Raw genomic sequence first — 72,089 nt, 5'->3', positions numbered from 1 at the left:
TATCTTGCAAGTCTATAGTCACCTACTATGTGTTATGATCCGGCAACCCCGAAGTGACAATAATCGGGACCACTCCCGGTGATGACCATAGTTTGAGGAGTTCATGTATTCACTATGTGGTAATGCTTTGTTCCGGTACTCTATTAAAAGGAGGCCTTAATATCCCTTAGTTTCCGCTAGGACCCCGCTGCCACGGGAGGGTAGGACAAAAGATGTCATGCAAGTTCTTTTCCATAAGCACGTGTGACTATATTCGGAATACATGCCTACATTACATTGATGAATTGGAGCTAGTTCTGTGTCACCCTATGTTATGATTGTTACATGATGAACCACATCTGGCATAATTCTCCATCACCGATCCAATGCCTACAAGCTTTTCACATATTGTTCTTCGCTTATTTACTTTTCCGTTGCTACTGTTACAATCACTACAAAACACCAAAAATATTACTTTTGCTACCGTTACTTTTGTTACCGTTACCACTACTATCATATTACTTTGCTACTAAATACTTTGCTGCAGATACTAAGTTATCCAGGTGTGGTTGAATTGAGAATATTCTTTGGCTCCCCTTGTGTCGAATCAATAAATTTGGGTTGAATACTCTACCCTCGAAAACTGTTGTGATCCCCTATACTTGTGGGTTATCAAGACTATTTTCTGGTGCCGTTGCCGGGGAGCATAGCTCTATTCTTTGAGTCACTTGGGATTTATATCTGCTGGTCACTATGAAGAACTTGAAAGATGCTAAGACAACAATTTATCCCTCAACTACGAGGGGAGGTAAGGAACTGCCATCTAGCTCTGCACTTGATTCACCTTCTGTTTTGAGTAAGCTTCCGACACCTAAACCAGATTCTGCTATTCGTTCTGATATGTCGCATGTTATTGATGATGCCACTTCTGCTATGCATGATACTTATGATGAAACTACTTCTATGCTTGATACTACTGTGCCCCTTAGTGAATTTCTTGATGAACAAATTGCTAGGGCTAGAGAGAAAGAAATTATTGAAACTGATTATATTGATGAAAGTGATGATGAAAACTTGCCTGTTATTCCTGAGGGTTATGTTTTTGATAAAGAAGCTTCTTTAGCTATTTTAGCTTGCAAAGATAGATATGAGCTCAAGAGATTATTAGCTAAATGGAATCAGCAATCTCTTAATGATAGAATGAGGCCTGACCCTGCTTTTGCTACTTCACCTATCTGTGTTACTGATAAGGATTATGAATTCTCTGTTGATCCTGATATAATTACTTTGGTTGAGTATGATCCTTTCTATGGTTATGAATCTGAAACTATTGTGGCACATCTTACTAAATTAAATGATATAGCCACCCTGTTCACTAATGATGAGAGATCTCGCTACTTTTATATCCTTAAAATATTTCCGTTCTCATTAAAGGGTGATTCTAAGATATGGTTTAATTCTCTTGATCCTGGTTGTGTGCGTAGTCCCCAGGATATGATTTATTACTTCTCTGCTAAATATTTCCCTGCTCATAAGAAACAAGCTGCTTTGAGAGAAATATACAACTTCGTGCAAATTGAAGAAGAGAGTCTCCCACAAGCTTGGGGGAGGCTTCTCAAGTTACTTAATGCTTTGCCTGATCATCCTCTTAAGAAAAATGAAATACTTGATATCTTTTATAATGGACTAACCGATGCCTCCAGAGATTACCTGGATAGTTGTGCTGGTTCTATTTTCAGGGAAAGAACACCGGATGAAGCTGAAATTCTATTGAATAATATGTTGACAAATGAAAATAATTGGACACTTCCTGAGCCAGCTCCTGAGCCAATTCCCGAGCCTGTTCCTAAACCAACTCCAAAGAAGAGAGGTGTTCTATTTCTCAGTCCTGAAGATATGCAAGAGGCAAAGAAATCTATGAAAGAAAAAGGTATTAAAGCTGAAGATGTTAAGAATTTACCTCCTATTGAAGAAATACATGGTCTTAATTTACCGTCTGTTGAAGAAACATATGATCTTAATCCTCCACCTATTGAAAAAACACATGGTCTTGATAACCCGACACAGGTAGTAAAGGTAAATTCTCTCTACAGATATGATAAAGCTGAAATCCCTCATACTAAAATTTCTAGCCAATGCTTGGATGAGTTTGATAACTTTATGGTTAATCAAGAAGATTTCAATGCTTATTTTGGTAGACAATTAAAACAAAATGCTTATATGATTGAACACTTGGGTGATTATATGGCTAATGTTAAGGGTGAACATAAACTTATTAGTAAACATGCTTCTATGGTTACCACTCAAGTAGAACAAGTACTTAAAGCTCAAAATGATTTGCTCAATGAATTGAATAGTAAGAATAATGATTATGCTGTTAGAGTGGCTACTAGAACCGGTAAAATGACTCAGGAACCTTTGTATCCTGAAGGCCACCCTAAGAGAATTGAGCAATATTCTCAGAGAAATAATATTGATGCACCTAGTCCTTCTAAAAAGAAGAAAAAGAAAAATGATAGGACTTTGCATGCTTCTAGTGAACCTATTGCTGAACCACCCGAGAATCCAAATGATATCTCTATTTCTGATGCTGAAACACAATCTGGTAATGAACATGAACCTAATGAAAATGCTAATGATGATGTTCATGATGATGCTCAACCTAGTAATGATAATGAGGTGGAAATTGAACCTGCTGTTGATCTTGATAACCCACAATCAAAGAATCAGCGTTGATAAGAGAGACTTTGTTGCTAGGAAACACGGTAGAGAAAGAGAACTTTGGGTTCAGAAACCCATGCCTTTTCCTCCCAAACCATCCAAGAAAAAGGATGATGAGGATTTTTAGCGCTTTGCTGAAATGATTAGACCTATCTTTTTGCGTATGCGATTAACTGATATGCTCAAAATGAATCCTTATGCTAAGTATATGAAAGATATTGTTACTAATAAAAGAAAGATACCGGAAGCTGAAATTTCCACCATGCTTGCTAATTATACATTTAAGGGTGGAATACCAAAGAAACTTGGAGATCCAGGAGTACCCACTATACCATGCTCCATTAAAAGAAACTATGTTAAAACTGCTTTATGTGATCTTGGAGCCGGTGTTAGTGTTATGCTCTCTCTTTATATCGTAGACTTGATTTGAATAAGTTGACACCTATTGAAATATCTTTGCAAATGGCTGATAAATCAACTGCTATACCTGTCGGTATTTGTGAGGATGTGCCTGTTGTAGTTGCAAACGTTACTATTTTAACGGACTTTGTTATTCTTGATATTCCCGAGGACGATAGTATGTCTATTATTCTTGGAAGACCCTTTTTGAATACTGCAGGGGCTGTTATTGATTGCAACAAAGGCAATGTCACTTTTCATGTAATGGTAATGAGCATATGGTACACTTTCCGAGGAAACAACCTCAAGTTCATAGTATCAACTCTATTGGAAAAATTCCATCGATTATATTTGGAGGTTTTGAATTTCCTCTTCCTACTATCAAGAAGAAATATGATATTCTTATTATTGGGGATGTGCATATCCCCGTTGAGGTAACATAGTGTTATTCGAAATTTCTCCGGTTCCATGTTATTCGGAATGAGTTTGTTAACAAGACCCGATCAACCTTGTTAGTGGATTCCTTTTGATGAGCATGAGATGGATGAAACTAGAAGGCACAACCTTCTGTACCCTCTTTCTACTTTCTGTTATTTAGTTGAAATAAAGTAAAAACAGTATTTTTCTGTCTGTTTTCTGATTTATCCATGCAATATAAAAATACCCCGAAAATAAAAGTTACCAAATGCCCTGAAAATGGAATATGATTTTTTCTGGAATATTTGAGAATATCTGGCACTGAGAACATAGCAGGAGGGGCAAGCACCTGACCACGAGGGTGGAGGGCGCGCCCTACCCCCTGGGCGCGCCCCTTGCCTCGTGGGCCCACGGTGGCCCCCTCCACTTATTCCTGCACCCACACACTCCTTCTTCCTCCCAAAAAAATCACCATCCAGCTCAAGCACGAGTTCTAGCTCATTTTGCTGCGATTTTCGATCTCCTTGCTCAAAGCACCTCTCACAAAACTGATTGGGGGGATTGTTCCTTGGTATGTGACTCCTCCATTGTTCCAATTAGTTTTTGTTCTAGTGCTCTATTCATTGCAAATTTGTGCTGCCTAGGTGACCATGTTCTTGAGCTTGCATGTCAAATTTATATGGTTCCAAGTAGTTCTAATGCATGATATAGGCCCTAGACACTTGTAGGAGTAGTTGCTATCAATTTTGTTAAGCTTGGTTCACTTTTATTTTAAGTTACTAAAAATTTCAGAATTTTTCAGAAAATAATGAAGAGATTTTTGAGGGGCTCATCGAGCCGAAGCTCGAAGGAAAAGCAAAATGAAGAAGCACAGAGGCCCAAATATAATTTGCCTCGCACCGCAGAGGTTCGGCCGTGTGAATGGCCTTCCGATGATTTCTTGCGAGAAGCCGGGATTTACAATGATTTTTATGAATTGGCTGAGAATGTAGGCCTCACCGACTTCCTCCACGACCAACGTCAACAGTATCTCTTACTCACCAATACTTTTGTGCAAAACTTCTACTATTATCCTAAGGAAACACCTCCTTCAGTAGAATTTCATTTATATGATGTTGCTAAGAAGATGCCACTAGCTGAATTTTGCAAGGTTTGCAGAATACCTTTTGAGGGTAGTTTAGAGGAACCACATCGTAAAGATGTGGACGGGTTTATTGACACTATTACTGTGGGGGAAACTAGGAAGGTTTCCGATGCAAGAATCACTAGCATACATTTTCCTGTTTTACACTACTTTGCCATATTTGCTAGTCGTTGCTTAATTGGTCGCGGAAACTGTGGAAACCTTAGTGTTCCTGATATTATCATTTTGTTCCATGGTTTATTTTCCGATAACACTGTTAGTATGGGCGGTATTATTGCTAAACGGTTAAGTTTGAACCGTACAAAGGGTCCCATCTTTGGAGGTATTTACGCTTCACGCCTTGCTGCATATTATAACATACCTATTAGACACTATGAAAAAGAAGAAAATTTGCTGCCCACTGCTTATTTAGATTATAAGAGTATGGCAGCGCATGACTTTCTTGTTAAGAATAGGGAAGGGGCTCTTAAATACAAATTATTCTTTGCTAACCATCACCCTAAGACTGATTATCTTGCCTGCTCCCTCCTTGTTTAATTTATCTACAGGTCCGTATCTCGTTCCGTGGGCGGCCATTCACGCCTACCGAAACCCTATACCAGCCACGGAGCCGGAACCACAATTTGAGCCTCCACGACAGTCTAACTACCAGTGGGATCCGGAGATGATTTCCAACCAGTGGCAATCAGAGTCTTCTTCATCTCAGTACGACCCCGGCTATAACTATGGATATCCGCCAGGCCACCCGTGGCAATAAACCAACTTAGGCCAAAAGCCTAAGCTTGGGGGAGTACGTATTTCCCACCGACATTACATTTATGTTCACATACTCATTGCTAGATGTCGGTGCTCATACTCTTTCATTGTAATATCCATGCTAGTTTATTTTCCTTTTTCTTGCTTTCTTCTTGTGTGTTTGTTAAACCTTAAGAAAAACCAAAAAAATTAGTAGTAGCTTTTAGTTAGTTTACTTTTCTTGCTTTAGTAGTATTAATTAAAAAGAAAAACCCAAAAAGATTTCCCATTCTTCTTTTGCTTGTTGGGAGCTTTCCCGTGTAAATAGTTTTATTTCTTTTCTTTTCTTTGGGGGTCGATAGGAGAAGACCATAATTAAATTGTTGAAGTGGCTCTTATACGCATTATTGTTGATTTAACCAAGAGCCCATATTGCCTTGTCTTCTCCTGTTTATTGAATGCTCGCAGATTCCAGCTTAGTCCAATGCACGTGCACTCTTATTATTTTCACATCGTTCGATCGTGCAAGTGAAAGGCAATAATGACGATATATGATGGACTGATTGAGATGAGAAAAGCTGGTATGAACTCGACCTCTCTTGTTTTTGTAAATATGATGAGTTCATCGTTCCTGATTCAGCCTATTATGAATAAACATGTTTGCAATGACAATTAGAGATCATAGTTGCTTATGCCATGCTTGATTAGCTATGAGTTATAATGGTTTACCTTGCGTGCCAACATGCTATTAAAATGGTTGTGATGTGGTATGATGGGGTGGTATCCTCCTTTGGATGATTTAAGTGACTCGACTTGGCACATGTTCACACATGTAGTTGAAACAAATCAACATAGCCTTCACGATATTTATGTTCATGGTGGATTATATCCTACTCATGCTCGTACTCAATGTCTATTAATTTTAATGCATGTTCATGACTGTTGTCGCTCTCTAGTTGGTCGCTTCCCAGTCTTTTGCTAGCCTTCACTTGTACTAAGCGGGAATACTGCTTGTGCATCCAATCCCTTAAACCCCAAAGTTATTCCATATGAGTCCACTATACCTTCTTATATGCGGTATTTACCTGCTGTTCCAAGTAAATTTGTATGTGCCAAACTCTAAACCTTCAAATAAACATTCTGTTTTGTATGCTCGAATAGCTCATGTATCAACTTGGGCTGTCCGTATCTTCCATGTTAGGCGGGTTATTCTCAAGAGGAGTGAACTCCGCTCCTCACTCACGAGAAAATGGCTGGTCATCGGGATGCCCAGTCCCATGCTTTATGGAAACTAAATCAAAATAATTGCAAACAAAACTCCCCCTGGGACTGTTGCTAGTTGGAGACACTCGTTGTTTCGAGCAAGTCATGGATTGATGCTTGTTGGTGGAGGGGGAGTATAAACTTTACCATTCTGTTTGGGAACCGCCTATAATGTGTGTAGCATGGAAGATATCGCCATCTCTTGGTTGCTATGTTGACAATGAAAGTATGCCGCTCAAAATATTATTTATCTCTATTTCAAAACCGAGCTCTGGCACCTCTACAAATCCCTGCTTCCCTCTGCGAAGGGCCTATCTATTTACTTTTATGTTGAGTCATCACCCTCTTATTAAAAAGCACTAGCTGGAGAGCGCAGCTGTCATTTGCATCCATTACTATTAATTTATATTGGGTATGACTATGAGTGGATCTCTTTTACCATGAATTACAATGTCTAGTCAGGCCTTGATCTTTAAAGGTGCTCTGCATTTATGTTTTGCGGTCTCAGAAAGGGCTAGCGAGATACCATCTTGTTATATCATATCATGATTGTTTTGAGAAAGTGTTGTCATCCGAGATTTATTATTATGGCTCGCTAGTTGATTATGCCATTGATATGAGTAAACATGAGACCTAAGAGTTATTGTGAATGTGGTTAGTCATAATCTTTGCTGAAAACTTGAATGCTGGCTTTACATATTTACAACAACAAGAGCAAACAGAGTTTGTAAAAGTTTTTCTTTATCACTTTCAGTTTATCAACTGAATTGCTTGAGGACAAGCAAAGGTTTAAGCTTGGGGGAGTTGATACGTCTCCGTCGTATCTACTTTTCCAAACACTTTTGCCCTTGTTTTGGACTCTAACTTGCATGATTTGAATGGAACTAACCCGGACTGACTCTGTTTTCAGCAGACTTTCCATGGTGTTATTTATGTGCAGAAACAAAAGTTCTCGGAATGACCTGAAACTCCACGGAACATCTTTTTGGAAAATATTAAAAATACTGGAAGAAAAATCCACGTCAGGGGGACCACACCCTGTCCAAGAGGGTGGGGGGCGCGCCCCCTACCTCATGGGCCCCCTAATGCTCCACCGACCTCAACTCCAACTCCATATATTCATTTTCGGGGAGAAAAAAAATCATAGAGAAGGATTCATCGCGTTTTACGATACGGAGCCGCCGCCAAGCCCTAAAACCTCTCGGGAGAGCTGATCTGGAGTCCGTTCAGGGCTCCGAAGACGGGAATTCATCGCCGTCGTCATCATCAACCATCCTCCATCACCAATTTCATGATGCTCACCGCCGTGCGTGAGTAATTCCATCGTAGGCTTGCTGGACGGTGATGGGTTGGATGAGATCTATCATGTAATCGAGTTAGTTTTGTTAGGGTTTGATCCCTAGTATCCACTGTGTTCTGAGATTGATTTTGCTATGACGTTGCTATGCTTAATGCTTGTCACTAGGGCCCGAGTGCCATGATTTCAGATCTGAACCTATTATGTTTTCATGAATATATGTGTGTTCTTGATCCTATCTTGAAAGTCTTTAGTCACCTACTATGTGTTATGATCCGGCAACCCCAAAGTGACAATAATCGGGACCACTCCCGGTGATGACCATAGTTTGAGGAGTTCATGTATTCACTATTGCTAATGCTTTGTTCCGGTACTCTATTAAAAGGAGGCCTTAATATCCCTTAGTTTCCGCTAGGACCCCGCTACCATGGGAGGGTAGGACAAAAGATGTCATGCAAGTTCTTTTCCATAAGCACGTGTGACTATATTCGGAATACATGCCTACATTACATTGATGAATTGGAGCTAGTTCTGTGTCACCCTATGTTATGATTGTTACATGATGAACCGCATCCGGCATAATTCTCCATCACCGATCCAATGCCTACGAGCTTTTCACATATTGTTCTTCGCTTATTTACTTTTCCGTTGCTACTGTTACAATCACTACAAAACACCAAAAATATTACTTTTGCTACCGTTACTTTTGTTACCGTTACCACTACTATCATATTACGTTGCTACTAAATACTTTGCTGTAGATACTAAGTTATCCAGGTGTGGTTGAATTGACAACTCAACTGCTAATACTTGAGAATATTCTTTGGCTCCCCTTGTGTCGAATCAATAAATTTGGGTTGAATACTCTACCCTCGAAAACTGTTGCGATCCCCTATACTTGTGGGTTATCACGGCGCACCCCTTTCCTTCCTCCTCTCTCCTCCCCTCCCCCTTCTCCTACTCCTACTAGGAAAGAAGGATTCCTACTCCCGGTGGGTGAAGACTCCCCCCTTGGCGCGCCCTCCTCCTTGGCCGGCCGCCCCCCCCTAGCTCCTTTATATACGGGGGCAGGAGGGCACCCCAAGACACAACAGTTGATCATTGATCTCTTAGCCGTGTGCGGTGCCCCTCCACCATAATCCACCTCAGTCATATCATAGCGGTGCTTAGGCAAAGCCCTGCATCGGTAACTTCATCAACACCGTCACCACGCCGTCGTGCTAACGAAGCTCTTCCCGGAAGCTCTACTGGATCGTGAGTTCGCGGGACGTCACCGAGCTAAACGTGTGCTGAACGCGGAGGTGCCGTTCGTTCTGTACCGAGGATCGGTCGATCGTGAAGACGTACGACTACATCAACCGCGTTGTCATAACGCTTCCGCTTAACGGTCTACGAGGGTACGTGGACGACACTCTCCCCTCTCGTTGCTGTGCATCACCATGATCTTGCGTATGCGTAGGAAAATTTTGAAATTACTACGTTCCCCAACAGTGGCATCCGAGCCAGGTTTATGCGTACATGTTATATGCATGAGTAGAACACAAGTGAGTTGTGGGCGATACAAGTCATACTGCTTACCAGCATGTCATACTTTGGTTCGGCGGTATTGTTGGATGAAGCGGCCCGGACCGACATTACGCGTACGCTTACGCGAGAGTGGTTCTACCAACGTGCTTTGCACACAGGTGGCTGGCGGGTGTCAGTTTCTCCAACTTTAGTTGAACCGAGTGTGACTACGCCCAGTCCTTGAGAAGGTTAAAATAGCACTAACTTGATGAAATATCGTTGTGGTTTTGATGCATAGGTAAGAACGGTTCTTGCTCAGCCCGTAGCATCCACGTAAAACTTGCAACAACAAAGTAGAGGATGTCTAACTTGTTTTTGCAGGGCATGTTGTGATGTGATATGGTCAAGACATGTTGTTATATTTTATTGTATGAGATGATCATGTTTTGTAACAGAGTTATCGGCAACTGGCAGGAGCAATATGGTTGTCGCTTTATTGTATGCAATGCAATCGCCCTGTAATTGCTTTACTTTATCACTAAGCGGCAGCGATAGTCGTAGAAGCAATAGTTGGCGAGACGACAACGATGCTATGATGGAAATCAAGGTGCCGCGTCGGTGACGATGGTGATCATGACAGTGCTTTGGAGATGGAGATCAAAGGCACAAGATGATGATGGCCATATCATGTCACTTATATTGATTGCATGTGATGTTTATCCTTTATGCATCTTATTCTGCTTTGATTGACGGTAGCATTATAAGATGATCTCTCACTAAAAATTTCAAGGTACAAGTGTTCTCCCTGAGTATGCACCATTGCCAAAGTTCGTCGTGCCGAGACACCACGTGATGATCGGGTGTGATAAGCTCAACGTTCTTATACAACGGGTGCAAGCCAGTTTTGCACATGCAGAAAATACTCGGGTTAAACTTGACAAGCCTAGCATATGCAGATATGGCCTCGGAACACTGAGACCGAAAGGTCGAGCGTGAATCATATAGTAGATATGATCAACATAGTGATGTTCACCATTGAAAACTACTCCATTTCACGTGATGATCGGACATGGTTTAGTTGATTTGGATCACGTGATCACTTAGATGATTAGAGGGATGTCTATCTAAGTGGGAGTTCTTAAGTAATATGATTAATTGAACTTTATTTTATCATGAACTTAGTCCTGGTAGTATTAGCATATCTATGTTGTAGGTCAATAGCTCGCGTTTAGCTCCCCTGTTTTATTTTTTTATATGTTCCTAGAGAAAACTAAGTTGAAAGATGTTAGTAGAAATGATGCGGATTGGATCCGTGTCTGAGGATTATCCTCATTGCTGCACAGAAGAATTATGTCCTTGATGCACCGCTAGGTGACAGACCGATTGCAGGACCAAATGCAGACGTTATGAACGTTTGGCAAGCTCGATATGATGACTACTTGGTAGTTTAGTGCACCATGCTTTACGGCTTAGAATCGGGGCTTCAAAGACATTTTTGAAACGCCACGGAGCATATGAGATGTTCCAAGATTTGAAATTAGTATTTCAGACTCATGCCCATGTCGAAAGGTATGAGACCTTTGACAAGTACTTTGCCTACAAGATGGAGGAGAATTGCTCAGCTAGTAGCATGTGCTCAGAATGTCTGAGTACTACAATCACTTGAATCAAGTGGGAGTTAATCTTCCAGATAAGATAGTGATTGACAGAGTTCTCTAGTCACTATCACCAAGTTACTGGAACTTCGTGATGAACTATAATATGCAAGGGATAACGGAAATGATTCCCAAGCTCTTCGTGATGCTGAAATCAACGAAGGTAGAAATCAAGAAAGGCATCAAGTGTTTATGGTTGACAAGACCACTAGTTTCAAGAAAAGGGCAAAGGGAAGAAGGGGAACTTCAAGAAGAACGGCAAGCAAGTTGCTGCTCAAGTGAAGAAGCTCAAGTATGGACCTAAGCCTGAGACTAAGTGCTTCTACTGCAAAGGGACTGGTCACTAGAAGCAGAACTGCCCCAAGTATTTGGTGGATAAGAAGGATGGCAAAGTGAACATAAGTATATTTGATATACATGTTATTGATGTGTACTAGTGTTTATAGCAACCCCTCAGTATTTGATACTAGTTCAGTTGCTAAGATTAGTAACTCGAAACGGGAGTTGCAGAATGAACAGAGACTAGTTAAGGGTGAAGTGACGATGTGTGTTGGAAGCGGTTCCAAGATTGATATGATCATCATCGCACACTCCCTATACTTTCGGGATTAGTGTTGAACCTAAATAAATTTTATTTGGTGTTTGTGTTAAGCATGAATATGATTTGATCATTTTTATTGCAATACGGTTATTCATTTAAAGTCAGAGAATAATTGTTGTTCTGTTTACATGAATAAAACCTTCAATGGTCATACACCCAAGGTGAATGGTTTATTGAATCTCTATCGTAGTGATACACATATTCATAAAATTGAAGCCAAAAGATGCAAAGTTAATAATGATAGTGCAACTTATTTGTGGCACTGCCGTTTAGGTCATATTGGTGTAAAGCGCATGAAGAAAATCCATGCTGATGGGCTTTTGGAATCACTTGATTATGAATCAACTGATGCTTGCGAACCATGCCTCATGGGCAAGATGACTAAGATTCCGTTCTCCGGAACAATGGAGCGAGCAACAGACTTGTTGGAAATAATACATACTGATGTATGCAGTCCGATGAGTGTTGAGGCTCGCGGCAGGTATCATTATTTTCTGACCTTCACAGATGATTTGAGCAGATATGGGTATATGTACTTAATGAAACATAAGTATGAAACATTTGAAAAGTTCAAAGAATTTCAGAGTGAAGTGGAAAATCATCGCAACTAGAAAATAAAACTTGTACGATCTGATCGTGGTGGAGAATATTTGAGTTACGAGTTTGTTCTTCATTTGAAACAATGCGGAATAGTTTCGCAACTCGCGCCACCTGGAACACCACAACGTAATGGTGTGTCCGAACATCATAACCGTACTTTATTAGATATGGTGCAATCTATGATGTCTCTTACCGATTTACCACTATCGTTTTGGGGATATGCATTACAGACAGCTGCATTCACGTTAAATAGGGCACCATCTAAATCCGTTGAGATGACACCATATGAACTGTGGTTTGGCAAGAAACCAAAGTTGTCATTTCTTAAAGTTTGGGGTTGCGATGCTTATGTGAAAAAGTTTCATCCTGATAAGCTCAAACCCAAATCGGAGAAATGTGTCTTCATAGGATACCCAAATTAGACAGTTAGGTACACCTTCTATCACAGATCCGAAGGCAAGACATTCGTTGCTAAGAATGGATCCTTTCTTGAGAAGGAGTTTCTCTCGAAAGAAGTGAGTGGGAGGAAAGTAGAACTTGATGAGGTAACTGTACCTGCTCCGTTATTGGAAAGTAGTTCATCACAAAAATCTGTTCCTGTGACTCCTACACCAATTAGTGAGGAAGCTAATGATGATGATCATGTAACTTCAGATCAAGTTACTACCGAACCTCGTAGGTCAACCAGAGTGAGATCCGCACCAGAGTGGTACGGTAATCCTGTTCTGGAGGTCATGTTACTTGACCATGATGAACCTACAAACTATGAGGAAGCGATGATGAGCCCAGATTCCGCGAAAAGGCTTGAGGCCATGAAATCTAAGATGGGATCCATGTATGAGAACAAAGTGTGGACTTTGGTTGACTTGCCCAATGATCGGCAAGCCATAGAAAATAAATGGATCTTCAAGAGGAAGACGGACGCTGATAGTAGTGTTACTATCTACAAAGCTAGACTTATCGAAAAAGGTTTTGACAAAGTTGAAGGTGTTGACTACGATGAGATTTTCTCACTCGTAGCGATGCTTAAGTCTGTGTGAATCATGTTAGCAAATTGCCACATTTTATGAAATCTGGCAAATGGATGTCAAAACTACATTCCTTAATGGATTTCTTAAAGAAGAGTTGTATATGATGCAACCAGAAGGTTTTGTCGATCCTAAAGGTGCTAACAAAATGTGCAAACTCCAGCGATCCATCTATGGACTGGTGCAAGCATCTCGGTGAAAGTGCGTTATATCGACTAGGGGGGGGGTGAATAGGCAATTTTTATGAATTCTTCACTGAGGAATTTTAGGGTGAGGAAATTCCTAAGCGAAGAACTACTTGCAGCGGAATAAGTAATCAGATGTAAACATAACAAAACACAAGCATGGTCATCATGATGAAATGACGACAAGCACAGAGTACAGAAAGCGTAAACACAGGATAAAACAGGATGAAGACAAACAGACTGAAGAAATTGAACTGAGGAAATTGAGAAAGTCTTCAGTCAAAGTCTTCAAACAGATATGAACAAGCACACAACAACTGTAATGAGGAAATGAAAGAGTTGAGGAAATAGAACCAGTAGGCTTGGTGAAGACAATGATTTGGTAGACCAGTTCCAACTGCTGTGATAGTTGTACGTCTGGTTGGAGCGGATAGGTATTTAAACCTGAGGAGACACAGTCCCGGACACACAGTCCTCACCGTATTCTCCTTGAGCTAAGGTCACACAGACCTCGCCCAATCACTCGTGGTAAGTCTTCAGGTGACTTCCAAACCTTCACAAACTCGGTCACTCGGCGATCCACAATTTCCTCTTGGATGCTCAGACCATGACGCCTAACCGTCTGGAAGATGCACAGTCTTCAAAGGTAACAAGCGTCGGATCTACACAATATCAATCTCTTTAGTGATGCTCAATCACTTTGGGTTTGTAGGTGTTTGGGTTTGGGTTTTCCTCACTCGATGATTTTCTCTCAAAGTCCTCGGAGGATGGGATGCTCTCAAATGACAAGTGTCAGTTTCTCTCGGAGCAGCCAACCAGCTAGTGGTTGTAGGGGGCGGCTATTTATAGCCTAGGGAGCAGCCCGACATGATAAGATATAAATGCCCTTCAGTGATATGACCGTTAGGTGGGTAGATATTTTGGGACAGCTGGCGCGTAGCACAGCAACGGTCGGATATTTGAGGCTCAAATTCCTCAGGGCTATCATGTTCCTCACTTGTAGGCAATCTGCACTGGCAAATTCCTAACTCCTCAGTCAGAACAAATTCCTCAGCGACCAGAAGAACTTCGTCTCTGTCACTGAAGAAATTGATGGAACTGTATGAGATTTCCAATGGCTTCACTCGAAGGGATTGGTAGTTGTAGGATTTTGAGTTGAGCATCACATGGAAATTTTTCCTTAGTATTTCCTCGACCCCCTTTAACAGTACGGTGTTTCCTATGACTCAAGAAAGAGAAAATGAAACTATAAAAACAAAAATCTTCATGCTTCATGTTCCTCGAATGAATGCCAAGTCTTCAAGGTCACACCAATTTCTTCACTTTCAAAGTCTTCAGAAAGTCTTCAGAAATCCAAAGTCTTCAGTCGAAGAACTTCATTTTTAGGGGCTAACTTTCTCTGTAAATATCAAACTCCTCATAGACTTATAGACCTGTATACACTCAAAAACACATTAGTCCCTTAACCTATAAGTCTTCAATACACCAAAATCACTAAGGGGCACTAGATGCACTTACAATCTCCCCCTTTTTGGTGATTGATGACAATATAGGTTAAGTTTTCAACGGGGATAAACATATGAAGTGTAAATATTGATATTGAGGAATTTGATTGCAAGATATAGAAGAACTCCCCCTGAAGATGTGCATAGTGAGGAATTTGCTTTTGAAGCAATGCACATTTGAAGAGTAGTATCATGGAGATCTCCCCCTATATCTTGTAATTCATACACGCATTTGACATAAAATATGAAGAATTTGAAATGCATGATGAAATATGGTGACTGAAGTAATTCAGCATGCATGCATTAACATTAACGAGGAATAAGCATGCAGAAAAACACAACAAAAGTATCAGGCCACCATAAAGTTTAAGTTTACAACTCGATCCAGCAAAGTCATCAAAAGAACGAGAGTTGTAACTTCGCAAAAAAAAACGCCCATATAAGATAGACCCGCTTGAAGACTAACTCAAATTTCTCCCCCATTGTCATCGAATGACCAAAAGGACCGAAAAATGAGGACTAACGCCCCTGAAGAATATCATGTTGATGAAGGAGCGCCAGCGTTGTTGGGGTCGTTTGTTGATGTAGGGCCTGCCGTAGTGTCGTCCAAGTCTTCATGCTCGTCGGTTTCGCGCGATGAAGAATATGAGCTGGACACCAAGGAAGGAACCTTGACCTTCTTGTATTTCTTCGGTGGAGGTGCAGACCAGTCAAAGTCCTCCTTGAGACCCATTTGCTTCAGCTCTTCTTCACCATATAGATATGACAGAACGGCCCAGGTGCGACCGAAGATTTCATGGAGGTAGTAATGGTTTTTCTTCACTTCTGGTGAAGCCTAAGAAGCAGCTCACGGTCAGTCATCACTCTTGGAGCTGTGGGTTGAGGATTTGGCTTGGATACATGGGCAGCAGAATCATGAGTGGCAGAGTCATCACTGGTGGAATAAGATGCAGCTTTGCGAAACTGACCATCAAATGGATGAATGCCTTCATCAATGACAGCAGGTGCTTTGCCCTTTTCATTAGCTGAGGAATATGTCCGCTTGAGGACTTCAATCGGGGGCAAGTAGCTGAGGTGATTATGAAAATCAGCTTTGTAGTTGAGTGAAGACCTTGTTCTGAGGAATCTCATAATCCAAGGAGCATAAGGCTTCAACTCAAACGGAGAGAGTGCGACATTGGCCAGAGTCCTCATGAAGAAATCATGATAGTTGACAGGGATGCCATGCATGATGTTGAATAGCAGATTCTTCATGACGCCAACGACTTCTTCATCAGACGAGTCGTGGCCCTTGATAGGACTCATTGTCTTTGTCAGAATGCGATAGATTGTTCTGGGCACATATAGCAATTCCTTCACGAGGAATTTGGTCCTTGGGGCTTGACCGGGCTTCAGAGGCTTCAAAAGTACTTGCATATAATGGGCAGTGAGTTCAGGCTCTTGGTACAGACAACGAGCACCTTCAAGGGGAGAACTGATTGGCAGGGCGTGAAGTAATTCAGAGGCCGGTGCTTTGAAATGAGTGTTTTCGGTCATCCAGTCCAAAACCCAAGAGTTCACATCGTCAGTAGCTCCTCTGATGTGCAGCGTTGCGTAGGATTGAAGAATAAGTTCTTCATTCCAATCTACAATGTCAGAGCAAAAGTTGAGGAGGCCTGCATCATGAAGCACACTGAGGACAGGGGTGAAGCAAGGCAGTGATTCCATGTCCACGTGAGGAATATGCTCGTGGTCGAAGACTTTATCCTTGTTGAAGAGCAGTGAAGAATAGAAATTGGCCTGGCTGGCAGTCCAGAAGCGCTTCCTTCTAAAACGAGCAGAGTCATAAGGATTATAATCAGTGAAGAACACATGCTCGCCGAAGAAGTCATCAGCCTTGAACTTCTGCTTCTTCGAGAAGGGATCCTTTGGCTTGGGCTGAGGAGTATCAATCAATTGCATCACCACCTCAGGAATAGCAATCTCAGGATCCACAGGCTGAGGAATTTCAGGTTCTTCTTCAGTGAGAGCCTGGGTCTTCAATTCTTCATTTACATTTTCATCAGCACTAGTGGCTGGAATTTCTTCATGGACAGACGGTGTGGCATGAGGTTCTCCAGATCCCATTTGAACTTCAGTGTTGACAGGGGACTGAGGAATTTGTTGCAGTGGTGTGAACAGAGGAGAATTGGGGTGCTGACTTTCCCAAAAGTCATCATTCAACACTGGTGTTGTACATCCAATGTCCACATCTTCTTCTTCACTCTTTTCCTCAATGCCGGCCTCTTCAGCAGTGAACCGAGGCATGGGCGATGAGACTACGGGGGTTGAAGGGATTGCATCCGCTTCAATTTCTTCATTCAACTGCTCTGAAGAAGCAGCGGAAGGAATGTCATCATCAGATTCACTTGGAATCACATATTCTTCATCAAAAGGAACAAGGTCCTTTGATGGCATGGATGAGACAGGAATAGCATCAATTGGGTTGTCAAATGAACTAGTCAGGGGCTTCATCTTCTTCGGAGATGAAGAATCTGATGAAGTTGATGCCTTCCTTTTCTTCACAGCTGCATGCTCTACAGCCTTGGTCTTCTTCACATCTGATGCAGATGGAAGGATCAGAGTTGGTGTGGGTGCAGGAGGAGCAGAGGAATTTGGTTCAATTACTTCAGGCACAACTGATGCAGTTGCCCTGACTTCTTCAGTTTCTTTAGGTGCACCACTAGTGGATGCCCTGGCAATTTCTTTAGCGGCTGGAATGCAGTCATCAGCCCTGGTACTCTGAGTTTCTTCAGCAGCCTGATTGTCATCAGCGGTGCTGGCATTTTCTTCAGTCGGCTGAGCAGATGCTTCAGCCTGAGGATTTTCTTGTTGCGTTGAGGCTGCAACATTTGAAGTGAACTTTTCAGTCAAATTCACAAACCTGACTTTGGCTCCAAGCCAGTCAGCGCGGTATACGTCAAATTCATCACTGAGTTTTTTGATCTCAGATTGAATAGTGACAAGTTCTTCAGTTGTCATCGAGACAACGTTTTTCTTCAGGAAGCACTCCTTCTTGTACTGCGCTTTCTTGATCTGCCTGTCCTTTTCAAATTTCCATTTTTCTTCTTGAATGAAGGCAGTCAGCATATGACTTTGGCCAGGAGTCAGCTTGAAATCAGGCATAGGAGTGTTGGGGTCCTTGTGCCAGAGATCAATGTAATCAAGGATCAGCTTTGGATCCAAAAGTAGAGGCACATTTGTGCCTTTGGCTCTAGCGGCCCTGAGCTTCCTGTCTCTGATGATTTCAGCAAGTTCCTCATCATCAGCTTCGTCTTCATCGGACGGCACTTGGAAGGCGACCTGCTTCTTGTGAGGACTTGGGCGAGAACCGCGTCCAGCAGTGGCCTTTTTCTTCAGCATAGAGGGGCCAGTTGAAGAATTTGGTGCAGCTGGGGAACTAGCAGAAGCTCCTGAGGCAATAGAGATGCCTGTTGTCCTTTGGCACGTGGCGAGATGCACAGGTGCTGAGGATTTGGTCGGAGCAGCTGAGGACTTTGGCGGAGGAGCTGAGGACTTTGGAGGAGCTGGAGCAGCTTGAGGAGTTGGCCATGAGGGCTTTGAAGAGTCTGGCCGTGAGGGCATTGCTGAGGAACTTGGCCGTGAGGGCATTGAGGGTGAAGCACTTGGCTTATGAGCAGGCTTCTTTGCCATGGCCTTCTTCGGCTTGCCTGCAGAGGCCTCAGCAGTGGTAGCAGCAGCAGCAGAGTCTTCATTAAATTTCCTCACTGCTTCCTTAGCCATTTTGGCTTGCTTGGCCTGGCGCTTGACCCATTCATCAGGATAATCCTCACCACGCTTGAGGCTGGTAGGATCAGCTTCTTGGCCAGGTGCCAACGGAGGTCTTGGGCATGGAGGATTTAGAGCGAATTTCTTCATATACTTGGGAGTAACATATCTGTACTCCCTCCATTCCCGTGCCCATCTCATCTCTATTCTTTGAATGCGCACCTTGCACTGATTTTTGTCCTCCTTGCCAAACTTGGCCTCATCAGGAGTGCAATAGTCCTTGTATATGTCATCAGGGATCTCAAAAGCAGTATTGACCTCAGGCCTCTTTCCTCCCTTCTGTGGCTTCTTTCCATCAGCCATTTTCTTCAGATGAGGAATATGAACAACTGAATTTTCTGAAGACGTGTGCAACTTTTCTTCGAGGAATGCTGCAAATGAGTTAAGTTGATGAGAACCTAGTGATTCAGCAGCAGACATGTGTACCTGTGAACAGAGTATAGTTGCGAGGAATTTGGAGAGGTCATATGCGTTCTCAGAGGTTTTTCAAAAAGAACAAGTTTGAGGAATTTAACCAGATGAGTCTTGAAGAATTTCACTAAGCGTTCTTTGTCTTAGGTTCCAGAGTTGTATAGATTGAAAATCCACACAATTGAGGAATCTTGAAGAAAAAATTGTTGCTTAGAGAAACAGATCAAGAACAGACGACATGTGAGGTGTTTTAGTGTGTGAGGATTTGAAGAAAAACACCTTTGAAGATTTGGTAGAAATCATTCGAATCAAAGAAGGCAGTAAAAGTAACTTTTAATTACCCTTGATGAAGAACACGACGAACTGGGAAGTGTAGAAGTGAAGTTCGTCAGTTCAGATCTTCCACGCCCTAACTTGGCTGAGGAAGACAGCTACGGCGGCGACGGAGTGAAGAAATCCGCAGCCGGTGCGAGTATGACGGCGACGAGGTCGAGGCAGTGAAGCTCTTCCTCACTGGCGACGATGAAGTAGCGGCGGCGCTAGGGTTTGAGAAGCTCGAGCGGGAGAGAGATCGAGCGGAGTAAAAGTGAAGTGAGGAAGGGGGGGGGTATATATAGCCTTGGTGAAAAACTGTTCGCCCGAAGAAATTGGACGAACGTGCCCCTGACCCTTCTCATTCGCTTGACATGTGTCACCCACGTACTAAGAGGTGGCGATCGTGTGAGATTGTGGGTGAATAGATAAGTATTTGCGTGGGATGTGGAACGGTTTGAGCGGCAAGGCCGAAAATTTAGATAAGATAAGTTAAAAGTTCCGTTCGCAGGTTCTTCAGCTGACAAGGACACAGTGAAGATTTTGAACGAGTTTCAAATAGAACGCACATGAAGAATTTGTGAATAGATTGGGTTGAGTTTAGCATAGAGGGGGAAGGGTCCGATCACATTCACTTAGCAGAAAAATCAACTTGAAGAAATAGCAATAAGTGAATGTTGTAGAGGACATAAACTCATATATATATATATATATATAGCCAATGAAGAAAAACGACGGAAACAGTGAAGACAATGCAAAGTTGAAGCAAATGAACAACTGAGGAATTTCAAAAATGAAGAAAAACTCAAATTGAAGATTTTCAACTTTTGGTGGTGGCGTGACCCACCGTATAAGAATGATGGTTTCAGACACCGCGTACAATTGTCGTAGGGCTCTGAGAATCAAATTCTTCGTTAATTTCTTCACACTTAGAGTGTTAATCTTCATTGATTGAAGAAAAACGTTTCTTCATGTGTTGCACATCTAAGTCATCAATTTTACATAAGTGTTAGGATGAGTGTCCTTTTCAAAGAACATTCGAAGATTCTAAGATATTTAGCTCACACCGCAACTTGCTAAATCTCTTCTCATCCAAGGGCTTAGTGAAGATATCGGCTAGCTGTTCTTCAGTCTTCACATGTTCAATAGAAATGTCACCCTTCAACACATGATCACGAAGAAAATGATGACGAATCTGAATGTGCTTTGTCTTTGAGTCTGAACTGGGTTGTGAGCAATCTTGATGGCACTCTCATTGTCACAGTAGAGAGGCACATTCTTCACGTTGACACCGTAGTCCTTGAGAGTTTGCTTCATCCACAGTAATTGAGCACAGCAAGAACCAGCAGCAATGTACTCAGCTTCAGCAGTAGATAGTGATACGCAGTTCTGTTTCTTCGAGGACCAACAGACCAAAGATCGTTCGAAGAAATGGCATGTGCCAGATGTTGACTTGCGGTCCACACAATCACCAGCATAGTCAGAGTCTGAATATCCAATGAGATCAAAAGCCGAGCCCTTGGGGTACCATAATCCAAGTGTTGGTGTGTGAGCTAGATATCGAAGAATATGCTTCACAGCCTTATGGTGTGATTCCTTCGGTGTAGCTTGAAATCGGGCACACATGCAAACACTAAGCATAATTTCTGGCCTAGATGCACATAAATACAATAAAGAGCCAATCATGGAGCGGTATACCTTTTGATCAAAGTCAATACCATTTTCATCAGTGCATAGATGGCCATTTGTGGGCATTGGAATTTTGACCCCTTTGCAATCTTGCATGCCGAATTTCCTCAGTACATCCTTGAGGTATTTCTCCTGAGATATGAATATGCCATTGCGCTGTTGAAGAATTTGAAGACCTAAGAAGAATTCCAATTCTCCCATCATCGACATTTGATAATATTCACTCATCATATAGGCAAATTCATCACTGTAACGTTGGTCAGTACAGCCAAAGATAATATCATCAACATATAATTGGCACACAAACAATTCACCATCATAAGATTTAGTGAAAAGAGTTGGGTCAAGTGAACCGGGTTTGAAGCCTTTCTTCATGAGGAATTCCTTCAAAGTATCATACCACGCCCGAGGGGCCTGCTTGAGGCCATAGAGGGCCTTATTGAGTCTGAAGACTTTGTCAGGATGCTTTGGATCTTCAAAACCTGGGGGTTGAGCAACATATACTTCTTCCTCAAGCTTACCATTGAGGAATGCACTTTTCACATCCATTTGATATAAAGTAATATCATGATGGTTAGCATAAGCAAGTAATATGCGAATAGCCTCAAGTCTAGCAACAGGTGAAAAAGTTCCATCGAAGTCAATTCCTTCAACCTGTGTGTAGCCTTGAGCTACAAGCCGTGCCTTATTCCTCACCACAAGGCCATTTTCATCTTGCTTGTTGCGGTAGATCCACTTTGTGCCAATGATATTGTGCTTGCGAGGATCTAGACGTTTGACCAGTTCCCAGACGTTGTTGAGCTCGAACTGATGTAATTCTTCTTGCATAGCTTGAATCCACTCAGGCTCTAGAAATGCTTCATCTACCTTAGTGGGCTCTGTGATAGAGACGAAAGCAAAGTGCCCACAAAAGTTAGACAAATGTGAAGCTCTTGAGCGTGTGAGAGGACCTGGAATGTTGATGTCGCTGATGATTTTCTCAATTTGCACTTCGTTTGCAACGCGAGGATGAGCTGGTTGTCGTCGAGGAATTTGATCAGCATTTTCTTCAGCACCATTTTCTTCAGGTGCATCAGCTCGACATTCTTCTCGTTCTGGAATGAATTCTTCAGCAGATTCTTCGGTCGGAATGACATCCTCAGTAGCCTTGAACTTGATAGTTTCCTCAAGTGCTGGTTCATCTATCACAGAAGGTAGGTGCTCTCTTTGCGAGCCATTAGTTTCATCGAACTGCACATCTACAGTTTCAACAACTTTGTGGTGGACGTTGTTGAAGACTCTGTAGGTGTGCGAGTCCTTTCCGTAACCAAGCATAAAACCCTCATGTGCTTTCGGTGCAAATTTAGAGTTGTGATGAGGATCTCTAATCCAACATTTAGCACCGAAGACTTTGAAATAACTCACATTGCGTTTCTTGTCAGTGAGGAGTTCATAAGCAGTCTTCTTGAAGAATTTGTGAAGATATACCCTGTTGATGATGTGGCAAGCAGTATCAATTGCCTCAATCCAGAAATGACGAGGCGTCTTATATTCATCAAGCATAGTGCAAGCCATCTCAACAAGATTCCTGTTCTTGCGCTGCACGACGCCATTCTGCTGAGGAGTATAAGCAGCGGATAACTCATGAGTAATACCAAGTTTATCAAGATAGTCATCAAGACCAGAATTCTTGAACTCAGTTCCATTATCACTTCTGATGTGCTTGATCTTCACACCAAAGTTGGTTGAAGCCCTCGAGGAAAATCGTTTGAAGACTTCCTGCACCTCATGTTTGTAAGTGACAATATGTACCCATGTGTAACGAGAGTAATCATCAACAATAACAAAGCCATATTGAGATGCATCATTTGTAACTACAGAATAATGGTTAGGGCCAAAGAGATCCATATGAAGCAATTCAAATGGTCGAGTGGTAGTCATGATTGTCTTCGCTGGATGTTTGGCCTTGGTCATCTTTCCAGCTTCACAGGCTCCGCATAAGTGATCCTTGAGGAATTTGACATTCTCAATGCCAATGACATGCTTCTTCTTCGCGAGCGTGTGCAGATTCCTCATGCCTGCATGACTAAGTCGTCGATGCCATAGCTAGCCTTCTGAAGCTTTTGCAAGTAGGCATACGGCTGGTTGTGGTCCCGTAGAGAAATCAACAATATACAAGTCTCCTCTCCTAAAGCCTTCGAAGACTTTGGAATGGTCAGCTTCATGATCACAACACAACGATACTTGCCAAAGACAACAACCATATCAAGATCACAAAGCATTGAGACAGACATGATGTTGTATCCTAAGGACTCGACAAGCATGACTTTGTCCATGTGTCGATCCTTTGAGATTGCAACCTTACCTAGACCCAATACCTGACTTTTGCCTTTGTCAGCGAAGATGATATGCTTCAGATGCAATGGAGATAAGGGAGCATCCATCAATAGATTCTTGTCACCAGTCATGTGATTTGTACGTCCACTATCGAGGACCCACTCATTGGCTTTGGGTTGATCATCCTGCAGATGAATTAGTACAAGTTACGAACTCATATACTTCATCAGTGAAGAATATGACATCAATTTCATTAGATCAATTTCATCAAGTAATATAACAGATAAAGCAATATGAGGACATGAGAAATGAAAGTTCATTTCTTCATGATTAGCCTGCGTCCTTTCAGGCGATTTCAGGTCTCCAGCAAATTCTTCAGACGTTTAAGCACGTGTGGAGACCTGACCCTGCATAAGAGATTAGTTCTTTTTCTTTACCACCCACATCTGAAGGGGTGGCAAAGAGTTCATCACTCTACGAGCTCCATACGAGAAAGCTGGCATAGAAGCCAGTCCACTTCGTTTCACATAAGAGGAGTTAGGGTAAGCATATGAATAAGCAGAGAAATTCTTCGAGGACTTATGAACATAATGATTAGAAGAATAATGCTCATATTCATAGCCCTTAGCTCTTTCATGCGAAACAAAGGTGTTAGCACGATGATGATCATATGAGGACTTTGATCCTTTTGAGGAATTTGATCCACGTGAGGAATTTGGTCCATATGAGGACTTGGATCCATATGAAGAATTTGATCTGGGGTTCCTATTCTTCACAGGTGGTGTCATGAGGACATTCACCTGAAGACTTTCAAGGCACCTTTTGGGAACCCAGATTTTCTTCATAGGGGAGCCGTTCCTATAGTTAGTGCCAACATATCTAGCAAATACTTCACCATTCTGATTTTTGAACAGTTTATAGTTGGAGTCAAATGACTCATCAGAAGAATGAGGATATTCACATGTAAAGCCAGATAAGTTGGATGGATCAACTGGAGGTCCCTTTGCAGCAACCCGTGAGGTTTTGGGGTACTGCTCAGGCTTCCAATAAGTACCATCAGCATTGAGTTTCCTCTCAAAGGCAATACCCTCTTTCCTAGGGTTCCTGTTGAGGATCTGCTTTTTAAGCACATCACAAAGAGTCTGATGCCCTTTGAGGCTTTTGTACATGCCTGTCATGTACAATTCCTTCAGCCCTGCATCATCAGTGATATAGCAATGTCCTCAGGTGAGGAATTAGTGATAGCAGAGACAGGTGAATAATTTGTAGCATTAGAAGCATTTGAACATTTAGGTGAAGAATTAGCAGATTCACGTTCAATGCACTTCAAACATGGAGGAACAAATTCTTCCTGAGAAGCACTGATTTGTTGAGCAAGTAATGAATCGCGCTCCTTTTGAAGATCTTCATAACTCACTCTTAGCTTTTCAAGATCTTGCTTTCTTTGAAGAAATTCATAAGAAAGCTTCTCATGATCAGATAAGAGAGTGTTATGATGACCTTGAAGGTTGTCAAACTTGGACTGAAGTCTCTGAATATTTTCAGTCAAGGTCTTAGTGCAATCCATTTCTTCACCCAACATATCATCACTTTTGTCTAGCATGTTTTGAACGTTTTCAAAAGCCTTTTGTTGTTTCACAGCAATCTTAGCAAGTTTAGAATAGCTGGGCTTTAGGTTTTCATCAGATTCATCCTCACTAGATTCAGAGGAGGTATATTTGAGTACCTTGACACCTTTTGCCATGAAGCAATAGGTGGGAGCGTAGTCATCATTGCCTTCATCAGCCTTGTTGGTGAAGCCATTTTCTTCAGAGTTGAAGATGGACTTGCTGACGAATGCAGTAGCGAGAGCTAGGTTCGCCACACCGGACTCTGACTCCTCAGATGCCTCCTCTTCCTCATGTTCCTCAGATTCAGCCTCAGAGTCCATTTCCTTGCCAATGAATGCCCGAGCCTTCTTGGAGCTGCTCTTCTTGTGAGATGAAGACTTCGAGGATTTTGATGATGAAAACTTTGAAGATTTCTTCTTCTTCTTTGAGTCATCAGAACTGTAATCCTTGTATTTCTTCTTCTTTGATTCCTTTTCCCACTGAGGACAATCTTGAATGTAGTGACCAGGTTTCTTGCATTTGTGGCATAGCCTATTCTTGTAGTCACTGGATGAGGAATCATTGCTCCTTGAGGATTTTCCAAAGCGACCACGTCTTGAGAACTTTTGGAATTTCTTCACGAGCTATGCTAGCTCCTGGCTCAGTTCTTCAGGATCACCAAGGCTACTACCAGAATCTTCACCTTCAGATTCAGATACAGCCTTGGCCTTCAGGGCACGTGATCTGCCATAGCTCGAACCATAGAGATCTCTCTTCTCAACAAGGTGGAACTCATGAGTGTTTAGCCTCTCGAGGATATCAGTGGGATCAAGTGACTTGTAATCATCACGCTCTTGTATCATTAGTGCCAGAGTATCAAATGAAGAATCAAGCGATCTCAGCAATTTCTTCACCACTTCATGGTCGGTGATGTGAGTGGCACCAAGTGCTTGAAGCTCATTTGAGCTGTCAGTGAGGCGATCGAAGGTTTGTTGAACATTTTCATTGTCGAGTCTTTTGAAGCGATTGAAGAGATTGCGAAGAACGTCAACTCGAGAGTCACGTTGGGTTGAGACTCCTTCATTCACTTTGGACAGCCTATCCCAGATAAGCTTAGCAGTTTCCAAAGCACTCACTCTTCCATACTGCCCTTTGCTCAGATGGCCACATATGATATTCTTCGCTTGAAAATTGAGTTGCTTGAATCTCTTCACATCAGCAGCATTCAGAGAAGGTGTGACTGAGTGAACACCATTTTCCACAACATACCAGAGATCGTTGTCAATTACCTCAAGATGCATTCGCATTTTATTCTTCCAGTAGGGGTAGTCTGTCCCATCGAAGGTAGGACACCCAGCAGAGATCTTGATCATACCTGCGGTCGACATAACTAAAACTCCAGGTGGTTAAACAAAAATCACACAGAACAAGGGAGTACCTTGCTCTGATACCAATTGAAAGTGCGTTATATTGACTACGGGGGGGGGGTGAATAGGCGATTTTTATGAATTCTTCACTGAGGAATTTCAGGGTGAGGAAATTCCTAAGCGAAGAACTACTTGCAGCGGAATAAGTACTCAGATGTAAACATAACAAAACACAAGCATGGTCATCATGATGAAATGAAGACAAGCACAGAGTACAGAAAGCGTAAACACAGGATAAAGCAGGATGAAGACAAACGGACTGAAGAAATTGAACTGAGGAAATTGAGAAAGTCTTCAGTCAAAGTCTTCAAACAGATATGAACAAGCACACAACAACTGTAATGAGGAAATGAAAGAGTTGAGGAAATAGAACCAGTAGGCTTGGTGAAGACAATGATTTGGTAGACCAGTTCCAACTGCTGTGACAGTTGTACGTCTGGTTGGAGCGGCTAGGTATTTAAACATGAGGACACACAGTCCTGGACATACAGTCCTCACCGTATTCTCCTTGAGCTAAGGTCACACAGACCTCGCCCAATCACTCATGGTAAGTCTTCAGGTGACTTCCAAACCTTCACAAACTCGGTCACTCGGCGATCCATAATTTCCTCTTGGATGCTCAGACCATGACGCCTAACCGTCTGGAAGATGCACAGTCTTCAAAGGTAACAAGCGTCAGATCTACGCAAGATCAATCTCTTCAGTGATGCTCAATCACTTTGGGTTTGTAGGTGTTTGGGTTTGGGTTTTCTTCACTCGATGATTTTCTCTCAAAGTCCTCGGAGGATGGGATGCTCTCAAATGACAAGTGTCAGTTTCTCTCGGAGCAGCCAACCAGCTAGTGGTTGTAGGGGGCGGCTATTTATAGCCTAGGGAGCAGCCCGACATGATAAGACATAAATGCCCTTCAATGATATGACCGTTAGGTGGGTAGATATTTTGGGACAGCTGGCGCCTAGCACAGCAACGGTCGGATATTTGAGGCTCAAATTCCTCAGGGCTATCATGTTCCTCACTTGTAGGCAATCCGCACTGGCGAATTCCTAACTCCTCAGTCAGAACAAATTCCTCAGCGACCAGAAGAACTTCGCCTCTGTCACTGAAGAAATTGACTGAACTGTATGAGATTTCCAATGGCTTCACTCGAAGGGATTGGTAGGTGTAGGATTTTGAGTTGAGGATCACATGGAAATTTTTCCTTAGTATCACTACAAAAAAAAGACACATCCGTGACATTTTGGGCCGAACGAAATTTTTTTCTGTCATACATATGACACTTCTATGACGATAATTGTGACAAAACCCGGTATCATCATAGATGTGGTGGGCTCCTACTTCTATGACAAAAAATCATGACAGAAAATGGGCTTTTCGTCCTGGGCGGGCCGGAGACGCAGCTGCATGACATTCTTTGGGCCGTCCATGATGGAAAAAACCGTGGTAGAAGCGAGGGGGAGGAAAATTTCGGGGAGTTCCCGGTTACGGTGGGAGGTCGGGGGCCGAGCGATGCACGTTTCTCTCGTACACGTACGCGCGTGTGTGCGAGGCGTTGGCTCTAACTGAACCCGAGTGAGGCGTTGGGCTCTAACTGAACCCGAGCGATTGCACTGCAAGCTACGCGTTACTGAACCCGAGCGATCGATCGATGGCTGTTAACTGAACCCGATCGAGCGATTCCTTCGCTACTGGTGCTAACTGAAGCCGATCGATTGGATGAACAGTGAGTGTTGTGGGGGGGGGGAGGGGGGTTGGATGAACAGTGAGCGGTGGCGTTGCCTCTGGATGAACAGGACCCCGTGGTGTGGAGGGCTAGATGAACAGTAGACGGTGGAGGGGTGGTTGAACAGGACCCCATGGTGTGGAGGGCTGGATGAACAGTAGACGCTGGAGGGGTCCCCGTGGAGGGGTGGTTGAACAGTAGCCGGTGGAGTAGCGCGCGGTGCAGGCTGGATGAACAGGAGCCCGTGGAGGCTGGAGGAGGTCGACGGTGGAGATGAACAATATCCCGTGGAGTCCCGTTTTGCGGTACGCCACACCCCTCCCGATGAACAGGACCCCCGTTTCGACCGTAGGAGGTCCGTTTCGTCCGTTTTGCGGTACGCCAAACCCCTCCCGATCAACAGGACCCCCGTTTCGACCGTAGGAGGTCCGTTTCATCTGTTTTGCGGTACGCCACACCCCTCCTGATCAACAGGACCCCCGTTTCGACCGTAGGAGGTCCGTTTCCTCCGTTTTGCGGTACACCACACCCCTCCCGATCAACAGGACCCCCGTTTCGACCGTAGGAGGTCCGTTTCCTCCGTTTTGCGGTATGCCACTCTCCTCCCGATCAACAGGACCCCCGTTTCGACCGTAGGAGGTCCGTTTCCTCCGTTTTGCGGTACGCCACACCCCTCCCCATGAACACGACGCATTCCGTTGCCTCCCCATGAACATGACGCATTCCGTTGCCTCCCCATGAACACGACAGCGACGCTGTTTCTCCGTTCCGACCCAGCCTTGTACACGAGCCCTGGCCGTACGTATGCGCGAGTAGGCGTTCGAGACCCCGCCCGTATGTACGCATACGTGGCCGTATTTTCTTTCTTGCACCCTGGCCGCTGTACGTACGTGTACATGCTACGTGCGCGCCTCTACTACGACATGTGCGCGCCTCTACTACGACACGTGCGCGCCTCTACATCGACCAGTATGTACGTACACGTTCGCGACCAGAATGACAACGCTACGTACGCTTCGACCAGGTGGGTCCCGACTGTCCGGCACTTCCTTGCCTGCGATGATGTAGCTGGTGGGTCCCAGCAGTCAGGGGGCGAATCTTTTTTTTGCCCAGACACACTTCCTTGCATGCGAAGATGTAGCCGGTGGGTCCTAGCAGTCAGGGGGCGAATCGTTTTTTTGCCCGGACGCACTTCCTTGCGTGCGAAGGTGTAGCTAGTGGGTCCCAGCAGTCAGGGGGGCGAATCATTTTTTTGCCCAGACGCACTTCCTTGCGTGCGAAGATGAAGCTGGTGGGTCCCAGCAGTCAGGGGGAAACGTTTTTTCCGCGAAATACAGTGGCCCGTCCGGTGGGTCCCAGCTGTCAGGTGGAGGAATCATTATTTTCCACGTAATAAGGAGGCACTTCCTTGCTGCGGCCGTGGACCCAGCTGTCAGCCTCTCCACGTACAGTCCACGTCCGATGGAAGTCGTTCCTTGACCACGTTGACCAGGCCGCGCCGAGAGCACCACAGCGGTGGACGACGGCGAGGCCTAGGAAGGGGACGACGAGGAGCCGGGGAAGACGCGGCAGTGGAAGCCCGCGCGGAGAGGAGTACGAGGGTTCATTGGTTCGGCTGCGGTGTGAGGCTGCCGTCGCCGCAGGGCCTTGCCAGCTGTGGGAATAGTAGGGGGCGGTGAGGCCTCCGCGGCAGCACAGCCGGCCACGGGAGGCAGGAGCATGCGGCACGACCGGCGCTGCTTTGGGCGGCTGGAGCAAGAAGACTAGAGGTTGAAGAAGCACTACGGCCGTTGGATGGAGATCGTATGGTCACTGGAGCTAGAATCGTTCATATTGACTAAGTTGACAAAGCCCTCCGTCCCCGTCAACTTAGTTGTCCCACAAGTCATCCTCCCACTATGGTGGGTCCCAGCTAGTAGGGGGGTATTCATTTTTTGTGCGTAATAAGGAGGCACTTCCTTGCGTGCGAAGATATAGCTGGTGGGTCCGACATGTCAGCGGGTGGAATGTTTTTTTCACGAAATACAGAGGCCCTTCTGGTGGGTCCCAGCTGTCAGGTGGAGGAATCATTATTTTGCGCGTACAGTCCACGGCCGATGGATGTCGTTCGTTGACCACGTTGACCAGGCCGCGCCGAGAGCACCATGGCGGTGGACGATGGCGAGGCCTAGGAAGGGAACGACACGGAGCCGGGGAAGACTCGGCAATGGTTGCCCACGCGGTGGGGAGTACGAGGGTTTACTGGTCCGGCTGCCGTCGCCGGAAAATAACAGGAGGTGTGGGTGAGTAGAGGAATGGCCTGGCCAGCAATGAAGTAGGGTGGGGCAGTGCGGCCTGTGCGGCAGCACAGCCGGCCACGGGAGGCGGGAGCAGGCAGTCCCACCGGAGCTGGTTTGGGCGGCTGGAGCAAGAAGATCAGATATTGAAGAAGCAGCATGGCCGTTGGATTAACATCCAACGGTCATTGTTGCTAGAATCGTTTGTGGACTAAGTTGACAAAGCCAAAGTACACGTCAACCTAGTAGACCCACAAGTCAGCCTCCAAATCTGTCCCAAACAGCATACAGCCCGAAATTTCTAGCCAGATTCAAATTAATTTTAAATCTAAATATACCTTAATTTAAATTCAATGAAATTTTACCCGCACAAAAACAATGAAATTTAAAATATCAAAATCCGAAAGAAAACAGTATTTTGGAACTAATTGCCTGTTTGCTGTATTTTTTCATTTTACAGCCCATTTATTATTACTTATAGCCCATTCCTTATTACTTATAGCCCATTTTCTGGGCAAAATGCATCCCTCCTCGTCTTGAAAGATTTCCGGCCCAGCAGGGCGTAGAAAAGCAAGTAGGCCTACGTTGGTTATTCTGCAAAAAAAATAGCTGGCTAGCCATTTTCAGAAAGGAAAAAAACAAACTGGGTTGGTCATGTGCTAAACATATAAAATAAGAGCCTGGGCTAGACGGGCCACGGGTCCCGCACAACCCAGTTGATACCCTTCTCCGTCCTGAAAAAACAAAATTACTGTGCGCGCTGCTAGGTCCCTACTGTCATCCTCACCATGTACAGTCATCTCCTTATTCCTCTCGGTTGTTGACCATGTTGACAACACCGGAGGGCGGCGCCGCGGCGAGCGAACCAAGGCGGAGGACGATGGTGAGGCCTTGGACGGGAACGAACAGGAGCCGGGGAAGATCACAGCCAGCCGTGGGAGGCGGGAGCAGGCGGTCCCGCCGGCGCTGGTTTGGCTTTGGCGGCTCGAGGAAGAAGAGACTGAAGAAACGCGATAGACGTTGAATGTCAATCCAACAGTCAAGGTTGGCACAATCGTTTGTTGACTAAGCGGACACCAAATAGCATACTTTTTTATATATAGGAAGAAAACTGCGAGGAAAATGCGTTCGTCTGCCGTCCTCCTCACAGGGAACGTTCGCCACATAAGTGACTAGCACCCTTGGTTTTCAACCGAGAGGTCTTGGGTTCGAGTCCCAGGAACTCTCAATTTTGTCCTCCTTCCTTCCTCGCAAAAAAGGGAAAGAAAATCAAAGACTTGGGAAGGCGTACAGAACAAGCTAGTGTACCAGTAAAGAGACGTTGCCGAGTTTTAGAAAAAAGAAAGACGTGCTCCTGTAGCTGGTTCGAATCCAAACCTAGACTATGACTATATATGGTGCTATGCTACTCTGCAAGTAATGAAACTGACATATCCAACGTTCGCTTCTCCTCTTCTCTACTTACTCTGCCTAGCATCAGAAGCTCTGGCCACAGCAACCATGTCCGCTGGCTGCTCGTCCACCTGCTCTTCAGCAGGCAACAACCAGATATGCACCAAGTCACCACCCGTACCATCGCCTGTGGGTCTCATCACACCCCCGCCGGCACGCGCACCGCAGCCGATTGCTCATCGCAACCCGCTGCCGTTGGTGTGGTGCCACTACTGCAAATCACGCAGAGTCATCCGTCGCGTCTCAACCACAATCCGCAACCCTGGCCGAGTCTTCTACAAATGCCCGAATCATGGGGTAATAATATGTTTAAGTGTTGTTCTGCTGCTTTTAGTTGCTGATTTTTTTAATAGTTTGGTTGATGATCTTCCATTTTGATTCGTGCAGAAAAGGGAAGATTCGTGTGATTTGTATTTCTGGGAAGTTGCTGATGTGGGGGAATGCAACTATGCTGATTATTTGGTTAGCCGAGGAATCCCAATACCAGCAGGTTGGGGTGTTGGACAAGTAACTGAAGGAACGACAGAAGAGGAAGATGCAGAGCAGAAGGTTAAAGATGCAGTTCCTCTGATCATGGCCAAGCAACAGCTGCTGAACGGCCTTGACAACAATGAGGAGATGAAAGAGCTTGTGAAGATAATGTGCAAAATTGATGTGCTCTGTAGGATGATTGTCTCTTTATTTGCAGTGTATGTAGCACTCGTGATGAATTCAGTGGCTACGACATGAGCACTTAGCTGAAACTAGTAATGAATGAAACCTGTGTAGCAGGCTGGGCGTAGTGTTGTGAACATCTAATGATTTCTATTAACGGAAATCAGGGGGTATCCCCTTTTGCTCATATAAATAAATAAATAGCAGAGGCCCTGTCGGGTCAGCTTTGTTCTCATTCGAAGACGTCGAGCAAATTGCAGTCCAACAGCAAACTATGTCATCAAATTCAAGTTTCACAGCCAAATATGAGTACAACTAAACAACAATGTCATCATGTTTTAGTTGTCATACAATCACCAAACACAAATCAGCATACATAACAAGTGATGTTCTCACAGCAAAATACTAAACAACATGTTCATCAGGTTTCAGTTGTCATAGCAAACACAATTTCACACAGTAGATAAAAAAACGTCTTCTGACAGGCAAATACGACAAAAGCAATGTAATCATCATCCGCAGCAGCAGCGTCAACATCTTCGCCATGTGCATCAGTCTGAATCGTAATTCCCCACGGTGTCATCTTCTTCTTCGTCCTCAACGTCCTCGAACGTTGGCTTCTTTGATCAACTCTTGTATGTCCACAGCACGACAGGCAATCTTTTCGCTGGCGTCATTGACGTGATGGTTCTCAAAGATATTAGGAACATCTGTGTTATCTTGTACATCAGGAGCAGTGTAAGCATCATCTTGTTGTGCAACTTCATTAAACAAATTCCTCTGCTCAAACCTTTGCAATACTCTCTAGTCATCGCTACGTGCAAATGTGTCTTCCAAGAAAAATATCTGTGTTGCTTGATTCGCCAAAATAAAAGGCTCGTTGGTTTGGTACGCCGCCTTGACATTGATGGATTTGAAATAATCATCAGCTCTGGGTTTTGCGATCCTGGAAAACAGGTTATACCAATGACAGCACAACAGAACCACACACCGATGATCCTCGAAACTGGAGATATACTGCAACTGAACAACGTCTGTTATGTTAGCATACATTTCAGTTGTCTCTTTGTCATACGTATCCGTGCTCATGATGGCACTGTTTTGTGTCTTCCTGCCTTCGTCTTGTGCAAGGGTGTTGTAGCGCACATCTCCAACAACGCAAGATTCATAATGCCTTACCCGAGTATCAGGACCCATTGCTAGTGAGTAAAGGGCATCATCAACTGCCTGCCCATCCTCCTGCATCTTCTTAACCTATGGTTAGAAAATAGACAAGCTGATCATCTTATGTACTCAATATATTAAAAAACTGACAGTGCACTTCAAAAGCTTACATGGTTCTTGAACCATTTCGCAAATCCTGCCATAACCAGTTTGTCAATGTTTCTTGGATTTTGCGGCAGTAACTCCTCTTTGTAGATGCTGCACAACATAGTGATCGCGTCAAACATCTAAATATATAAGAATGTGCTGCAAGTTTAGTAGATTACGATGTATAAGCTGCAGTACTGCACTTACTTGACATAAGGTAGTATCTCAGGACAGTTATTCAACACATACCAAACCATTTTGTCCAAATCTTTAGGTTTGTCCTCTTGTCGACTCTTCCCTGTAACTCGAACAGAATAATCGAAAACATTGAGCCCAGGATTGTCTTCACCCACCTCTTTGCTAAGCTGATCAGCTGTTTCAATGTATTTTAAGCAGAATGTCAACGCTTCTGTAGCAATGTAGGCCTCGGCAATGGAACCCTCGGGTCTAGCTCTGTTCCTAACATAGCCCTTGAAAGTGCCTAGCCGCATTTCAATAGGGTACATCCAGCCATACTGTACTGGACCTCTAAGTAGTGCCTCATCAGGTAGATGAACAACCAAATGCACCATCACATCAAAGAAGGCTGGAGGATATATCTTCTCAAGGTCGCATAGGATAGTTGGTATCTTGTCTCTAAGACGCTCCAAAGCATCTATCCTGATATTCCTACTGCAGAGTTCCCTGAAGAATTGTTCCAACTCTCCAACTCTGCAACTGCTCTGTATAAGTCAGGGCGGCCCAATCCTCTAAGGATAACAGGTAAAACCCTTTGAAGTAGGACGTGGCAGTCATGAGTTTTCAACCCTTGTACCTTGTTTCCATCTGCACTAACTCTCCTTTCAGGGTTGGAAGCAAATCCATGTTGGAATCTCACACATGACAGGACCTCGTAGAATTCTTTTCTTTTTACCTTGTCCAAGACGTACACAGCTGGTGCCATATCCCGTGCTTTACCTTCATCTTGCACGTGCAAATCCTTTCTGATACCCAGGTGTGTCAAATCAATCCTAGATTTTAAGGTATCTTTCGTCTTGCCTTCAATATTAAGAAGTGTGCCGATAATGCCGTCACATATATTTTTCTCGATGTGCATCACATCAAGATTATGCCGCAGATCCAAATCTTTCCAATACTCCAAGTCCCACAAAGTGGACATGCGGGTAAACAATAATCTCTCTTCTACCCTGCCACGCTTCCTTTTCCCGCTACCATTACCAGGATGGTTTCCTGGTGTAATATGCCTGACCTTCTCTAATTCCACTTGCAACTCATCAGCGGTGAGCCTCTTTGGCGCATCACGGTTTTCATGCTTTGCATTGAACACATGTCTTCGGTATTTTCTAGGATGCGGCTTGTCCTTGGCAAGGAAATGGCGGTGTCCAATGTAACAGATCTTGCTAAGTATTGCGTATGACAGCGGATTCCTGTCACAGCGAACACATGCATTGTAACCATGTGTCGTTCGCCCTGACATAGTGCCCAAAGCCGGATAATCATGGATGCACCAAATTATAACAACACGCAGAAAGAAATCAGCTGGTGGGCTGCTATATAGGTCTCGAGTGAGAACACCCTTCCATAGCTGTTGAAGTTCCTCCACAAGAGGCTCCATGAACAAATCAAAATCCTTTCCAGGACTTTTTGGACCTGGGATGAGCAAGGCCATCATGTAGTTTGATTCTTTGGTGCAGACATTTGGAGGCATGTTGTAAGGGATAACAAGCACTGGCCACATGCTATATGTGGCGCTCTGGTGGCCAAATGGGTTAAATCCATCTGAAGCTAAGCCAAGTCTAATGTTTCTCGGGTCAGCAGCAAACTCTTTGTGTTTATCATTGAAGCTTTTCCACTCACTACCATGAGATGGATGGCTCATTACATTCTGATCTCTGTACTCCTGGTTCCTAGAATGCCACAGTACATCCTCTCTTGTTTCAGCATCATGAAACAACCTCTGCAATCTTGGTGTAATTGGAAAATGTCTCAGAACATTATGAGGAATCCTCTTCACAGCATCGCCATCTTTCCATCTTGATGATTTGCATTTCGGGCATTCACTTAAGTTGGCATAATCCTTCCGGAACAGAACACAATTATTCTTACAAACATGGATCATATCATCTCCAATTCCAATTGCACGAAGGAAATTCTTCATTTTACTGTAGGTGTGTGGCAGCTCAGACGCATATGGGAAAGATTTGCGGAAAGCAGCCAACATCGCATCGAATGAATTGTTGGTCATCCGCTCAGATGTCTTCACCTGAAGAAAGGTGACCATAGCTGAGAATACTGACAGCTTATTTCCTGGGGTGACAGCAACGTTGCATTGTTCCAACATGCGGGCCCGCCGTTTTTCTTCTGCAGGTGAAAGTTCACGGAATGCATGAGCATTTCGTAGCATTGTTTCAATGTTGGTCAAACTCACTGGCTCCGCCACCACCACCTCCTCCTCCTCTTCCACCTGAGCATCAGGCAGATCAAGATGGTGATCTGCTGCTTCCACATAGTCAATAACATTGACGTTCACAGCTTCACCATGATGAACCCACCTAGTATATGTGACCGACATCCCATACAAGTGTAGATGATTTTGCACAGTTGACTGGGGTCTTGTAACTGAATTCATACAACTGCTACACGGGCAGAGCACATCTGATTTCGGACCACCGTACTCAGCTCTGATAAAGTTCATGAAGTTTTCAACCCCCTCGACATATGCAGCGGAGAATCTTCGAGCAGAAGTTATCCAAGTCCTGTCCATCTATTAGACATACAAATTAGTTCTTCTACTAGATATTACAGGAAAAACATATATGCTTTTTTATGAAGTCCAGAAAAAATACCTAGGTCGATGTCTAAAGCTATGGCAAGATATTTGGACGAGCAAATCTAAGTAACGAAATATATGTAAAGCTAATTCAGCAAACAGATTTGAGTGCCAAATTATGGCAGGCTGTTTCAGCAGTCAATGAGGCCGAGCACACAGCCATCGAACTATCGAAGGCCATCGCAGCAACAAAGATCGAGTATAAAACGGTGTAGAGCTATTTCACCTAACAGATTGGCTACTAGGCCATGGCAATCTACGTCACAATAAATATATGGCAGGATATTTTAGCAACTAATCGGCCTTGGCATGCCATCTCAGCTAAGCAGATTGAGTGCAGAACAGGGCAAGGAAGGTTCTTAAGCAGAGCATATTAACAGTAAACTACTTCGGCAAACAGTGAGATTAACAGCGTCTATCAACTAACATTCAGCGCTACACCGACATGAACGGGGCCTTAGTCTAGAATGAGCGTACTGTGGGAGAAGCTAACCATCGTGCGTCTCCACACAAACGTCGCCAGCGGTGGCGGCGCTGACCGCCGTGCGCCTCCACAAGAACGTAGCCAGAGGTGGCGGCGCGGCTAGAGGACGACAGTCTACGAGAGCGTACTGTGGGAGCGAGAGGATCGCCGAACCGCGGCGCCGACGTATCGGCGCAGCGGGGAGGGCGGCTTTGGCGGAGCGAATGGAGTGGAGGGGGACAGGGGGGAGGGGGGTTTGGGGAATATTATTGGCTAGTTGGCCGAAGGGCGGTTGAATCGGATTTGGGGGGAATTTTTGGGTGTGGGGGGGGGGGGGAGGATTTTCGCGCGGTGGGCGGGGGGAGTTTGGCGCATGGTCGGTTTCTCCAAGTGCAGTCCCACGTGTCAGTGAAGAGGCAAGCCGAAGCGCGTTCCGTTTGCGTGAGCCGTGTGCAGGACCGAACGTGTGTGGGGTGCAATGCGACTGCGACAGGAGTGCTATGAGTGTACCGCCTTTTTTCCTTTTAAACTAGGTGCTTCGCCCCCTCAAAATTTTTTTTGTTGCTTCGTGCGATCCATCGATACTACTACTAGTAATCCGGTAATCCCGACTAAAACGGCGTGGCCGGGTATTTTCCCGCGCGATATGCTGGGAGGTTGGCTTAGTTGGTTTTTTTAGGACGAGTAATGCTACACCTACGTAATCCTAGTTACGTAATTAACGTAATGTGAAATATGTGAGCTGTTGATTGTAGATTGGGGGGAGGGAGGGGCCCACCACCATGAAAATCAGGGGAGGAGAGAGAGAGGCAATTTACGTTAACCCTTTCATAGGTTCCCGTAGATGTAGAAAGATGTGAAATGCGTGAATGTGTAGTGGACGTACTATTGGAGTGCCTAAGATAATTTGTGTATGTATAGACCCTATGTGTCTATTTTACTTCGCATGTTAGATTGGTCTCGGTTCAATAAAAAGCAGAGTTGGTGATGATGGTGTGCCTGTCATCCTGCAATATAGGCCGTCCGATCTATATCTAACGGATAGGAAGGAAACTATGACAATTTACCCGCACTCCTCTCCACATTTGCAGATAAGGCTTTCCCTCGTTCATCATTTTCTCCCACAAGATCTTGATCTTCCGTGCAACGCACGGGCATCTTACTAGTACTCCTACAATATGTATATTATTGTGAAAGTTCATATACACCGACCGAGATTAATGCAAACACGGCAGATTTTCAATACATTTCGAACTTTTATAGGACAGAAAAATAAAAGAAACCCGACCCTAAACCTATTCTACGGCGGCGACCGACGTCCTCCATCTACGATCTCTATGTTCGGGGGCTGGCTTCAAGACCCGTGAAGTGAAGGTGCGGTCTCCGGCGAGGAAGAGTAGAACACGGGATACGGACCGGCCAGTTGGCACACCATGCCCTGCCGCCTCCCATGCCGTACTCATCCTCGGAGGAGTCCCTGACCTCGGCCGTGCCGGCCGTTGGACGGCGGCAAGTAGGACGCGTGGCCGACGGTGCTCCCGTCGTCGGCCGCCAGCGTGGCCACCGCTTGTGCGGTCGCGTCCGGCTACGCCGTGATTGCGTCGCGAGAGGCAACTTGAGCGAGGGCGGCGACCTCGAGCTTCATCCCCGAAGACAAGCTCTCCCGCAGAGCGTTCGCACTTGCGGTCATGGCGGATGTGGTGCCAGGTAGGAGGACGATGCGCTATGGTGTGGAGGTTAACTGGGCGTTGCCGCTTTAAGTAGCGCATTCCGGTGAGGCTAAGAGTCCGGGTGCGTCATTAAGTCGCCGGAGTTGGTTCCTCGGGCACCGAGCCTCTTAACAACGACATACGAACGGACGACATGAATGCGGGCAGCTGGCGCCGGCTGGGAACGCACCGCGCGACGGCGCCAGGGGCGAGGGTTTTGGTGTGCCAGGGTAGTCAGCTGCGGTCGTGGCAACGTTGGAGATGCCCTTTGCTCACATCCGATCCCCGCATGTCATTGAAAAAGCAAGACGACCCGGCATGGTCTCAGGTCCAGAGGATGCAGTTGGCCGCGCTACACCACTCCGCGGATGCGTCGCGGCGCCCCGTGCATCCTCGACGAGCCGGGTGTTGGGGTGTGTTTGGATTGTGGCCAAAGTGCACCTTACCAAAATTTTGGTCATGACCCAAAGATTGGTCTTTGTTTGGATGGTTGCCATTTTTTTGGCATGCCAATGAACTCTAGCCAACTCTAGTTCATTTTTCTTGCCAATGTCAGCCAAATCATGGGCAACCAATACCTCAAACATAATTTTGGTCATGACCCAAAGGTTTGTCTTTGTTTGGATGGTTGCCATTTCTTTGGCATGCCAATGAACTCTAGCCAACTCTAGTTCATTTTTCTTGCCAATGTCGGCCAAATCATGGGCAACCAATACCTCAACCAAAATTTTGGCTACCCAATGCTTTGATGGGGCAACCTTGGGCACAAACCAAACATACCGTTGGTCGTGCCACAACACTAACGCCACCCTCGGCACACTGAAACCGACCGTGTCTACCGATGATATGAGCGTGTCGCTCACCGCGGTCGTCGTGTCCAGAGGCGGTGCTGGAGCTGCGCCCCGTTGTTGGCCCCAACGACCCACATGAACGGTTGTCGGTGGCGAGGAGGTCGTGGGCCAGCTCCTCCATTGGACTAGTCTGCGCTATGTCGTCCCGACGGGTGTGCCCCACATGTCGGTTTCCCTGTTTTCCCGGCCATATTCGAGCGTCAGTGCTCCCGCGTTGCGCATTAGGCCTTTCACTATGTAGGCCAAGCGAGACAACTTATTGTTTATTTGAGCCGTTCAAGTATAATCATGTGGCGTTTGCTTATTTCTCATTCCTCTCCAACCCTCTTCTCCATCGATCATGTCGCCCTCCAGTCGAGTCCATCCTCCCGCATGCCTCATTTGAACATTCCGCCGAGTATCATTCGCATGTACCCACCCTAGTCCTCTTTCAATAGATCTCCGGACTCCGAGATGAAATCGAGAGGGAACGAGTGGGGGCACGTGATACCTAAGGCGGATTCAAAATTTTGAACCGGTGATCATAGCATCCGCAAATCATATATAAAGGGTATTCAATGTTCGTTTCGTTTTTGAACATACAATATACTCCCCCTATCCTTTCTAGTTTACATATAAGTTTTATGTGTAGTCAAAGTATCTCTACTTTGATCAAAAAGGTATCAACATTCAACAACGCCCAATCAATATTGTTAGATTCGTACGTACTCCTAGATTTGTACTCGAGATGGTTTCCAATTTGACTATTGACAAGATTAATATTACATGAGATGTATAATGTGAAAATTATATCATTGGAAACTCCTTTCACATACGAATTTTACCGTATGCTTTGTGTAAGTTGCATGTCATATATTATTACTCTAACATTTGGTCAAAGTTAGCCTCGAAAAACGCATTAGACCCTGTATGCTTTGTGTAAGTTGCATGTCATATATTATTACTCTAACATTTATGTAAGTTGCATGTCATATATTATTACTCTAACATTTGGTCAAAGTAGTATAGTGGAAGTGGATCCTCTAACGTAGGTATGCCTGCCTTACCCTCCCTTTCGGTCACTTACTGGCGGACCCCATGCTTGCTAGGCCCCGCATGTCAGTTACTCAATGGGTTCGGCCACGTCAGGGGATCCTCATCCGTAGTATACTCCCTCTGTTTTTATTTACTCCGCATAAAACGGAGGGAGTGGTGGTATAATAAATGACGCGGGCGGGGGAGGGGGAGGGACGTCGGTTTGCTCTCAACTGCGCTCCCACAAGCGAGCGAAAACGCAAGACGAAGCGCGTTCCATTCGGTGAGCGACATGGAGGGTACAGCGTGCCGGGCTGCAACGCGAACGCGACAAGAGCGATGTACAGTCAAAACCGATTGACCGGTGGTCACCGGAACCACTATTCACACCAGAACCTTTGCTGCTCGGCCTACGGCAGCCACTGCCCTAAAACCACACCAAATCTCCAGCCCATTCCCCCACCTTTCGATCCCCTAGCCCGGATCAAGCGTCCCCTAGTTCGCCGGAAAGCCATGGTGCGCCGCAAGATCACTTACTACAAGATGCTGACGCCGGAGCGCAGCGTAGAAATCGCGGCGGCGGTCGGCCACACAGACCTCCATTCCCAAGCTCGCTTTGCGGCGGGCCAATCCCTGAGTTCTCTGGAGCCAAGCTAAGAGGAGGAGGAAGCCGATCCAATGTTCATGGCGGAGGTCGCGGCGCAGAAGGCCCCCGATGGGTATGAGACGATGGACGTCGACTTCGTGCCGGCGTCCGAGTCCCCCATGGTGCAGGCGGACCAGCGGTTCAACATGGCGATACTAAAGGAGGACCGGGAGGTAGAGGCTCAACTCGACGCGGAGCGCGCGCATGCCGCTGCCATCGAGGCTCTCCTGCAGGCGGAACCGGATGTCGTGGATGTGAACCGGGCGGCGGAGGCTCAACTTGAGGTGGAGCGCGCGGATGCCGCTGCCATCGAGGCCCTCCTGCAGGCGGAACCGGACGTCCTAGACTTGAACCGGGCGGCAGAGGCTCGACTCGACGCAGAGCGCGCGGATGCCGCTCTCATCGACGCCCTCCTGCAGGCGGAACCGGACGTCCTAGACTTGAACCGGGCGGCGGAGGCTCGACTCGACGTGGAGCGCGCGGATGCCGCTGCCATCGAGGCCCTCCTGCAGGCGGAACCGGACGTCCTCGACTTGAACCGGGCTGTGCTCTCGTCTGTGCAGAGGGCCCGCACGCTCCGCTTGAACGAGTAGCTGGAGGCCGAGGACAACCACGGTGCGGAGACACACGTCGGCAGCGACGACTGGTTCGCGCCGGCAGCCAAAGACGACGAGGCCGTCTCTTTCCGCGAGCAGTGATAGTTTTTCTTTATGTTGTTGTTTTTATGGATCTTTTGCTGTGTAAAAACATATATTTGTTATGCAAGTCGCCTGACTTGGGTCAGTCTACCATTTCAGGCGGTTGGATGAATATCCTACGTCTCCTAACCCTTCTTTCCTTCTTCCTCACCTCTTCTTCTTCCCCAACAGACTACCGCACGGGCCGTATGAATACTCCCCAACATGCGGTTGGATAAACATACTCTATGAACGAAAATTACGTGTCAGCGATAGGATGGCTGAGTTTGGTTTGTTCACATGCGACAGCACGTGTCAGTGAGGGTGCGTTCCCTTGGTTGGGTTTGTGGCGTGCAGGAGCGACTGTGTGAGGGTGCGGTGCGACCGTGGCGTGCAGGAGCGACCGTGTGAGGGTGCGGTGCGACCGCGACAGCCGTGCGCAAGTGTACCTCCTTCTCATTTTGAAAACTTTAGGCCAGCTTGGCAAAAATGTGTGGCGAAGTTTGGCAATGCAAGGCCTAGACCCAAACAGGATAAGTACGTACGTACTAGGAGTACTAGTGTTAAAAAAGAAAAGCGGGGTTTTCCTTCGCGGGATTTAATCGATACAAATCCTCGTTTCACGTGTCAATTAATGCGTATTTTTTTCTCCAAAGACCAAAGAGCTAACCATCTCACTCCTCATCGCTTGATTAATGCAGCGCCATGCAAACCAACCTTCTCACTTCCGCATGCATGCAGGGGATATTAATGTCCTTGGTTGCTAACCCCATCAATTTTGCCTCGATTAGTGTTAGTGGCCCTTTGCAAATTGTAATTTTGATATACTGGCCTTGTGTACAAAAAAAATGGAGGTAGTAACTATATTTGACTTCCTTCCCCATTGCGGTGACGTCGATGATATCTTTTTTGGGTGGTTTGGCGAAGTGCGTTCGACGGAGAACACCATTGAGGGAGACCACGGTAAGTCGTTCGCAAGTGCCACCTGCAAGCCGAGACAACCGCCTTATTTGCATCCAGGAAGTCCTTTACTAGTACTACTAGGAGTACTAGTGCGGTGAGATGGTTTCTCGAAGAAGACGATGGAGAAGCGGAGTCAGCGAAGAGTGAAATGATGGTTGCTTCGTCCGTGCTTTTGTGATTTGACGCCTCACTGCTTTGTGATTTGTGATAGAAGGGACAGGGGAGTAGACTCTGTGCTCTATACTGTACTACATGCGTCCAAGCATGGGAGAAAGAGGAGAGACGTTGCATTTTTCTATTCCTTCAATCAATCAATCAGGGAGCTTCGGTTCCATCTTTTTGGCTTTGGCAACACCGTCCACAATGGTTCCCACGATGCCAAAAGCTATTTTCACATTTGGCTACACATTGTGGATGCCCTTAACCGTACCACTTGGTTTTGCTCCTGTGTGCTATCTATACAAATCTCAGTTATATTGATCTAAAAAATTATAGAATCAAGATTAGTAAAAAGGAGGTGATTTTGCTGCGCGGATGGCGGGGGAGGTTTCTTATTTGAGCAATGCTACATCCACGTAATGGTTTAGTAAAGTTACGAACTGATGTGATGTGGGACTATTTGATTGGATTAAAGGAGAGGATTAGGCCCACCCCACCTGAAAATCAGGGGGGGCATATATAGATTAGATGGAAAGTATACGTAGCAGCTACGTAGCCCTTTGTAAGTCTAGGATTAGGCTTCTTATTTTCGGAGGACGTTGTCCTGGCGGTTTGCTAACATGCGGTCCCATGTGTCAGTGATTTACCAAGCCGATCCGCGTCCCACATGAGGCAGAACAACGACAGAAGCAACACGTGGTTAAGTTGAAGAAGATGAGGGAGAAGCGGATTCAGCAACGAGTGAAATGATGGTTGCTTCGTCCCTCCAACTTAACTGCGGGAAAGGTGCAGCTTTGTGATTTGACGCCTCATTGCTCATTACTACGCCGGCGCCATGACTGGGGTGCTTCACCCCGGCTGCTCTGCACTGTATTCCGGTATGGCACGTGGACCCGGTAGCTTGATGTCCCACATGTCGGCGAAAGGGACTAGAAGATTTATGAAAGCGAGCGCTCCACTCTTACGACGGAGGAGTAGACGACACGACGGCCCAGTGAACTGTCACTTGTACTGTATAGTACTATAGTTTTGCTGTTTTGCACGATCCATCGATACAAACTCAATTAAACAAGAAAGGGCGTGATTTTTCTCGCGCGGTAGATGATACTGGCCATACATTTCAAAGGCAATTTTAATGTATGCAAACTGAATAATTATAAGTAACAATATGATATCTAGTAAAACTAAAAACTCATATGATTTATTGTGTTAGAGTGTAGTAGTAGTGCTGTATTGCATAGTTGTTAGATGTAACATGTGAGAACGTGTAGAGATGTAGTTTTGGAGGGCCTACAGAGAGAAAAGCGTAATACGGTCACCGAACTTCAGAATAAGCTGATTACGGTCACTATATACGTTTTGCGGTGATTATACGGTCACTTGCTCACAGTTCAGCATCGGATTGCACTCTGTTGACCGGCCAAATAGTCTGCGTGGCACCATGTTGACTAGTTAAATTGACCACGTTCCTTGTGGGTCCCACCAGTCAGTTTGCATAGGCAAGAGGTCAGATAAACACAAATTTATGCAGGCGCGACAAGGCTCCAACCCGTGCATGGGAATCACCTGGTTGTGTATGTGTCTGTCATGGCCTGATGTGTGCGCATGCACGTGTAGGTTGAGCACTTGAGCGTGAGAGTGTGTGTTGGTTGTGTGGTGTACTGGTGTGTGCATGCATGCGTGCGTGTGTGCGTGTGAGTATTGCGTGCGTGCGTGTGAGTGTTGCGTGTGTGTGTGTGGCTGCGTGTGTACGTGTGAGTGTTGCGTGCGTGCGTGGGTGCATGTGTTTGAGTGAGTGTTGCGTGGATGCAGTTCGTGTGCATGCGTGCGTGTGTGTATAATCACCACACCAGCTCCTGTGTGTTAAAACAGACGGCTCAGCATACCAATACAAGGCCACCTTGTCCGCTGTGCCCGCGGTCATGACTTCGAACCACCGTCCAAATATTTTTTTGTCGTTTGTTTTCATTCTTACTAGCAAGATGCCCATGCGTTGCACGTAACATCAAGATGCATTTGTATGACTTGTTTATCTTGTGAGAGAAAAGGATGAACGAGGGAAGGCCTTATTTGCAAATGTGGAGAGGTGTGTGGCTACCTTTTTGCAAAATTGTCATAGTTTCTTTCCTATCCGTCAGATATAAATCGGACGGCCTATATTGCAGGATGGCAGGCACACCATCATCACCAAGTCTGTTTTTTATAAGAGTGTATTTTATGTACTTTATAAGAGTGTAGATGTAGAGTAGATACAAGTCGACACGTGGGCACGATGGTAGTGAGATAATGTGATGCAACACTAGAGGTGCCACGTGGAGCGTTTAACTGGTCAACTAGTCATGTCATGAGCAAATACAGAGTTGTACGGTGAGCCCGTGACTGTATAATAACCACTAAACGTAAATGGTGACCGTAATGAGTGGACTCTGAAGTCCAATGTACGTATCGTGATTTCGCTTCAAATATAATGATCGTCATTGCATATACCGCGAGAGAAAGATGAAACATGCGTGAATTTTCTGGGGGCTTACTTTTAGAAGAACTGGAGATAGTTTTGTGTGCATACGTGAAAGGGGCGTATAGGGGGGTATGCGATGGAGAGAGAGATGCTCTTCGTTTCTCTTTATTATGACTAACTTTGTATATAGTATAAAAATATACAAATTCATAGTGCGGAATAAATACCATTGTGGGCACCATGCATTGCAAATTAGCGTTCGTACTCCTCCATATAACTTTGTAATGTTGTATATATGTAGAAACTCTAAAATAATTTTTTGGCCACACTTTATGCAAAAGGAATGTTGTATGTGAAATAAACGTGAAGAGACGGCTTTTTAGATCAATGGGGTATGTGATGTAACATGTGTGAATGTGTAGTTGATGCATTTGGCGGGGCCTAGAGAGGTATGTGTGTGTATTACGTATTCGAGAGAGGCATGGATAGAGGGGCCGACGGGGGGGTGGGGGTGGGGGGGGGCATGGGAGAGATAGCATGAGAAATGAGAGTGGTCTAGAGAGAGAGAGACGAATATGACGTCACGACAAGAGATTCCATTCCCTTGAGTGTGTATATGCAAGGGGGGAGGGAATAGAGGCACCCGGAGAAATTTTCTGTGTGTGTGGTGTTTGTGTTGGTATGTGTGGGTGTGAGAAGATAATGAGACGTGGGGGCAGAGGGTATGTCACCACGTGAGGTCCGGTGGGTCGAGGTGAGGCCCTTCGTTCGATTCCGTCCTGCGCCACATTGGTCGGCCCGTGACGCATTTAGGAAGACCCATGGATGACTAGTCGTACAAGACAAAGATAGCAGAATTGTGAAGGACTCTATGTCCACTGACAAAGCCAGCTAGGATTTGTAACCCTAGGTTCTCGGACTAAGGTAACCCCTTTATCTTTGATATTACTATTCATCCAACCTAACTTTAAGGGGCATCCTACAGAATGCTCTGCTAGAATCATACTCGTCGATTAGGAAGAGAGGTGTGAGACAATGCATGAGAGACAGGCGTAAAGATAATGTGCGTACATGAGACACGTAGGCAGGTCCATGTATATAGAAAGGGTCGATGAGGATTGTGCGTGTGTATGTTTGCGAAAGGAAGAGTGCTTGTGATAAAGGTTAGTGAAAACAGTTGTAAATGGTTACGAGAGGGAGGGAGGGTTATATCTAGAGCATGTGTGCGAGAAAGACACCTCGGGAGAGAGTGTGTGAGCATGTGTGAGAGACCACCGATGGAGAGTGAAACTACACGTAAAAGACTGCTCTACACATTGATTAAAGATATAAATTGTATCCAAATATTAGGATGGGATCATGATATTTGCAATTCGCGTAAGGAGCGGTCATTGATCCATCAGACATCTAGATTCTATCGAATTTGAGCATGTCTATGTTATTATTCGACACAATTGATCCACATAGTTAGTATTTTGAACTCCAGACAATGCATCGGTTTAGCAATCGAATATAAACGTGAGTATAGTTCATGTTGTGTGTGTAAAGCACATTATACATATGAAAGTTACACAATGGACATTATAAATAGCTACCTATGAACTAGCATACATTTGAATTCAACTTAAGGTGGTCTAAAAAAATCGAATTCAACATGAAGTCCATTCAATTATTTGAATTTGATATCATGGCATTTGTAAACCATACCTAAATTATGGGGGCACCAATCTTTGCTCTTATTTTGTACATAATAGCATATGTAGTCGTGTACAAAATAGATTCAAATTTAGCTCCTCCATTCCAAAATAATCGTAGTTATAGGATTTTCAAGTGTCAAAATTTCAAAAAGAAGCGGATAATTTAATGAGGTTTTGAAACATACAAGGTCAAATATAATGTTGTCTATTTTAGGCCAATCCTCATAGTTCAAGAGTACTCTAAACGTGAATGCTTGTGTTTCAAAATTTCGAAAGAAGCGCCAAAAGAGCGTCTACTCGCCCGAAACCGCGTGAGAACAATGTTTGGTAGTACATGGAAATTACTTTTCTAATATCCGACCCGTGAAACCTACCGGCCCGACGTCCAAAGGTCTAAACCGGGGTAGGTTTGTAGCTTCATCTAGACGCCACGCAACCGCATCCGAAAAACATTCATACACAATGGCCGCCTAAGCACACATGCGCGCGGCGGAAATCGCTCCCGCCCACTATTTGGGACACCTGGGATTACCATCCTACCCCCGACCGCAGTAGGTCCGAAATTTAAGAGGGGGCAAAGTTTGTACTTTCCCCAAATTTCAAACAAGCGCGTCCCATCTTCTGTTCAAAAAAGCTAAAAACAAGCGCGTCCCAGACCGAAACATGGTTCCCCCCACCCGTCTGATTCCCCATTCGTACTCCATGGGCGCGAAAAGTACCTCTCCACCAGCCGCGAAACCCCAGCGTCCTCCGTCCACCACCCCATCCCACCCATCAACCGCCGCCCTCCATCACGCCGGAGCCGATACCCCGACATCGTCGTCCACCGCAACCTCAACCGCAACGCCCTCCACGGCTAGTAGTTGAAGCCGAGGCCGAGCCGTCCATACCCGAGCCAGTTCAACCACGCCGTCCTGCGCCTCACCGCTGCCGCTCCAACTTCGCCACCCTCCACCGCACCGAAGCTGTTCCTGCTACGCCGTCCTTCGCTGCCTCAGATCTGCTTCCCCTCCGCCGAGATACGGCCACGGCAACACAGTCAACAATTTGTCCATGGGTTCGTCCAAGCCTGCACCCTCCAGAACATTGGTTTCCCCAGTAAAAAGAAGATCGGCGCGACATGTGGAGGTGACCACACCGGCAACCGAAAAAGGTACTCCTCTTCCCTTATTCGTGCAAATCTTATGTCTCAGCTTGCACGGTATTCATCCCACAGAAGACACTAGTTGACCGCTTCTTCTTGATACTAGATGTTCCTAGTAACTCGCGATGCACAAGGTTTCTCCTCATATACTATTTCACCTTAGCTAGAGGTCCGTCGCCCCTCCTGAATTTCAATTTCTGGCCAGTTGATTCCCAATTAACGGAAGCATTCCCCAGCGTAACAGGCGCTAGTGCGCCTATTACGCCGGGGAAGCAGCGCCTTGGTGTTTATCTTATGGGCGTGTGCGGCCTAGAGCTACTGGCGCCCGATCTGGAGGTCGGCCGGGATTAAAGGGATGGCCTGGGGGCGCTGCCAAGCACGGCGGTGGTGTGAGGTCGATGGGAGGGCGGGACGGCGGAGGCAGGGGTCTGGGCCGGTGGTCGCTGGCGGTTCGAGAAAGATCGTCAACAGTGACTGGCGGGAGGTAGACGAAGGCCATCTGCGCGTTCCTTATAGATCGGACGGTTCATTAAAAAAATCGACTGACCTATTTATTTCCGGTCGACTGTTATCTTAGATATGACCACATGTGGTGGTGTGCTGGAGGAGTACCTGCATTTCCTGTGCTCATATATTACAAAATCATACAGAGTAGAATCTAATTTTGTTTGCCATGCAATGTTGTAGAGCTATCATATGTCTCCTGTCATTTATTTTCCAGCCACCTGCTATCTGCTACTTTTATAGTGCACTAGTTTTGCACACACTTCACCCTTACTCTCACTATTGTGTTTTTATGCAAGGGTATTTCAGACTCTGCTGCCATGAGAGAAGCCAAAAAGAAAAGAGAGAAGTCGCTCCAGCTTCATATGCGGGTAGGCAAGACACGTTACAGTGCTATAAAGGGTGCAGTGTGAGCAGATGGAGACGGTAAACGTAGCTCTGGAGTTGATGACCTCGCTCGCAATGAACCACCATCCCAGGTGCTTGCTTTAACTTCGTGGTGTCATATGTGGTTGCATGTTCCATATGGTGTCTAGCTTGTATTCGAAAGGCCGAAGTCGGTAAGATAAGGAAAGATATTTTTTTTACATGAACCACCATCCCGTGAGCACCAGAAGACAAATAGCTAGTCAGGGCACTGGCCGAGCCAGGGACAAGCCCAGCAAAGATAGGCATCACCTGGAAGCCAACTAAAAAGCTGCGATGATGGCGAAGCAGCCCGCCTCCCACCAGGCTCTCAGGTCCTAGATGATCATGCTCACCACTCCAGCCGGATGTCTAGCTTGTATTGCTTCCAATTTGGTTAAATTGCATCTGCTTAGCTTACACATTATACCTTTGAATATGACATGCCTTTCTGTTTTTCGTACATACTAGTACATCTGTGTATTAACCATGTTCTTACATCAAACTAATGTTCTTGTGTATCCTTCATCAATCACTTATGACGAGGCAGGCAGGCAAGGGGACTACTCCTCATTTAAAGAATGCAGCGTCAGCCTCCCGACATGATTCTCAAGAAACAGAAATGCTAGATGAAGATAGTGAACGTAGCTCTGTAGTTGATTACAGCATTTCCCCTACACTAGCATCGCAGGTGCTTGCTCTAACTTGGCAGCGTGATATGTGGTTGCATGTTGCATGTGGTGTCTAGATTGTAATTTCTTCCAATCTGGTTAAACTGCATGTGCTAGTCTGCTTAGCTTATACATTATACCTGTTAATGTTGTGACATGCCTTCCTGTATTTAGTACATAGTACATCTGTCTATTAAGCATGTCCTTACATAAAACTATTGTTTTTTTGGTATCCTGCATCAATCAACATGACGAGACACCTTTAGTATATGCAGTGCGATATTAGTTGCATCTTTCATATGATTTATAGCATGCGCTGCTTCTAATTTGTTGAAATTCCATTTATGATGGGATGCTTTTAACTTGGCAGAGTCATATTGGTTGCATCTTTCATGTGGTGTCTAGCTTGCATTGCTTCTTATTTGCTGGAATGGTTTCTGCTTAGTTTACACAAACTGTTGTGAACATGCCATGCCGTCCTGTTTTTCGTACATATTCCATCCTGGTATCATGTGTTTGCCTTACATCAAAGTAGTGATTGTCAGTATCATGCATGAATGAGTTCCGAAGAGAGAATTTTATTGCTTTTTCTTGTTGGTTTTACTTGACAATTCAAAATCAATAAAGCAAAAGGAAGTTAGCAAGGCAGCGGATAAAGGTGCTCCTTCCGAACGGAGGGCCTCTACAGTTTCTACTCCTCCACACCCCCAAGATGATTTCCAAGACAACACATGCATAGACACTCAACAAAGCTGTGTTTATGATGAGCACGTCTCCCCTAGTGCAGCATCACCGGTGCTCCCTCCAACTTGGCACTGTTATATGTGGTTGCATGTTATGTGTGATGTCTAGCTTGTATTGCTTCTAATTTTGTTGAATTCCATCTGCTTACTTTACACATTATACTTGAATAAGACACGTGTTCCTGTTTCTAGAACATGCAATATCTGTCTATCACACCATGTTCTTACATCAAATTACTACTGTTGTGTAACCTGCAACAATCACTTATCATAAGACACGTTTGACTTCGGAGTGTGATATAGGTTACATCTCACATTCTTTTCTAGCTTGTACTACTAATTTGTTGAAATGGCACTTATGACGAGACAGTTTTAACTTGGTAGAGTGATATTCGTTGCATCTTTCATATGGTGTCTAGCTTTCATTGCTTCTAATTTGTTGAAATGGCTTCTCCTTAGTTTACACATCATAAGCTGTGAATATGCAATGCTGTGAATATGCAATGGCACTAATGACGAGAGACCTCTAACATGGTAGTGTGATGTTTTTTGCATCTTGCATATGGTTTATTTCTTGTACCGCTTCACATTTGTTTAAACGCCATTTATGATGAGACACTGTTAACTTGGCAGAGCGATATTTGTAGCATCTTTCATATGGTGTCTACCTTCCATTGCATTGCTTCTAATTTGGTGAAATGTCTTCTTCTTAGTTTACACATCATAGTTCTGGTTATCTCTTCTGTCCTGTTTTTCATACATATTACATCCTCCTATCATGTGGTTGTCTAACATCAAAGTTCAGTTCGTCTGCATCACGCATCAATTTGTTCTGAAGAACTAAATTGTTATTCGTTTTTCTTGTTGGCTTGACTTAACATGGCACAGAGAAAGAGGAAGAAACACAGAATGGCAGGGAATGAGAAGCGGATGAATCCTGCAGATTCTGCTGGTACTGATGGTGCAATAGAAGGTCAAAGTCCAGCGGAAATTCTACAAACACGGCATCCCATGCTACATGAGTTGCAAAAAAAGCCAAACAGAAACAAATAGCTGCCACCAAACAAGCAGAGACAACCCTAGTTCTTGCAACACCTACCACAGTACTACCAGCTGCACGACTTACTCGTGCGTCAACTGAGCTAGCAGCACGTTCCCAAGCTCCCTTGCCACCTGACACTACTTCCCAAGCACTCTTGACACAAGACGAGTTGGCAATATCAGATGAACCTTGTGAGCTTCAACAACAAGAAGGTAGTTGCTGGAGTCAAGTTACAGTTGCATGCTTCTTTATATGTAGTCTCATAGTTTGATGTACACTAACACTTCCTATGTTCGTTGTTGGACTAGCACCTAGGCGCAAGAGGAAACAAACATCAGGGATAATGCTCGATAGCTTAACTAAATCTAGAGGAGGAAGAATGGAGATCCGTTTTGAGGTAGGTTTAAAAAGGCCACGTGATGCTACAGAGTCAACCAAGTTAGTATCAGAGGCAGCGATTGCCGTTAGGTGTCATGTACGTATCCTCCCAACATGGATTCAGTACAGGAATGACAAACACGAAACCCAGTTCAACACCTTCCTCGACCATTTATCTGTAAGTATAGTTATGTATGGAAACTTGTAATATCGTCTTGCTCTGTCCCATACTTTCTAGGTTGCTGATAATGAGACTCCCATAATTTTCAACAGATGAGGTTCAAGTTGGATAGCCAAGATGATGCAACCAGACAAGCTTGCACCCATGTTTTCAAGTCTGCTCTGCGACAGTATCGATATAACTTGAGGAAAACTCACTTTGAAGGCAAGGCTAACAGTGAACTTTCCCAAACATCTCCAGTGGAAAATATATCGGATGAAGACTGGAGGGGCCTTGTTAAACACTGGTCTGATCTGAAGTATCAGGTACATTATATATATGTGATCAGATCACATGTTGAAGTCCTATTTATGCATGTGCCACACAAATCTATCTTCTTGTAGGTGAACTGTTCAAAGAGCAAGGCCAACCGTACGAAAGTGAAATTCCAACAGACGACAGGATCTCGTAGCTATATTGCACACTGCGAGGCTCTTGTAATTAGTTGCTGTTTCACTCTTTTCGCTGTACCATATTATCAGATCTATATTGACTTGTTCGAAATGCAGAGGAAAGCCCGCAAGGACCAAAAAGTACCTGAACCAAATGCTGTGGAAATCTTCAAGGACTGTCACACCAGCAAGAAGAAGGGCATGACTACGCCAGTCAAAGCCGCTGTTGTAAGTCCTTAATCCTCATGCCTTTTAACTACTACTTACTCTGACTTGTGCCTTGAACTGCATGGTTTGCAGCCAATGTCTATTACCCTTTTCAATTTTATACACAATTGTCTTAGCGTATCATTGCACCTTACAAGGTTTAAAAGAGAGGAGTGATGTTCCTTTGATCTTGACCCGTAATCTAGTTCCGTGCTGGACTTGCCCACACAAGGTTACAATTGCCTGTTTGTCTGTTCTCAGTTGTTTTGTGATATGAATGATGTCATACTATGCTTACCGTATTATAAACTTTGTCTCTTTATCCTTAGCCCTCAATACAATGTGAAGAAATAGACAATACATTAGCGATGGTACATGGTCATATGTTTGGAACCTGGTTTTATTATGTACTTTGCAATAAAATACAACTAATATTTTACATGGGTTCACCAAAATAAGTTCTGTATATAGACCAAAGCTATTTTGTTTGGTTTTGCTGCCTCCTTAATATCTTCTGTTTTGGTACTACTAATGTAAAACCTCAACTTTTCAGCGAGCTATGGAAAAAATGGTGGAACCGGCGAGGCAACTATAACCGCAATGTCAGCTCTTGCTGTAGTGGGTCAGTACCTGTCCACTAACAGTGCCAAAAGCACGTTCCTGCGAAAATACTGGGTTGGTTGTTAAGGCAATATCGTCCAAACTGCCTCATGATCAAGATATGCAAGCTCAAAGCAATGTTTTATCTGCGCTCCTGACACAAGTCCATTCCCTAACAGAGACCCTTTGTGAAACAAGGAGAAACATTGCTCAATGTCATCAAGATATGCATGGTTTTGAAACCAGACTATCAGACATTTGCTATGTTGTTCAGGAGCCTAGGGGAAATGAAGGCGAGGGTTATGGTGCTCCATCGGACAATACATCATGAAAACATAACAGTCAGGTCAAATGAACTGAGCTTCTGAACTTCTGGTGGTGCATTTATCTGCTAGACTGTTAAGTTTTATGCCAACCTTCCTTTTGTTATATAGTTGTAATTTGTTTTGGTGCGATACAAAATTTATTCTTAACGTGCAGCCACCGGCTGAAGAAAACAGCAATCCATTTTTGTATAGTGTAGGGTGTTCCCTATATTTGCATTGGTGGCGATCTTAGATGCCAAGTGGATGTAATCTGTGCAATTGCCTTAATAGCCTAGCGTTAGTTTCGGCCTTATTTATTTCCTAGTCTTCTTTTTCCCTGGTTTGCTAGTGGCCGCAACTACCATGGGCCATATATGGGCCGTAGGATCCATGGGTCTCCTATGGGCCATCGATAAATGGGCCTGTAATCGGTGGGCCTCGGGCCGTCGGATAAATGGGTCTACATGGGCCGTAATCGGGCGTAATTGGTATCGGCCCAGCACGGTAACAGGCCGTTAACAGGCCGTAGGACAACAAAGGCTTAATTCTGCCACAGGCATAACGGGTCGTTAATGGGCCAGAATATAGGACGGGCTGGAAACGGTGCAATGGGTTAACAGGCCAGAAACGGGCCGACTCTTGCCATGGGCCGAATTTGGCCCATTAGGGTAACTGGCCAGTAACGGGCCGACTGTTGCCATGGGCCGAATTTGGCCCATTAGGGGAACAGGCCAGTAACGGGCCGACTCTTGCCATGGGCCGAATTTGGCCCATTAGGGGAACATGCCAGTAACGGGCCGGAAGTAATCGAGGGCCGAAAACGAGCCCAAGAACGTATGGGCCGTCAATAGGCCGAAAGCTAACATGGGCTGGAAACGGCCCATGTAAATCACGGGCCGTTAACGGGTATAAAGAAAATTATTGTTCATTACGGGCTAGAGTCACCGTGGGCCTGTAAAGGGCCGAAAGATACGAAGGCCTCATATGGGCCGAAAGACGTCGTGGGCCATACATGGGCCGAAAGTAAAATGGGCTGGTGTTATATTCGACGGCCCACATGACGTTGTTGGGCCGATTTCCTTTAGGGCCTAACGGGCCGTGAGTTAACGGGCCGTAAAATGGGCTATTTGCAAAGAGACCGTTAACAGGCTTTTCATGGGCCAGCCCGTTAACTTTTGACCAAGTCAAACAGGCCGGCTTTGTAAGCTAAATGGGCCAGTGGTGGGCCGTGGCACGTGTCGACATATCATAGGCGCCTATCTGACCCACTGACGAGCTGACTTGTGTTTCATCCGGCCAATAAGAATTTTACACGTGGAAATTTCCCATTGGTCGGGGCTGTTAACGGGTTATCGGATCCAAAACCCGACCCGATAGCTTAACGACGTTCCGTTACGGTGGATGCCACGTGTCGGTCACCCTTGACGAAAGCACTTCTGTGGTGCGCGATTTATCGTCATGGAAGTGGACACTTCCGTGATGATAATTTTGGTAATGTCATGGAACACTTCTACGACAGCACAGGTATGACTATCTTGATTCTGTCGTAAAATCATCATGGATGTACATGCATGACAAAAAACGCGACCTACTGTGACAAACACGTATCATCACGGAAGTGTATTTTTTTGTAGTGTATTTCCTCGACCCCCTTTAACAGTACGGTGTTTCCTATGACTCAAGAAAGAGAAAATGAAACTATAAAAACAAAAATCTTCACGCTTCATGTTCCTCGAATGAATGCCAAGTCTTCAAGGTCACACCAATTTCTTCACTTTCAAAGTCTTCAGAAATCCAAAGTCTTCAGTCGAAGAACTTCATTTTTAGGGGTCGACTTTCTCTGTAAATATCACACTCCTCATAGACTTATAGACCTGTATACACTCAAAAACACATTAGTACCTTAACCTATAAGTCTTCAATACACCAAAATCACTAAGGGGCACTAGATGCACTTACACTCGGAGCTGGAATATACGCTTTGAAGAGTTGATCAAAGCATATAGTTTTATACAGACTTGCGGTGAAGCCTGTATTTACAAGAAAGTGAGTGGGAGCACTACAACATTTCTGATAAATATATGTGAATGACATATTGTTGATCGGAAATAATGTAGAATTTTCTGGAAAGCATAAAGGAGTATTTTAAAGGAGTTTTTTCAAAGAAAGACCTCGGTGAAGCTGCTTACATATTGAGCATCAAGATCTATAGAGATAGATCAAGACGCTTGATATGTTTTTTCAATGACTACATACCTTGACAAGATTTTGAAGTAGTTCAAAATGGAACAGTCAAAGAAAGAGTTCTTGTCTGTTTTACAAGGTGTGAAGTTGAGTAAGACTCAAAGCCCGACCACTTCGGAAGATAGAAAGAGAATGAAAGTCATTCCCTATGCCTCGGCCATAGGTTCTATAAAGTATGCCATGTTGTGTACCAGATCTATTGTATACCCTATACTGAGTTTGGCAAGGGAGTACAATAGTGATCTAGAAGTAGATCACTGGACAGCGGTCAAAATTATCCTTAGAGGACCAAGGAAATATTTCTCGGTTATGGAGGTGATAAAGAGTTCGTCGTAAAGAGTTACGTCGATGCAAGCTTTGCCACCAATCTGGATAACTCTAAGTCACAATCCAGGTACATATTGAAAGTGGGAGGAATTAGCTAAAGTAGCTCCGTGCAGAGCATTGTAGACATAGAAATTTGCAAAATACATACGGATCTGAATGTGGCAGACCCATTGACTAAACCTCTCTCACAAGCAAAACATGATCACACCTTAGTACTCTTTGGGTGTTAATCACATAGCGATGTGAACTAGATTATTGACTCTAGTAAACCCTTTTGGTATTGGTCACATGACGATGTGAACTATTGGTGTTAAATCACATGACGATGTGAACTAGATTATTGACTCTAGTGCAAGTGGGAGACTGAAGGAAATATGCCCTAGAGGCAATAATAAAGTTGTTATTTATATTTCTTATATAATGATAAATGTTTATTATTCATGCTAGAATTGTATTAACCAGAAACTTAGTACATGTGTGAATACATAGACAAACAAAGTGTCACTAGTTTGCCTCTACTTGACTAGCTCGTTGAATCAAAGATGGTTAAGTTTCCTAGCCATAGACATGAGTTGTCATTTGATTAACGGGATCACATCATTAGAGAATGATGTGATTGACTTGACCCATTCCGTTAGCTTAGCATTTGATCGTTTAGTATATTGCTATTGCTTTCTTCATGACATATACATGTTCCTATGACTATAAGATTATGCAACTCCCGAATACCAGAGGAACACTTTGTGTGCTACCAAACGTCAGAACGTAACTGGGTGATTATAAAGGTGCTCTACAGGTGTCTCCAATGGTACTTGTTGAGTTGGCATAGATCAAGATTAGGATTTGTCACTCCGATTGTCGAAGAGGTATCTCTGGGCCCTCTCGGTAATGCACATCACTATAAGCCTTCCAAGCAATGTAACTAATCAGTTAGTTGCGGGATGATGCATTACGGAATGAGTAAAGAGACTTGCTGGTAACGAGATTGAACTAGGTATTGAGATACCGACGATCAAATCTCGGGCAAGTAACATACCGATGACAAAGGGAACAACGTATGTTGTTATGCGTTTTGACCGATAAAGATCTTCATAGAATATGTAGGAGCCAATATTAGCATCCAGGTTCCGCTATTGGTTATTGACCGGAGACGTGTCTCGGTCATGTCTACATAGTTCTTGAACCTGTAGGGTCCGCACACTTAACATTCGGTGATGATCGGTATTATGAGTTTATGTGTTTTGATGTACCGAGGGTAGTTCGGAGTACCGGATGAGATCGGGGACATGACGAGGAGTCTCGAAATGGTCAAGATGTAAAGATCAATATATTGGACGACTATATTCGGACATCGGAAAGGTTCCGAGTGATTCGGGTATTTATCGGAGTACCAGAGAGTTACGAGAATTCGCCGGGGAGTGTGATGGGCCTATTGGGCCTTGGTGGAGAAGAGGAGGGGCGGCCAGGGCAGGCCGCGCGCCCCCTCCCCCTCTAGTCCGAATTGGACAAGGAGGGGGCGGGGGCGGCGCCCCCCTTTCCTTCCTCCTCTCTCCTTCCCTTCCCCCTTCTCCTACTCCTACTAGGAAAGAAGGAGTCCTACTCCCGGTGGGAGTAGGACTCCCCCCTTGGCACGCCCTCCTCCTTGGCCGGCCGCCTACCCCTAGCTCCTTTATATACGAGGGAAGGAGGGCACCCCAAGACACAACGATTGATCATTGATCTCTCAGCCGTGTGCGGTGCCCCCTCCACCATAATCCACCTCGGTCATATCGTAGCGGTGCTTAGGCGAAGCCCTGTGTCGGTAACTTCATCAACACCGTCACCACGCCGTCGTGCTGACGAAGCTCTTCCCGGAAGCTCTACTAGATCGCGAGTTCGCGGGACGTCACCGAGCTGAACGTGTGCTGAACGCGGTGGCGCCGTTTGTTCGGTACTGAGGATCGGTCAATCGTGAAGACGTACGACTACATCAACCGCGTTGTCATAACGCTTCCGCTTAACGGTCTACGAGGGTACGTGGACGACACTCTCCCCTCTTGTTGCTATGCATCACCATGATCTTGCGTGTGCGTAGGAAAATTTTGAAATTACTACGTTCCCCAACAGCAACGAAGAAGGGCAGGGTTCTGGTGATCGCAACGTCTACGAGGCGGGAGACGCCTATTTGAACCTTCTCAAGGTGCAACGGTTGTTGCAGTGCCCACCTGTCACATCCAAGAATGAGACCGACATCGGGACCGGCGCCGAGACCGCCGCTGAGACCGACACCGACGCCGAGACTGGCGAAGCCGGTATAGAACCGAAACCGAAGAGGATACGGCGCCCGAACCAGCTCAACACTACTAGACTGGTGGTCACGGAGGTGTGTTTTGGCAATTTTGAGCCAAAAGAGCCCGCGGAAGCACGCGCGTGCTATGACAATCAAATTGGCTGCATCCTACGGGTAACCGCCACCATGAACGATGAGAAATTAAAGAAGATACCAAATATGGAGCACTCCCTCCTAAGGAAGCTGCACAAGGTATTCTTGTTCCTGGGCCGGGATGAATTCAAATATACTCGACCGTGGCAAGACCCGACAATGAAGAAGATAAACAAACACGCCATGGGCAAGTTTAGCGGCGCATTGTCCGCCTCAAAAGTAAGGGTGAAACATCGGATCATCATCAAAGAGGAACCCTACTCCGAGATTGTAAAGGATAATCCAACAATTACGGAAGAGCAGTTTGAAATATTCAAGAAGGCTTCGTTGCCGAAGCTGCCAAAGAAAAGTCAGAGTACATGAAGGGGCTTTGAGAGGAACATGGGGTGCCACCACCTCGGAAGCCGTGGTTACGCGGGGAAGAGGCCCATATGGGCCAAGGAGGATGCGGAACACGAAAGTCTGGGGATCCCAGACCCCTTGGCGGAGTTCATCGTCCCGCAGGAGCGTGACATCATCAGTGCCCGGTACCGTTGGGACCGAGTCAACAAGGTTTTCGATACAGACGCGATCACGAAGTAGTTCATGAGACTGCTGGTAATTATTAATTTACCCCCTAATTTTAGCTTCTGATCAATTCGACTGCATGTTTAGTCACATTTGTAAACGATCCATGTTCCTTTTGCAAAAAGAGCAGCACAGGATTGCGGCCGAAAGTGACTCCCCGTCTGAGACGTTGGCGAGGCCCAAGTGGGACACCCCATTCAACCGGGCCTTGAATATATTGAAAGGACTCCTGGTGGACACTCGGCTGTCATATGGACGCGTGCACGGCATCCGAGACGACGCCACGTGGAAGAAGTACTACCGTGACACCACCGAGGAGAGAAAGGAAAGACAGAGGTTAAACGAAGAAAACATCGACAAGAAGGTTGAGATTGCGGTTGATAAGAAATCAGCTGAGATAGTCCAAGTAGCGGTAGCTGCCGCAAGAGAGGAAATGGCAGCTTCGTATAATGTCTTGATACCGGCTATCGTCAGTTGGACCAAGCAAAATCCAGATAAAGAGGCAGCGGACTTTCCCCTTTCCAACTTCTTCGGGAGCAGCTCGTTTAGCGTTGCACCCGCACCTGCTCACGCAACCGCACCTGCTCCAGCACCTGCTCCCACACCTGCTCATAGCAGCTTGGTACGTCTCAAACGTATCTACTTTTCCTAACGCTTTTCCTCTTGTTTTGGACTCTAATTTGCATGATTTGAATGAAACTAATCCGGACTGACGCTGTTTTCAGCAGAACTACCATGGTGTTGTTTTGTGCAGAAATAAAAGTTCTCGGATTGGAAAGAAACTTTGCGAGGATTTTGTATTCAATAAATAAGAATTTTTGTAGCCAAGAACCACCGGAGGGGGGGTACCTGGGTGGGCACAACCCACCAGGGCGCGCCCCCTCCAGGCGCGCCCAGGTGGGTTGTCCCCACCTGGTGGCCACGCAGACCTCAACCCTGATACTACAAAATCACATATTTCACTGGTACGCGTCGGTGCTATACAAACGATTTTAACCCCTTTCCGTGACGGCATTTGGAACTGTCGCCAAGTGAGTGTGAGCGACAGGGGGGTCCTTCCCACACGAACCAGAAACCATAGGGGATAGGCCCTCCTGGGACACAGGTTGGGGCAAAATGAGCTCGTGTGTGATTGGGCGAGGCATCGAAACCCAATCATTTCCGTTCGTATGTACATCCCACACGGTGAATCCCAGAAAAACATTTCCGTTCATATGTATATCACACACAGTCAATCCAGGGAAAATGTTTCTGTTCTTATATACATCCCACACAGTCAATCCAGGAAAACATTTTCGTTCGTATGTATATCACACACAGTGAATCCAAGGAATACGTTTCCGTTCTTATGTACATCCCACACAGTCAATCTAGGGAAAATGTTTCCGTTCGTATGTACATCCCACATAGTTTTATGTGTAGGCTCGTGTGTGAAAGGTGTAACTATCACACACGCTCTGCCTTGGTTAACTGTTTGCTTTTATCAACTACATCACACACGATTTGATGAAGAAAACTGTGCGGCATTGGGCTATCCATCACAAGCGCTTTTACTGCTAGAACCGTTTGCAAAGTTCCATGACACATTTAGCATGTTTATTAGTTTACAATTAATAATTCCAGTATTACGCAAATTCACATTTCATATCGAACAGCTGTTTGCCAATTTCATATCAGGCACATAAATATATTATAACATCACAGTACGATAGCTACATGAGAACAACACAGTACAACATATAGCTAGTTCAACTTCATAAGGACAATATTAGAACAATATATTCATTCCCTAATCGAGATCATCCAGGCTCGTCTTATCCACCTCTGCTTTCAGTTCAGTAAGTACTTGTTTTGCATAGGCCAACTGGGAAAGTGCCTCCTCCTTCGCCAATACCATCTTAGCAAAGTATGATTGAAAAAAAATCTAAGCTCATTCTCCACCTTCCTCTTTTATCCCGCATCTTCAAATATTCTTCAGCGTTGACAACACTTTCTCTAAGCCTACGTCTGTTCTCTTCCTCATACATGCTCCAGAGCTTTGCTAGGCACATCTTCAAAGACTGTGGCCACTCTTGATCAACCCACTCCAAGTAAGAACACTTCCGTTCATCCTATAATATTTAAAACTAGATCAGTAACAATTGTAGGGGAAATGGGTTTATAGTAACATAGAAAATCACCAATGCTTATTTTGAGAAACTAAAGAAACATGTTAATTATGACATATCTTCTCAAAAAGATCAATGTGCAAATGAATTAATTGCTACTGAGACAACAACCAAATTCTGAAACATGAGAAGCTATAATTAACTACAACAACGCTATAAGTTCTTACTCATGTACAATAAATAACAAATTGAACATTTTATGAGGAAGGTAAATATAACAGCAATAGCATAGCGACACTGTTTGGATGACAGCAAATTCATACTAACAGGCGTGTACATGCACAAATTTAGTAACATAGAACTAATAGCACTAAGGCCGTCCACTATGTATGCCAAAACTGGTGTAAAGACAACTGTTGCTACATCTCGCACTGGTGCCCTACAATGGCAAGCCGATGCAGCGGAAAAAAATCAGGGGCCTGGACTCCGAAGCACCTAGTTGCTCCGATGCCCAGTTCCTTCGCGCCATAAAGATTTAGTATTTTATTGCTTGGCTGCTCGGATGTGTGCACCAAAGTTTTCTGCACAAACTGCTGAAGCGGTGCCAAATAATTTTCTAATGGCACCGCTGATAAGATGGCAACAATTTTAGATACTAGGTACAAACTGTGACACTGTCTTAGGATGCGTTTGGTTTAAGGTGTGGTATGAATGGTTTGGGACCATGATAGTGTCTAAATCACATCTAACAAATGATTTGTAACAACGAAAGAGGGTCTAACCTTCTCTACACATGCTAGAAACTTCCTCCCACTGTCCACAGATTCAAACGCAACTAGCTTCACGCATGGAGATTGATGGTGACAAAGAGCAGATAGATCTTCAGCCACCCCGCTCCATTCGTTGCCACTGATGGTCCTACGGAGCTACAAGAGGAAGAAATGACTCAAATCGACCGCAGGGTAAAAATCCTTCATTCCAAGTCATAGCCCGAGAGAGAGAGAAGAGAGGCATACCCGGGTGGTGAAGGAGTCGTCGCCGGAGGAGGAACCATTGGAGAGGTCTTTCAAGAAGACCATGGCGACCCCGACAGTAGGATGCGAGACGGCGAGAGCGAGGAAGCAAGCGAGGAAGCCGCTATAGCTTAGGAAGGAAGGAAGGAGGAAACAGGGGAAATGTGGCTTGTGGTCGGGGAGAAAAGGGGGTGGGGAAGGGGGGAGGGGCGGGGGTAGATATTTTGGCGGCAGGCCAAAATTTTGGAATTGTGGAGGGAAACTTAGCGCGCGGTGCCGTCAGACCATTCACTTTGAATGATTGTGTGCATCGCAAACGATTCTTCTGCTTTATGCGCATGGGATGAGTTTGATAATTCAAATTTTGGTGGAAATTTCCCCAGGCACGTCATTGCATAATTTAACATCGTTTGTAATTTTGGCACACAGAAGAGCGTACAGCAGACATACCACACTTACTGAATCAAGCAATTTTAGTAAATTAACTGAGCCAGTTGACCTAAACATTGCTCTAACAAAAGACTAGCATTAAAAACAAAGCCTAAGTACGCATAATTTTAACAAATCCGCCGCCACGCAGGCCTATGCATCGCCGGTGTGAGATGAGACGTCGACGACTTGTCCTAGCGACATGCCGCAGTTGGTGGACTCTGCATCCCCCCTGCTGAAGTCGACCGCGTCCTCGTCCTCGGCGCCGCCCTCAAGGTTGTAGTAGTCGTAGTAGTGGCTGCACCAGAGCTCGCGTTGGTACTCCACCGCTGATTCCTCGACGGACAGACTATTCTCTACCTCGACCTTGGCCACGCGCAACTCCTCCTCCCGGTGCTCCTCGATCTCCGCCGCCTCCTGCTTCTCCAGCTCCCGCTCGGCGACCTCATGAGGAAGCAGGTGCTCCATGGCCACCGCTGCCTTTTCGGACATGGGTTGCATGCTGGATTCCGAGGTGGCCTAGAATATCTTGGCGTGTGCATCCTCGATCTTGGCATGGATGGCCTCGACCCGGGCGAGGGCGACATCAGCAGCACGGACGACAGCTCGAGCGCTCTCGGCGTTTGCAGCCACCATCGCAGCAGCAGCTGCAGCCGTCTCGGCTGCTGCAGGTGCCCTGTCGGCTGCCGCAGACGCCCTCTCGGCGGAAGCGGCCACGCTCAATGCGGATGCGGTGACACTCTCGGTGTAGGCGGTCGCGCTATCGGCGCAGGCGGCGGCGCTCGGGGGGGGCAGCCATCGTACGGGCCTTCACGAAGCGTTTCCACGGCGTCATCTTTGCAAGAAGGGGGTGTAGGAATAAGGATCGGGATTCGTGGATTCGGGGTTGCCGGCACTGGAGCAGATGAGCCGGGGAAGCTTAAGGAGGAAGACTTAAATAGACCCAGATATTTTCATCGCAAATAGTTCCTACAAAACAAATGTGTGTGATGTTGTAGATATTTTTTATTAGCTGTGAAAGACAAATTTGGAGTAAAGTGGCAACAGATGGTGTTTTAAATGTACGAGAAAATTTGTAGTACTAATACAACTGTCATGTCAAATTTTGGAAAATTTCTGGGGTCATTTGACCGTTTAAGACATTTAAGTGATTTTCTAGCCATTTAATGACCGTAATTGAAATTTGAACTACATGTACATGCAACAGCTAACTATAACGGTTTCAAAAGTCATATTTTGTGTACTTGTGTGCGATTTAATTCCATGTGCAGTAAATTGGAAGGAATTTTCAAACATATTGGTCTAACGGCTATGACACAATTAAGCATGGAGTGCCATGGCATTTAAATTCCAAAACATTAAAAAAATATTAGAAACACATGAAACCTTGGTTGATGTAATGTCATGCCACCAAGAGGATGTGGTAAATTTTTTGGCATGTGTGACGAAAGTTTGGACACACACCCCTCACAAACCGGAGCAACTCACTAGAAGGCTCGTGGTTCCAAGAGGGAACAATGCATGTTTGATGACGAACGGGAGATAGCTTCCTCTTACGGTCTTCAATTTTTTTCTACGTGTAATGTGCACTAATACAACTGTCATGTGAAAATTTGGAAAATTTCAGGGGTCATTTGACCTTTTAAAGACATTTAAGTGATTTTCTAGCCATTTAATGACCGTAATTCAAATTTGAACTACATCTACATGCAACGTCTAACCATAACGGTTTGAAAAAAAATCATATTTGTGTACTTGTGTGTGCGTGTTAATTCCATGTGTAGTAAATTAGAAGGAATTTTCAAACATATTGGTCTCACGACATGGACACATGCATATGTGTGCATGGAGTGCCATGGCATTTCAATTCCAAAGAAACAAAAAATGATGAGAAAAACATGAAACCTTGCTTGATGTAATTTCATGCCACCAAGATGATGTGGTAAAAAATGGGCATGTTTGACGAAAGTTTGGACACACAACTCACTAGAAGGCGCGTGGTTTCGAGAGGGAACAATGCATGTTTGATGCCGAACAGGAGATAGCTTCCTCTTATGGCCTTCAAAATTTTCTACGTTTAACATGCAATACTACAACTATCATGTGAAAATTTGGAAAATTCAAGGGGTCATTTCATCTTTTAAAGACATTTAAGTGATTTTATAGCCATTTAACGACCGTAATTCAAATTTGAACTACATCTACATGCAACGGCTAACCATAACGGTTTGAAAATTCATATTTGTGTACTTGTGTGCGAGTTAATTCCATGTGCAGTAAATTAGAAGGAATTTTCAAACATATTGGTCTCACGGCATGGACACATGCATGCAGTGCCATGGCATTTTAATTCCAAAACAATTAAAAAATGATCAGAAAAACATGAAACCTTGCTTGACGTAATGTCATTCCACCAAGATGATGTGGTAAAAAAATTGGCCTGTTTGACGAAAGTTTGGACACACCCCCTCACTAACCGGAGCAACTCACTAGAAGGCTCGTGGTTCCGAGAGGGAACAATGCATGTTTGATGACGAATGGGAGATAGCTTCCTCTTACGGCCTTCAATTTTTTTTCTACATTTAACATGCACTAATACAACTGCCATGTGAAAATTTGGAAAATTTCAGGGGCCATTTGACCTTTTAAAGACATTTAAGTGATTTTCTAGCCATTTAATGACCGTAATTCAAATTTGAACTACATCTACATGCAACGGCTAACCATACCGATTTGAAAAAAAATCATATTTGTGTACTTGTGTGCGAGTTAATTCCATGTGCAGTAAATTAGAAGGAATTTTCAAACATATTGGTCTCACGGCATGGGCACATGCATGGAGTGCCATGGCATTTTAATTCCAAAAAAAATAAAAAATGATCAGAAAAACATGAAACCTTGCTTGATGTAATGTCATGCTACAAAGATGATGTGGTAAAAAATTGGCCTGTTTGACGAAAGTTTGTACACACCCCCGTCACAAACCGGAGCAACTCACTAGAAGGCTTGTGGTTCCGAGAGGGAACAATGCATGTTTAATGATGAACGGGAGATAGCTTCCTCTTACGGCCTTCAAACTTTTTTCTACATTTAACTTGCACTACTACAACTGTCATGTGAAAATTCGGAAAATTTCAAGGGTCATTTGACCTTTTAAAGACATTTAAGTGATTTTCTAGCCATTTAATGACTGTAATTCAAATTTGAACTACATCTACATCCAACGGCTAACCATAATGGTTTGAAAAATCAAATTTTTGTGTACTTGTGTGCGAGTTAAAAAATCATCAGACGATGTAAATATCTGGTGTTCAAAAAAGAAAATGTAAAGATCTGGCAAGACAACCGGCCCCCACACGATTGACACTCTATCTTGCCGGTCATTAATCAGACATGGTTCTGTATTGGAAACCGTCAGCTATTATGTTCACACACGGATTTTGCTACGGGAATCGTGTGTAATTCAAACTACAGTACTCGTAAATTCCGGCAATCGGCGTGTGTACTGTTCCCGTGAATCTAGATTCCGGCCGCCAATAAATACTACCTTGCTCATGTCGTCCCGCCTGCATTCTCATCTACATCCTCCCCTCGCTCGCCCCCCCTCTCTCTCTCTCTCTCTCTCTCACAAATCTCTGCCATGGCGCCGCCGGTCTGCCCACGCGCCGACGAGGAGTCGCTGCCCCCCGAGGACGCTCACTCGAATAGCAGCGACGAGGACCCCTACGCGCCGCCGGACGAGGTTGCGCCGGATCCCCCAACTTTGGATTGGTTTTGGGGCCAGTAGAATCTTTGTCTGTGGAAGTCGCTGCCGCCGGCTGAGAAAGCCAGGCAAGTGGTGTTCAAGAAGGAGATGGCGGAGGAGGAAGCCAGGTACCAGCCGGCCTGTGAAGCCCGTGATGTCCCCTGTAAAAGGAGGCGACGCAGCTTTGGGGGCAGGCGCGTCATCGTGCGGAGGAGGTGTACCAAGACGGGTACGAAATGGCAAGATTGTTCGCGCTCGTCCGCCAGCAAGAGGCAGATCGGTACGTCAAGCGCTGCGAGGCGGAGGAGGCGGAGTACTGCCTCCGCACTGGGAAGACGCCACGCACCAGGGACCTGCTGGCGAGGGGCTGCCGGAATACTGGCCCCAGGAGGGATTATTAGTTTTAGTATTGTTCATTTTCAATTTTATGCATTGTACGGAGTAGTTAAGTAGCATCACGTATATGTGATGATATTATATATATATGTATATATATTCTTTGATGAACTAATAAACAATATATATATATATATTATGAAATCCATTTTCTATCTATTTTTGTATACTAATTTGAATCTAGTTGCTATCGTCCACATATACAGAATGGAAAGCGTATATACACACATTGAAACAGAACATATAAGAACGGAAAACAGAGTACACACATTGAAACAGAGGAATAAATAGAGCAATACTATGATTGTTGTGAATACATAGCTATCCATGTCTAAACGACTCTACAAAATAAAACGCGTCCATGAGACCATGACCAGCAGCCCTTGCCTACGGTAGCTCTTGGCTCTGCCTAAACTCGTGCAGGCGTTCGTCCAAGCGGTCGACATGCTCATGGTACATCTGGAGCGCAATCTCGAGCTCCAAGTTGGCTATTTCATCGGAGATCACCAGCTCGAGGATGCGACGGCCATGTTCCTCTACTGCGCCCAGGTGGACACCTGGCCCAAGGAGGCGGTCGAGCCTATCGACCAGCGCGTTGGCATCGAGCGGGCAGCGGACAGGGCGAACGGTGCGACCCATGTGAACGGCACGGTGGGCATCCGATGCAAGTACGGCGCGGCCGACCTCTGGTGCAAGTATGGCACATAGGGCCTCTGCCCATCCTGGCGAGGAATGGGGGTACTGATGGGACGTGTACCCAGCTACGACGCCGTGTCGACAGCAGGCAAGTGCCGATGGACCCGCTCTTGCTATGCGGCGCGCCGCGCCTCTCGCTCTGCGGCGCTCCAACGGTCTCGCCGTGCGGCGAGCCGCAGCCTATCGGCGCGGACGCGCCTAGCTTACTCTGTGGCGCGCCATCGATCATGTTGTGCGGCGAGCTGCAGCCTGTCGGCACTGACATGCCTACTTGATCCACGGCGCTGAAGCGCCATGCGCCAAGGGTCTGCTCAACCCTGGCGGTGCCGCGCATAAGGCGTCGTCCATCGCGTTGCTGGGGAGCGTCGCGGCCTCGACGGGCCGTGGCGCCTTCTGGTTTTCCTCGTCAATGAGGTTGATGGCAGAGGCGGCGCTTTAGTGGGTTGGCATGCTTGGAAAAGGTGGATGTGCTACAGGTTGCGCTTGTTGCCTCTGTGCGTCGCGCGCCATCTAGGTTTATGCGCAATATCGCTGGGTGGCAGGAAACAGGTGAGGAAATGGCGGGAAACTAATGCGGCAAGAGTGGAACAAAACACCAGGCATAACACCCAACCGCGTAAGGAATGCAAAATCAAGGAACATAACACCGGTATGACGGAAACTAATGCGGCAAGAGTGGAACAAAACACCAGGCATAAGGCCGAGCCTTCCACCCTTTACCAAGTATATAGATGCATTAATTAAATAAGACATATTGTGATATCCCAACATATCCATGTTCCAACATGGAACAAACTTCATCTTCACCTGCAACTAGCAACGCTATAAGAGGGGCTGAGCAAAGCGGTAACATAGACGAACAACGGTTTGCTAGGAAGGTGGGTTAGAGGCTTGACATGGCAATATGGGAGGCATGATACAACAAGTGGTAGGTAGCGCGACATAGCGATAGAGCGAACAACTAGCGAGAAAAGATAGAAGTGATTTCGAGGGTATGGTCATCTTGCCTGAGATCCCGCAAGGAAGAAGAACGAGTCCATGAAGAAGACAAACGGATGTAGTCGAACGAATCCTCACAATCGCAACGTAACCAGAACTATCAAGGAGAAGCGCAACCGGAAAGAAGCAAGCAACATAGTAAACAATCATCACATAAACATGGCATGATGCACAATCAAGTATGATGCATGTCCGATTTAATGAGCATGGCATGGCAAAATGCAACAAACAACACTACAAATTAAGTGGAGCTCAATATGCAACGAGTTGCATATTGACGAGACACCACATCAATTATTTAGTTCTCTCTCGGTTATGTACCGAACAATATTAAATGTTATTAAACATGGCAAGGGGTGAAGCATAAGTAAACTAACTATTTAGGCAAGTTTAAATGAGGCCGGAACAACAAACAACAATTCCGGAAAATCCCCATATGCATATTTTGAATTTGCTACTGTTCTGCCCTAAACACAATTTTAATGTTGTTATACAGCAAAATAAAGTGCACCATGTTAAACTAGGCATTTTACTACCCCATTTACATATAAAGTTTATTAAATTTGGAGCTACGGTTATTTAGTTATGAAACAAAACATTTAGCATGGCATTTATGCAAAATAAATGTAAACAGCAACTTAAACAATTTAAACATGGATGAGAGCAGCATATTATGAAACTAGATGAAATTTTGAGCATTTTACATATATAAATTATTTACATATGATGCATGGTTAATTAGTTATTAGATGCATGAACAATAGGGGTTTTTCTGTAAAACTGCACTCTGTGGATAAATGAACAAATTCGCAGACGCTGAAAAAAAACACGCGGGCCGAAATAGAGCTACAAGCTGAAACAGGGGCACGGGCGCTGGGGGGTTTCTCACCATGGGCCATGGCCCAGTTCGGAGGTGAGGTGAGGCAGGCAGGGGGGCGGGGCAGATGCAGGCAGAGGCGAGGCCGGCCCAGGCGAAGTCAACGCGCCTGGTTCCTTCGATGCAGGGAAGTAGGGGATCAAGCTCGTGCTCGACAGAAGACAGCGACGGCGCAGGGACGCGGTCAACGCAGGCGGTTGAGGCAGAGGCGATGCAGGTGTGGGAACACCGGATCCAGGCAGCGGCGCGCCCGGCAAGAACTTGGCAACGGCGGCTCCTTGCTGCAGCAGCTACAGGGAGAGAGAGATGTGAGCCGAGAGAGAGAAGGAGAGGAAAAAGGGACGGGCGGAGGGGAGCAGAGGGGCAGCCTAGTAGTCGAGGTCGCCGGCAGCAGGTCGAGCTGGAGGATCTCGGGGCCTCAGGTGCGGGAGCAGAGGAGGCCGAGGCGCCATGGCAGGGGAATGGCAGCAGCGGCGGCATCCGGATGGGCTCGACGACTTGCTAGTCGCCAGCGGGAGCGCAGTCCGACGAGGCTCAGGAGGTTACAGGAGGTGGAGGAACTCGCGATGCAGAGGACTTGGCTCGGGGTCGAGAGGAGACGAGGACGAGCGTTCCTGCTCGGGACGACGAGGAGGTTCGAGGCCCGCGCGACGTTGAGCTCCAGGAGGTGCTCGGGCACGGGAGCTTCTTCTCCGATGGGTATGGACGGGAGAGGTGGCTCGGGAGGAGGGGATCGAGGGGAGCTCTAGTTGGCCGGGCATGCAGATCGAGGAGGAGAGGAGTGGCGGCTGCTGGATGGGGCTGGAATGGTGGATGGGACAGGGGAGATCCCGAAGGGGTGGTTGACTGGCGGCGGCGGCGATTGGACATGCGAGGATCCCTAGAAAATAGGGTTTGGTCTAGAAATGCACCGGCTATATATAGTACTAGGGTAGGGGTTAATCTGATCCTTCAATCAAAATCGGACGGTCGGGAAAAATAGGCTAGGGAGTCCAATAAACGAAGATGTTTTATGGATGTTTGGGGATGATCCAGACCCAACGGTCATGACCTTGCGGTTCGGGTTCGGGACAATTTTCGGACACGCATGAGAGGGGATCTGAGAGAGGTCGACAAAGACAAAGAGGTTTGACCAAGGTCAACGGAGACGAAGCGAGAAGCGGCAACTACAAACGACTACAAGTTTTACGAAAACAAGCGGATGCAATGCGGATGATGCGATGATGAAATGCAACAAAAAAAATAAAACACACGGCGAAACTCGAAAAACATGGAAGTCTTCTGGAGCATCGGTCTCGGGGCGTTACAACACTCCACCAGTACAAGAGGATCTCGTCCCAAGATCTACGATGGCACCGGAGAAAAGCGGAAGAGGAAGGGGTAAAACAAAGTTGCTTCTTTGACAAAAGAGTGAAACCAACGAACCTTGAGAGGTTGAAAAGTTGAAAGAAACAACACAACAGAGTAGAACACAATTGAGAGCACTCCGTTGGAAAGAGAAGCAAAACTTGAAAAAATGGGAACAACTTGAAAAGAGGACGCACCACTCCGGTTAAAACAAGATAGATAAAGAGTATGAGCGAAAGAATTCGGACAACACTTCGGTTGAACATGGAAGGAATAGACCATGAACTAGTCAAAATGTGATGATACTTCAAAGAGAGCAACAACACAATTCCTCCGGAATAAAAGAATGGAAGCTAGATCATTGGAAAGAAAAGAACGGAGAAGAAAAATGACAACTCTTCCAACTAAAATTGAAAGAGCATCTTTAGGAGAAAGGCTCGAACGGAGTTGTTGAAAAATTAACAACAAAGACATGATTCCCGTGGGCTTATGTAACCATCTCAATAAATTGAGGCTAATCCTGCCACCAATGAAAACAAAGATTGATTGAGATCAACGAAGAGATGAAAACTTCTTCACCGGGATGCGAAGGAGAAATTTGGATCATTGATGAGCACCACAATAGCAACATTCCTTAGGGAAGGCTTTAGGTGAAATAAAACCCAAGATAACTCCAATGAAGAAACGATGGGTTTAAATATCTCATTCTTGATAACTTGAATCACGAAGGGAAATTGTCAAGAATGACATAACACCACCTGAAAAGATAAGGTAAAAATAATTGCACTTCGGAATGCAAGATGAAGAATGCTTGTACTCCTCAAAACAAAATATGTGTTGAG

The sequence above is a fragment of the Aegilops tauschii genome, chromosome 5, assembly GCF_002575655.3.
Source record: "Aegilops tauschii subsp. strangulata cultivar AL8/78 chromosome 5, Aet v6.0, whole genome shotgun sequence".
In the NCBI taxonomy this organism is placed as follows: Eukaryota; Viridiplantae; Streptophyta; class Magnoliopsida; order Poales; family Poaceae; genus Aegilops; species Aegilops tauschii.
Note: the sequence above shows the minus strand (reverse complement) of the source record.